Source organism: Lithobates pipiens, unplaced genomic scaffold, assembly GCF_037356315.1.
Source record: "Lithobates pipiens isolate NorthernLeopardFrog02 unplaced genomic scaffold, aLitPip1_a1.2 Scaffold_13, whole genome shotgun sequence".
Lineage (NCBI taxonomy): Eukaryota > Metazoa > Chordata > Amphibia > Anura > Ranidae > Lithobates > Lithobates pipiens.
In genome coordinates, this window is record NW_027507718.1 from 218701064 (window position 1) to 218773152 (window position 72089).

Below are 72089 nucleotides of genomic sequence, written 5' to 3' on the forward strand. Positions count from 1 at the left end.
GAAGTACTAAGGATCTGGAACTCCCTTCCTCAGTTGGTGGTGTCAGCCGAGAGTGTTGATAATTTCAAAAAGCTTTTAGTTGGGCATGTTAGTGGGTGTAAAATACAGGGATGTGGTAAATGGTAGCAACATAAACACACACACACACACACACACACACACACACACACACACACTGAACTGAATGGACTGGTGTATTTTTTCAACCTTACCAGCTTTGTAACTATGCAACAATGAAGGTTGTGCAGAATTGAATCATGTGCTGATTAGTTAGGATGGAGATGAAACAAAGATGAACTAGGGTAACCATAAACTATAATGAGGCCTGGTACTAGTGGAGCAATGTATCACTGACACATAGCAGGGGGTAAAAAGCCCTGCAATTAGTACAACCACTGGGACAGAGTAAGGCTGCTGTGTACCACCAGAGAAGGAAAAGAGACTATTCACTGGAGATACAGTGGTGTGAAAAAGTGTTTGCCCCCTTCCTCATTTCCTGTTCCTTTGCATGTTTGTCACACTTAAGTGTTTCGGAACATCAAACCAATTTAAACAATAGTCAAGGACAACACAAGTAAACACAAAATGCAATTTGTAAATGAAGGTGTTTATTATTAAAGGTGAAAAAAAATCCAAACCATCATGGCCCTGTGTGAAAAAGTGATTGCCCCCCTTGTTAAAACATACTATAACTGTGGTTGTCCACACCTGAGTTCAATTTCTCTAGCCACACCCAGGCCTGATTATTGCCACACCTGTTCACAATCAAGGCATCACTTAAATAGGAGCTGCTTGACACAGTAAGGTCCACCAGAAGATCCTTAAAAGCTACACATCATGCCGAGACCCAAAGAAATTCAGGAACAATTGAGAAAGAAAGTAATTGAGATCTATCAGTCTGAAAAGGGTTATAAAGCCATTTCCAAAGCTTTGGGAATCCAGCGAACCACAGTGAGAGCCATTATCCACAAATGGCGAAGACATGGAACAGTGGTGAACCTTCCCAGGAGTGGCCGGCCGCCCAAAATTACCCCAAGAGCGCAGCGACGACTCATCCAAGAGGTCACAAAAGACCCCACAACAACGTCCAAGGAACTGCAGGCCTCACTTGTCTCAGTTAAGGTCAGCATTCATGCCTCCACCATCAGGAAAAGACTGGGCAAAAATGGCCTGCATGGCAGAGTTCCAAGGAGAAAACCACTGCTGAGCAAAAAGAACATCAAAGCTCGTCTCAATTTCTCCACAATACATCTTGATGATCCCCAAGACTTTTGGGACAACATTCTGTGGACCGATGAGACAAAAGTGGAACTCTTTGGAAGGTGTGTGTCCAAGTATATCTGGCGTAGAAGGAACACTGCATTTCATAAAAAGAACATTATACCAACAGTAAAATATGGTGGTGGTAGTGTGATGGTCTGGGGCTGTTTTGCTGCTTCAGGACCTGGAAGACTTGCCGTGATAAAAGGAACTATGAATTCTGCTGTCTACCAAGAGATCCTGAAGGAGAATGTCCGACCATCTGTTCGTGTACTCAAGCTGAAACGAACTTGGGTTCTGCAGCAGGACAATGATCCTAAACACACCAGCAAGTCCACCACCGAATGGCTGAAGAAAAACAAAATGAAGACTTTGGAGTGGCCTAGCCAAAGTCCTGACCTGAATCCTATTGAGATGTTGTGGTATGACCTTAAAAAGGCCGTTCATGCTCGAAAACCCTCTAATGTAACTGAATTAGGACAATTCTGCAAAGATGAGTGGGCCAAAATTCCTCCAGGACGCTGTAAAAGCCTCATTGCACGTTATCGCAAACGCTTGGTTGCAGTTGTTGCTGCTAAGGGTGGCCCAACCAGTTATTAGGTTTAGGGGGCAATCACTTTTTCACACAGGGCCATGATGGTTTGGATTTTTTTTCACCTTTAATAATAAACACCTTCATTTACAAATTGCATTTTGTGTTTACTTGTGTTGTCCTTGACTATTGTTTAAATTGGTTTGATGTTCCGAAACACTTAAGTGTGACAAACATGCAAAGGAACAGGAAATGAGGAAGGGGGCAAACACTTTTTCACACCACTGTATATTGCATACAAATGAGTTGCATGCTGAAAAACATTAGGGCCCATCTTCATTCCCCTCCTCAATGGGTTGAGGCACCAAACAGAGTAGGTTAGGAGGAGAACGGAATTATTTGAGATCCCGTGACAGGTGCAGTAGAAAATCTGTATGCATTTTTCAGGAATATGGGTCCATTTTCCAGGCACACCGACATGCTTATAAAGCAATAGCCACGCAAGTGTTTAATTAGGCAGAAGTTTATTCTTTAGGAAAAAATAGGCAACCAAACCTGAATCCAGATACAGCACAATCTGGTCCTTTATCATGCTGGGGGAAGGCAGAGAGAGGCAGAGAGCTCAACGCCAATGATAATGCTGGTTTGTTACTTGGAATTCCGTTGTTGTTTTACAGGTTGTTAGGGTGACCCCTCCCCCCCTACTTTTTTTAATACATGACCCTATGTTATCCTCATAAATTAAAAGTATAATAAAAACAAAAAAATGAGATAGAGAAAGGGAGGGCTATAACCCTGGCACAACGGGGAGATTTCCCTTTTACTTCCTGCCCCATGGTCAAAACAGTGAGGGAAGCTCTGGTTGCCACAAGGGTCAACAAAAATAGTGTCCTGTTGGAAGATTCCCTCTCTATTTCTGTCTTAGTGCCCACCCACAATTTGAGATTTTCCTTCACTTTTACTCTCTGTGATAATAGTCACCAGGACAAATATAGAGGGTGAATCTCCTTAATGGAAACATGGACAACAATTAAGTTTTGCCTTTAGCCCCCATTCACACCGTTGCGACTTGTCATGTGATTTGATAGTTTCAAATCGCATGACAAGTCTCGTCCGCGATGGAAGTCCCCCTGATTTTAAAAGTAGTTCTTGCACTACTTTTGCAAGTTCAGGTATGACTTGCATAGACATCTGTGCATGAAATCACTGATATCTTACAAGTAAAGCCTGAAGTGATACTACTTTGAAATCATGCTACTTCAGTTGAAGTAGCACGATTTCAATGTCGTGTTCAGTGTGACCAGGGGTTTAGTGATGCTTGAAGGACTGGAGTAGGATGGGATCAGGAAAAATATGTTGACTTTTGAAAAGTTTGCAACTGCCAAATACACAAGCAAGAAAACAAAGATAAGTATTTTATGGAATTAGAGGTGATATCTGAAAAAATGGCTGTAAAGATGCAACTTCAGAGAAATACAGTATGTGGCGGCATTACTCAGTATAATAGAAAGAAGAACATCCAGGCTAGTGCAAATCTAACATCAGTGGAAAAACGATTTTGTAAGTGTTTTAGAGAAGTAAAGAAAATTGTTCAGTAATACATGTTATCCTGGCCAAAGATGAAGGATTCCAGGAAGAAGCCGGTTTATGGCTTTTCAGGTGTTTACTGAAGCTGACAGAGTTTCAAAAAAACTAAACTGAATGCTGCACTGAGAGACAAATTTGTTTGTGGATTAACAGTGAATCTATACAAAAGGCTGGTGAAAGAGCAACTGGATTTGCTAAAGGAATGAACAGTACTACTAAAGATACCTTATAACTGTAGAACAAATGTAAAGATGAAATGATAGACAGCTTTGTACTACATAGAGTTGGCACGGGTCAAAAGAAAATACAGAATAAACAGAAACTGGAACAACTACAGCTATGAAAAATAATTATTAATGATTCCACCTACAGATATAAAATGCTTATTGCATGAAATATAGTTAGAAAGGTAAAATGGTGGTTGACTGCATTACCATTGAAAACACATGAAAAGAAATATGTATAGAGAAAAATACACAGCCAAAATTTCACAAAGCTCATCCTGCACAATCAAAGGTAAATAGAAAATTGGACTGCCTGTAATTAGATGACATGATATTTTAAGTATTTAGAGGCTATTTTGTCATGTTTTTGGGGCTGCGTTCGATATGTGCAATGAAAGATTACACAAATACTTAAAAGTATAACATTTCTTAAAAATAATGACATATACAGATACTATTAGAAAATATAACAAGAATACTTAACTAAAGATGTTGTTTCTGCCATGGAGTCCACCTGCTTTTCATACAGCATGGCCAGGTAATCAGACAGGCGCGTGCCTAATGGCAGCTCTGTTATGAGACTAGCCTATTCCAGTTTGGGCTCTGGAAGATACAGGCTAGTATGTGCGTAAATGACCAATCAAAGTTCTTTGGACAGTGATATCACCTTTCAAGTGGGATAGTGGGCTCGGTCATCCTGCATTCCTCAAGCTTTACATCAGTCAGAGAAAACAATACATATGACCTTATATGGCTCCTGGACCAAGATTTGGAGGCTTAGAATTCATTAGTGAACCGCAATATGAACCAACAATAATAAGGAAATATAAAATAAAGTTTCCCCATCAGGTGCAATTTTGTAACTAGCATTGTGCCGTTATAAAATGTTTCCTGCTCGGTGTGTGAAAGTTTAGAAAATGTTTGCTGTGAAGTACTGACTGGTAGTATTGTGGACAATGTACAGTATATGTGTTACCTAGGTCTCTCATTTACCTATGGAGAGAACAAACTTTTTGTTTACTCAGATTCTTAATTCTTAGGTTATGTTCTGGGTCCCAGAGTCTAGAAGCTTTGGGTGGCTAAAGGTGGCTAAAGCTGGTTACCATACCTTGTGATTAGTCTCAGCTGTGCACAGGCCTTTTTTGTATGTAGGCTTACAGATGCTTAGGGCACTCTTTCTCTCACTGTTGTAAGTGCCTGCTCAAAAGGCTGGCTGCTGACAGAACACCAAAGAGGAAGTGCTGCCTGTTTGTTTTGGGAAACCCTTTAGGGAGAACCCTGTTAGCTAGGAACTCATTTCTAGTTTTGTTAGTGGCTAGTATGAGCAGATGCTTTGTTTATTATATGCTATTGATTTACTGTAAAACTCTTCCTTCAATAAAAATTGGATTTTTGTACTCACCATAAAATCATTTTCTCTGAAGTTCATTGACAGACACAGCTCCTTTAATTCTTGACCTTAGAGTTATCACGCCACCTTCAGGAGAGGACTAGGCAGAACATGTAACACAAGTAAAAACAGCAAGACTGCACAGAACCGCCCAGGGGGTGGTCCCTCTGGCTATAACCCCTCACCCTGCTTCCTGCAGCTCAAAAAGCAGTACAAACATAAATAGGAGTGGCGGGTGCTGTGTCCGTCAATGAACTTCAGAGAAAAGGATTTTATGGTGAGTACAAAAATCCCATTTTCTCTTTCGTTCATTGACGTACACAGCTCCTTTAATTCTTGACCTTAGGGACGTCCCCAAGCAGTGTCGAAAAATGAGGGGTGGAAACAGCAAAACATAACTTTACCCACAACAAAGGGAACACCTCAACAGAGGAGTCATCCTCTGAAATGGCTGCCATCAAAACCAGCAGCCAACTTGTGCATCAAAAGATGCGTTAACAGACTAGTAACTTAAAGAAAGTGTAATTGCAACCTTACACAGCCGCCTGCAAAACCTTGCACCCAAAGCTAGCATCCGGAGATGCGTTACATCAACTTTGTAGAATTTAGTGAACGTGTGAACGGACGACCAATTTGCCACCTTACACACCTGGGAGACAGACGCATGATGTCGGAAAGCCCAGAAGGTCCCAATTGCTCTGGTGGAATGAGCCATGACAGGAAAAGGGTGCACTCGCCCCTTTAAGGCATAGGCCTGAACCACAATCTGTCTGATCCACTGAGAAAAGGTGGATGAAAAGACTGGCAGACCTTTTTTCGTGCCAGTCACCGAGACAAACATAGAGTCTGACGGAAGGGAGCCGTAGCAGACAGATACACCCATAGAGCCCAGACCACATTCAGGAAATATAAGGCAACCTCTTTTGGGTGTGTCGGCTTAGGACATAAGGAAGGTAGCACAATGTCCTCATTTAGATGGAATGCCGAAACCACCTTTGGAAGGAAAGTGGGCTGAGGATGTAGCACCACCTTATCCTTGTGGATGACCAGGTAGGGAGACTTACATGACAAGGCCGCCAACTCAGAAACCCTCCTGGCAGATGTAATAGACACTAGAAAAACTACTTTCTGAGAGAGTGTTAACAAGGAAATCTCCATAATGTTCTCAAACGACGGTTTCTGAAGCGCCGATAGTACCAGATTCAGATCCCACGGAGGTAGCGGGCGTCGAACCGGAGGGACTACACGTCAAACCCTTGCACAAAGGTACTCACCAATGAGTGAATCACCAAGGGGTGTTGGAAAAGGACAGCCAAGGCCGATATCTGTCCCTTGATGGTTCTTAAGGCAAGTTTCTGATCCACTCCTTGCTGCAAAAACAGCAGGATCCTGGAAACTGAATAAGTGCATAGACGCCATCCCATCTACTCAAACATGGAGATGTAAGCCTTCCATGTACGATGGTAAATCTTCCGGGAAGAAGACTTCTGTGCCCTCAGTATAGTGGAAATTAGCGAGTCTGACAGACCTCGGTCCTTTAGTACCCGGTTTTCAACAGACATGCCGTTAAAACCAGAGACAGTAAAGCAGGATGAAGTATCGGTCCTTGCGCTAGAAGGTCCTCTCGCAGCGGTAGCCGCCAAGGAACATCCGCCACCAGTCGTACTAGGTTGGTGTACCAAGGATGCAATCAAAATTACTGGAATCCCCTCGGCCTCCACTCTGCGCATCAGACATGGTAGAAGCTTGAGTGGGGGGAAGGCATAAATCAGCCAATAATTCCCCCATGGAGCCACCAACGCCACCAGGGGTCTCTTGTCATGGACACAAACCTCTGCATCTTCCGATTGAGCCGAGAGGCCAAGAAGTCCACATCTGGTGTGCTCCACCTTAGTTAAAGGAGCCTGCCAGTTTTCTACGTCCGGGATATATATGGCCGACAGGGCCTGCATATGTCGCTCTGCCCACAGGAGAATGTGAGCGACCTCCCGTGCTGCAGCTGAGCTCCTTGTTCCTCCTTGATGGTTGACGTACGCCACCGCTGTGGCGTTGTCTTACTGGATCCTGACCACCTGCGGTTCATGAACAACTTCACCGCAGCTTGAAGAGGCTGCAGCTTGTCTGAAGGGAGAAAAACTCTCACTGAGGAGTCCAACAGCAACCCCAGTTACTCCAGGCATTGAGTCGGCACTAACACCGACTTCTTTAGGTTCAGCACCCAACCAAACTCCTGGAGAGTCTGCATGGTGATCGCTACATCCTCCCTTAATTCTGAGGCGGAAGCTGCTCTCAGAAGGAAGCCATCTAGGTAACCCACAATTGCAATCCCACATTGCCTTAACAGTGGCAGAATTGGAGCTAACACTTTGGTAAAGACTCGGGGTGCTGACGCCAGGCCAAAAGGGAGAGCCACAAACTGATAGTGCTCTTCCCCGACTGCAAATCGCAGAAACCTCTGATGCCTGAGGCATATGGGTACGTATGTAAATACGCGTCCTGGATATCCAGGGATGCCAGGAAGTCCCCCTGATGGAGGGCAGCGACCACGGAGTGAACTGATTCCATCCATAACCTTTGCACTTTCACAAAGCTGCTGGGGGTCTTCAATCCAGGATTGGACGAGGTAGGTTATAGGGAAAAAATCTGTTTGGTGGACAAGAAAGAGACTCTATCTTGTATCCCGATGAAACCAGTTCGCAAATCCACTGGTTAGACAGTAGAGAGGTCCACCGGGCTGCAAACTCCCGAAGGCGACCCCCCACCCGAGAGTTAGACGGGGCAAACCTTCCTGCGGTAACATTTTTGTTCGCAGACTTGTTTGGCTTGCAAAAGCAGGGACGCTTTTGTCCTTCAGCAGGCGCCTTGTCGGACTGGGAACGCTTACCTGCCGACCCAGGTGGATGAAAAAGCCATTTCTGAGCGGAAAAAGAGGCCTCTTGCCTACAGCGTGGCGCCTTACCCTTCCTGGACTGTGGGAGCAACATGCTCTTCCCACCTGTAACATTTTTAATAATGTCATCCAGGGAAGCTCCAACAAGCCTCTCACCTTGGAAGGGCAAATCCACCAGAGCTTTTTTAGATGCCTGGTCCGCAGACCAGCTGTCATGGTTATGCAATAGAGATCGTCTGCTTACCTGTCTCCATGTGTTCATTTCTAGAGACCAGCCGACCCTCACCTGAATGCTTTTATAATCCATCCTTTGGCATGGCTCCACCCTAGCTCCTATCAGAGAACTCTATATTAACCTGTGCACTGCTAGCCAACCCTGCTGATTAACCTTTGTGTGTTAGCTTTCTGTTACCTGCCGTGTGCTCTTCTATTGTTTTCCATTACCGACTTTGGTGTGTCCTTGACTATCCCTGTTTGCCTGTGATCCTGACCTTTTGGCGTGTCCCCGACCTTTCCTGTCTGCTTGTGGCCCCGACCTTGGCTTTGTCCCTCACCATCCCTATCCTCCTGTTGCCTACTGTGGGTGAGAACTGGGGGACCCTGGGGGTCGCGACCTGGAGCCAGTTGCAGCCAAGTCCATCCTCACCACTCGAGGCTCTGGTGAACACCTGCTGGCTCTTAGACTCCGCGCCCCAGGGAATCTTATGCTCTAACCCCGGTGGGATCCATCTTGGTGTTCTGGCGGCCCTGCCTTCCTATCACCTTGACCCCTGTCCACAGCAGTCAGCCGTAGGGTCCACAACCTTGCGGTGCACTCCTAATCCCTACGGTGTGCATCTGTCACCTGGCCTCAAGGTGACCCGACACCAGTATTTTAGCCAAATCAGGCCAACCTCAAACCATAGCACCACTGCTGATACTGGTGCTCTAGAGAGCGGGGGGACCATATCCAGGGCAGAATCACAGACATACTTAGGGCCATGCACCAACTGGTCTGCCAGCTCTACGCAGACCGGGGGAGACAGTTGCTTCTCCAGTTCATGGTGAAACAGCTTTGCCCATTCAGTAAGCACCTGCGACACCAAGGCCATAGCCAGCACAGGTCGTAACTCTGACCCCACTACCATAAACATGGACCGGGCCACTGCTTTGGCCCTCCTGTCGGCCTTGAAGGCAGGAGTCCCTTCTAATTTACTTTATTTAACCTGGATACCGGGGGGTCAACGATCGGAGGAGATGCCCATTTTTTCAGGAGGCTCTCCTCAAAGGGGTCACCGCCATTCTTCCTGGGACTGAAAAGGCCTGCTGCAGACTTCCCCATTCCTTGTAGATGAACTGATCAAAATAAGTCAAATACGGATACAACATAGGCATGCAGGCAGATTTTTGGGACCCAAAAGGGACTGCCACCTCAGCAGAGGTTCCTGCTGCATCCTGTATTTTCAGGGTATCCCGCACCGCAGGATACTAGCACTTTTTCCTGCAATAACCCGGACAGAGAGTCATTCTCACTGTCCAAACGGTCCTGAACCGCATCCTCTGACACATCAGAACAGGGGCCGCCAGTCACCGCGGGACCCGAGTCTGAATCAGAGATCTTCTCAGAAGACGGGGGCAGGGGGCGTTTTTACCCCCCTTGCACCCGCACGCCGCTTCCACCCTTGTAACAAAGGTCTCCACGACCGCCAACAAAGCATCCATAGGAACCGCAATTTTTGCAGGTGAGCCGGTTGCAATAGCTGGAGAAGTAGCACCAACTTCTAATGCCATGCTGACCCTCACTCGCCTGCCACAACTTAGGGACTTAAGGCAAGGTACACAAATTCCACCCTCCTAGCTGCTCACAGACTGAGGGGCCCCTCCGCAGGACTCACCACCCTGACCAAGTGCTGTGCTGTGATGCTCTGTCCTGTTTCAGTCACAAAGTGCTCAGAGTGAAAACCGCTCTGTTCTGAGGTAAACAGACCCAGCAAAATGGCCGCAGCCAGGGTCTGAAGTCGGCCATCCTTAGTACAAAAATCACCAAGGAAATGGCAGCGGAACCTTCTAAAAAAGGGCTAACAGTGTTACACTGCATAAGACTACAGAAAAATTGGGCGGCCTCAGCAAAATTGGGTGGCCCCAGCAAAATAGCCGCAGCCTATCCTGAGATAAATTTACTCAGGCACCTCACATCGCAGTAAAAAAGGGCAGAAAAACAAAAACAGACCCTAACAACCAGCGCAGCCCTGCCACAGAGCCCCCCCGGAGGACCCTCGGCCTAGGTACATACACCACACCTCATGCACAGTCACACAGCGGCCCCAGCAGGGGAGGAGGGAATGAGGGATAGGGAGAGAGGAAAGGGAGAGTGAGAAACCTCCTAGTCGACCTACCAGGGAATTCCCAGCTGCTCTATCCAGGCCGAGGCAGGGAGAGCCATACTTACCCTTCCTGATGGGATTGCTGGACGCATTCCACCACAGACCCATCACCCAAGCAGTACGGGGTGGTTGCTGGTCATGACACACTGTGACATGGACAGCAGTAGCCTGGTCATATGTGTGTCCCGGAGAATATAGCTCACCGGCCGCCACTTGAGCAGAAGGGGCATGTCGTGGCTGACCCAGTATGTAGGTAGGGTCTGCTCATGCTCTATGGCCAGGCTGGGGAGACTACAAGGATCTATATTATCCAGCCTGTCACCCAGCCAGCTGTTGATAGTAGATCACAGGATCAAAAATTGTAGAAAAAATGAAAAAAATTCCAGGACCAATGGTCCCCTCAGGGTGCCAGGTCCTTCTCCTACACTAGGCAGAAAAAAACTGAGCTGCAGGAAGCAGGCTGAGGGGTTATAGACCGAGGGACCACCCCCTGGGTGGGCGGTGCTGTGCAGTCTTGCTGTTTTTACATGTGTTACATGTTCTGCCTAGTCCTCTCCTGAAGTGGCGTGATAACCCTAAGGTTAAGAATTAAAGTAGCTGTGTCCGTCAATGAACGAAAGAGAAACAGTGTTTTCTTGCTGAATAAAGGTGTAGGACAGATCTATCCAGAGTCCTGTACATCAGTTAGATTACATATATAAAAGACTTGTGAACAGCTGAGACTATTTCATGAGCTCTAGCTAGCAGTTAAGAAGTGCACTTAGGAATGGAGGCTTTATCCCACCCAAAGTTCACAAAAGCATTTTGGCTCCAGGATGCAGGACGATACTTATTAATATTATGAGGAAAAAATAGTTCTCACCATATCAGACACAAAGCCACTTTGTGTAGGTGAGAAACGTTGGTGACACATATACACCACACCATCCTCAGTCATGACAGTCTATCCTTCCAGTTAGTACACAGATACAAAGATTTATAAAGATAGTATTTGGCATGAGCCTACAAAAGACACAGCAAAGAGTTAAAGATTTTACAAGTGTGCTATAGATTAGTGGTCTCCAAATTGTGGCCTGGGGGCTGGATGTGGCCTTTTAGTTGCCTTTATCTGACCCTCAGGGGAATATTCCACCAACTGACACCAATGATGAGGCACCATTTCCCCTACTGACAACCATCAATGGGGCAATATGTATTTCATTGAAATCAATAATGGGGCACTGATAACAGGGAATTTTTTACACCCGCTAGCCACAGTCCAGCCCCTCTAAAGGCTGAAAGACAGTAAATTGGTCCTTTGCTTAGAAGGTTTGGAGACCCCTGCTCTCGATTATATAATTGTGCAATTGCTACTAAGACATAGCTGGATCCCACATTGTATTGAGTTTCACTTCAATGAAAGCAATCTATGGTGGGAGATGTAATATCCCTGGTTAGGTGGCTCCAGAAACACAGAGGGGCCATTTAAGGCCACTTCAGATTCACAGAGATGAAAAATAGAGCACCACGCAAATTACTGAGTGCTAAATCATAACTGTACTTTCTTTATATACTATACTGCAACACGATTCTCAGGTTTCCAAGTGTCTCCTTCCAAAGGTCTTTTTATGTTGGTTGGAGGAAAAGAGCATAAGTGGGCTCCTTGTAATTAAATAACAGGTTTCTGCAGACTGAAAACCCTGATAAGGGGGCACTTGAAATCCTTTCATCTTAGTACATAAACAAACAGAAAATAAACATTCTGTTTGGCTGATCTTACTTTGTGAAAATTCTGCTGAAATTTGCAGGTTTTTCAGGAAGATTTGCCAATAGGGGAATGTAATGCGTTCATAGAAAAGGTAAAATGTAGGTGTTTTAGGATAGTTTTGTAAGACGTTTAAGAACTTTGAATGGCTCTTGAACATTTTCCTTTGTGTTCTCTGTATTGTTTGGAGGGGGAGAATGTTTTTTTGTAATTTTTTTCTCAGAAAATAATTTTAGTGTCAGAGGATTTCCAATTAAGGTGGAACTCCAAAAACACTGGACAACACATTTTTTTGAATGTTTTGCTTTCTGAAAAAATGTTGGTACACAAACTGAATCTTGAGAAATATGAAATTAACTTTTCATGGTACCGTCTGACGACATTGACACATTTGATGGTATTAAAAACCACATTTTTTTTTACAAACATTATACATGTTTAAACAATCCATAGATATACATTACATAAAAATACAATACATGAAAATAGAAGTTGGAATCCTTCTAGATGGTTCCTACACCCCCACCAGGGGAGCCACCTCTGATTGAGAAGCTGCTCAAGAAGTAGTGTAGGTGTGGGCTGTCAGGCTCTCAACATGTTTTGCAGTTGCCCGCTTCTTCAGGAGATTAAAGGAGGAAAACATACTAAAATGCAAATGAAGACATATGAATATTCATATATGGTTGCATAGCAGATGCATAAAGTATATTTTGTACATATATTTGTATATATTGCTTAAACAGGATGATATGAGAAAAAACTCACCCATGAGTATACAAACAGCCAAACACAGCCACCAAGGGCATCACAGGAGAAAGTAACAGTCTATCACATGATCATTTTGCTATTGCCATACCATCAGAGCAGCAAACTGCACTGATTTCTGAGGTCCTCTGAGCCAACTTCTATGCTCAACAGCACAACAAATGTGAGCAGCCCAGGGATTTTCTTAAATGCCCATATTGGTTCTTTGAAGCTTAAAGTAATACTAATGGCAAAACTATATTTTTGGATAGAGGGGAGAGGGTTTAAAACACCTGTCAGGCTTGTACTGCTGTCAGTGTTGCCAATAGGAATAATTACCCTCTCTATTTGTCCTCTTTACCATTATTGTCAAAAATAAAATAAAACAAAATCCAAAATTTTGAGCTGTCCCCAGAATAGTAGTAGTGGGAAATCTTCCAACAGAGACACTAGTTCTGTTGACCCTGGTGACAATCAGGGATTCCCTCACTTTTGAGGTCTTTCTCTCTCACTTCCTGTTTTAGCTAAGGGAAATCTCTCTAATAAAATACAGAAGGCAAAAAGAAACCTGACAGGTTTCCATTACTCTATCCATAATGAAAAAAAAAGTTTCTTGATCATACATCATGGGACACAGGAGCTTCATTACATTGTGGGTTATATAGGCACCTTTGGTGATTGGACACTGGCTAACCCCAATTAAGGAGAATTGTCTAAGGTGGTTGGTCCCGTAAAAACATGTGCTATGAAGAAAGCTCTATGCAGGTCCCTGCAGGGGTCTAAGGGCTATGCTAACCGGATTCATATCTCGGGCCGATATTTTGACTCCCAAGAGGATATGGTACCCGGGCCTCATCATCCGAAGAAATTAGGTTTTGCCTGTATGTCCTCTCCTTTGGAAGACTGGGCTCTGGGAAAACCAGACTTGGTGTACTATGTAAACAGTGGCACGAAAGTTTCTGGCAGAGTCTTTTACAAGGTCCAGGTAAGAGGTTCCTCTGAGAAGGAACCCAAAAATCCTGAAGGTTGGCAGAACTCTGCCCGCCGTGATGGGTGAAGGTTGGAATCTGTCTGTTTCAGTAGTTCCTGCGGCGGGGACAGGTAAGAGAAGTTAATCCTATATAAATCATATATTATGGATTTCTTCATGTGAGTAGTTGGATGTCTTACCTGGTTTCCGCCACTAGAGGGAGCAAAGAGCAGCCTGATGCATACTTACATGCCTTTTCAGGATACACACTCAGTGAAGCCAATCTCTGGATTGCTCACATCCTCTGCTGCAGGCTCTGCCACAATAAAGGTAAAAAAGAGGTCCCACGTAGTCTGGGGGTCCCGTGCAGCTCAGCAGGTGGTCCTCTTCCTCCCCCTTGGACACCGGCAGTCCTCGTGCGCGTGCGCTGGGCGCACTCCTATAGTAAAATGAAGAGGGGGGTGTGGTTGCAGGGCCGTGCACGCCGGCGTGCACGGCGCTTCACTGCGCAGGCGCCAAAGCGGCAATTTTAAAAGCCCAGAAAACCAGGGACCTGTAAGAGGATGACACAGAGCTACGGGCAGTAAGCATCCTAAGAGTCGGATCCAGACAAACCGAAGACACCTACTCAGCATCAGGTTGTGCAGTTAAGCATATATGTTTATTGTGAGACTTGTAGCACAACAGTGATTGCACTTTTGTACTAGTACCTCTGCTTTGTAGCTTAGGACTATGTCTCCTCGTAAGAGGGTCTCAGGGGGAGGTAATAAGGGCACTGGTAAATCACTGCCTAGGTCTAGGGGTCCTAAAGATGCCTGTAGGTTACCACCCCCCCTGCAAGACTGGAGCCAGCCTCACAGGATGAGTCAGTGCACCTGTCAGGTTTTGCAGCCTCTCCTAATGTTTCAGCCCCAGCGTATGTTACTGAAGACTCCCTTAAGGCTACATTGGAGGGTTTTCAAGGGAGAATTATGAATTTTATTTCAGCTTCCCTGAAAATAGCAGAAAAAGGGGTAGATCCCCTCACTCTGCTGAAATTCCTCTTTCAGATGACACCTCTGACAATGAGGAGAGATCCCTATCATGGGATAGGGATCAAGAGCAGTCGGATGAATCAGAGGAAGAGGTAAGAGTCTCCTCCTCTCAGGCACTCAAGAAGCAGGTCCAATATTACACTGAATTGGTGCATACCAGAATGCCCACTGCTGAGGCTGCTGCATCCTCTGTTTCTTCCCTGGGGGTCAGGAGAATTCCATATACTGCCTTTTCCTTTCCAATTCATCCCTTAATGGATAAATTGTTGTATAAGGATTGGGGACATCCCGATAAACTGTTTTCTCCTCCTAAAAGGTTTTCAATGCTTTATCCTCTGGAGGAAAGTTTCACCAAGAAATGGGGGGTCCCATCTGTCGATGCGGCTGTTTCTTGTGTGAATAAAAACCTGACCTGTCCTTTGAAAAATGCTCAGTTGTTTAAGGATCCAACTGATAAGAAGCTGGAAACGTTATTGAAAGCCTCCTTTTCCATGGCTGGCACTACAGTTGCAACTGTGGGGTTGTGTCAGTTCCTCAAGGAACAGGTTAAGCAGATGCTTGGCCTTCTTCCCAGTGAGGAAGTGGAGAATTATGCAGAAATTCCTCAAATTCTGTGTTTCATGATTGATGCGATTTTGGATTCTGTCCAACAAGCATCTCGTTTGTCTCTCTTGTTGGTACACATGCGAAGGGCCCTGTGGCTAAAAAATTGGGCAGCTGAGCTGTCGTGTAAAAAATATTTGACTGGGTTCCTGTTTAAAGGGGAACGCTTATTTGGGGAGGACTTGGATAATTTCGTCCAAAAGATTACAGGGGGTAAATCTACTCCCCTACCAATCAAAAAGAACAAACGTCCATCATTTAAGCGTTCTCCTTCTCCTGGAGCATCAAGCTCTAAGCAGTGGCGACGGCCTTCCCAACCTCCCTCTAGAGGAAAGGCCCAAGGTCACACCCAGGGGCAGAAAAAGCCTTGGGGGCAAAAGCCTGCCAAGCAGAGCCCAAAAGCTTCCTTGTGAAGGGGCACCCCCCACTCAGCTGAGTGGGGGGAAGGCTCCTGCAGTTTGCAGAAGCCTGGCGAGAAGAGATTCGGGACAAATGGGTAACCTCCTCAATATCTCTGGGCTACAAGCTAGAGTTCCAGGAGATTCCACTATCTCGCTTCCTAAGGTCAAGGATTCCCAAGGATCCAGTAAAGCAAAGACCGCTACTTCTGACCTTAGATCACTTACTATCTCAGGGGGTGATAGTGGAAGTGGATCCAAAAGAACAGGGTTCGGGGTTTTACTCAAATCTCTTCACCGTTCCAAAGCCAAATGGAGATGTCAGACCTATCCTGGATCTAAAGGATTTGAACCAGTTTCTTTCCGAATGCAGTCAATACGCTCTGTGGTATCTTCCCTGCAAGGGGGAGAGTTTATGGCATCAATAGATATCAAGGATGCATATCTTCATGTGCCAATATTTCCCGCACACCAACAATATCTAAGGTTCGCGGTAGATCAGCGCCACTTTCAATTTGTGGCCCTGCCTTTTGGTCTCGCTACAGCTCCTCGAGTCTTCACAAAGATTCTAGACCCTCTCTTGGCAAACCTAAGAGCTCAGGGCATAACCGTGATAGCTTATCTAGACGATTTGCTACTCATAGAGCAGACAGTAGCGCTCTTGAACCACAGTGTTATCAAAACATTAGAACACCTGAAACACCTAGGTTGGATTATAAACCTAGAAAAGTCGTCCCTGCAGCCTGTTACCAGGTTGGAATATCTGTGCATGATCATAGACACCGCTCAGGGCATGGTGTTTCTACCAAGGCCAAAGGCTATGGCTATAGGGGCTCTGGTTCACCTAATACTGAGCAGAAGGACTTCCCCCATTCGGCTGTGTAAAAAGGGCCAGGCGGCATCAAAATCCACTCTCTCAAGATGGATTAGACAAGTTATTTTTCAGGCCTATTGTGTAAAGGGGAAGAGTCCTCCTTTTCAAGTGAAAGCGCACTCAACTAGGGCTGTAAGTGTTTCTTGGGCAGTGCATCACCAGGCCTCCCTGGCTCAGATCTGTAAGTCTGCAACTCAGTCCATACATTCACCAGATTTTATCAGGTGGATGTCAGAGGGCAAGAGGATATCGCCTTTGGGCGCAGTGTACTGCAGGCTGCAATTTAGTTTCTCTGGTCCATGGCGGTCTATAATTCTGATCTGTGTCTCCCTCCCCTCAAACTGAGCATTGCTTTGGGACATCCCACTATGTAATGAAGCTCCTGTGTCCCGTGATGTATGATCAAGAAAATAGGATTTTTATATACAGCTTACCTGTAAAATCCTTTTCTTGAGAGTACATCACGGGACATAGAGCTCCCGCCCTTCTTGGGTTTTACGTGGTTTCTTATTGCTTTGCTACAAAACTGAGGTGCCTCCCATATGGGAGGGGTTATATAGGGGAGGTATTCTCCTTAATTGGGGTTAGCCAGTGTCCAATCACCAAAGGTGCCTATATAACCCCCTATGTAATGAAGCTCCTGTGTCCCGTGATGTACTCTCAAGAAAAGGATTTTACAGGTAAGCTGTATATAAAAATCCTATTTTTGCCTAAAGTAATTTTTTTAGCGCGTACTTGCCACAAGTGTGGCAAAACATATGACAGCTGTTCCGACATTGGCGAGACATTTCTGCTGTCACCAGTTGTTCTACAGCAAGTCTTTAAATGGCTTACTTGTTATGTAAATTACACGTACAATGCTATGTGTTCAAACAAGCACATCAAAATACATGGAATCTAATACCAATGAAATGAGTAGCATTCAAGCTTCTTTTCTAACCTTTTCTAACCTTTCCAGGCAAAATCCATCCAGCCTAAGCATGCCTAGGCATGCCTACATTGTACCAGTTCCACAAATGTTATACACTATGCCCTGAGTGCATGCCTGGACATGTAAAAAATACATAAATCATCTTATAAGGCAAGCAAAAAGTAAACCTAAAACAAAAAAATATATATAAGGCAAAATTGCAAAAACAGTGACATTATATAGACCTCTTCACATTTCAGCCCTCTCTCTGGCTTCCTCCTTGATCATGTGCTGCTGACCCTCTTGAGGCAGAATGACACCCACATAATTCTATCCATTTTCTGTAAACTCAGCCTGTTGCTGACACATGGGGGGGGGGGGGCATTGTCACGCAGGCTGGACTCCAGCACTGAGTCAAGCTCACACATCATTGAATGAGCACCACTCACCCCAAAAGAATGACCCGCCCCTGCCTCCACTGAGATGAGAAAAGGAAGGACCACTAACATCACAAACCAGCAGGAAAATGTATGTGTAGGTTTTTTTTGTTATAAAAACTGTGGGGAGGGGGTGGTCACTTTTAATGCACAAAGTTCCACTTTAGGTCAGTGTAGTGCAAGCATGGGGGATATCTGAAGATTTAATCTTCTTCTGCAAATGCTCCAAACTTTGCACACATTTTGGCCTTTTCTCTTCCGCCAAAAACTGCAATTAAAAGTATTTTTAGGGCTTTGACAAATAGCACTCTTATTTGTGCTTACTTGATACTCTGCTATAAGGCTATTAAAAAAAAGGCTTACCCCTACTGGCAATGTTTATGCTCAGAAGTGATATTAAAGTTTGTAAAACATGGTAAAAACACTTGTAAAGGTTCTTAAATTTTCAGAGTAATTGTCTGTAGCCTAAATGGGTTCATCTGCTGTTATTAATAAGTCAATCTATATTATGGAAGTGGAAAAAATAGGCATGTGTGCAACTGAATGACATTTCGATTACCATGAACCTTTTTGTGAATGACCTTAAAAGCATTCCTATAATCCTGTTCAAAGGATAATCTGCCAATGTTAGCAGAGGTCATGCTGGAAGTCAAGACTTTCTTAAAAGCTTCCTTAAGAAAAGTGCTTCATTCAGTTTCTCAAATATACACCTAGTTACAAAACTAGCTGTTATACACTGACTAAATGCACATTACCTTTTGTCAACTTTAAGCCCAAAAGTATTTTTTTCCCCATCAGAATACCTTTTCTACTCTTTTAATAGGCTGTAAGTTGCTTTAGAATGTTTAGATGTTGAAAAGCTTTCTGGCTTTTTCATCCACAATACAACTAAAACTGACATAAAACCTATGTACATTGGCGGCAGCTTTTAACAATTGGTGCCATCAGGGTATTGTGGATTAACAAAAAAAAAAAAGTAATGCATCAAACAAAGATGGGGCACACTTCTTTGGAGGTAACCTATTTTTAGAGTGAAAATATAAATATAAATTGTTTTTTGGCCATGCTTCAGCTTTAAGTTTCAGACACATGGCCTCACATTATATGGGGACTCGAGGACCTCAATTATGAGGAAGCGCCAAATATATTCTCCCTGCAGATGAGACGCTTGAGAGGAGATATGATAGCGAATTAACAAATATCTTAACGGTGATCCTAGTGTAAGCATGAAACTTTTCAGTCCCAGGGAGTGTAAAAAGACACGGGGCCACACGATGAGACTGGAAGAGAAGCGCTTTAACCTTAAGCTGCGTAGGGGATTTTTCACTGTCAAAGCAGTAAGGATGTAGAACTCTCTTCCACAATCAGTGGTGTCAGCAGGAAGTATGGATAGTTTTAAAAGACTCTTGGACCTTCATGTTAGCGAAAACAATATACGGGATATGGGAAATTATTTTTCTACTCGCACACACCTACACAGGTTGAACTGGATGGACTGTTGTCTTTATTCAACCTTACCAACTACATAACTATGTAACATTCTCATTAAGGGCACTTTGATATGATGCAGAATTCATAGCTGACCCAATGACTACAAGCTGCCCAGGTCCTGGAGCAGCAAAGAAACCCTAAACCATCATATTTCTGCCACCATGCTTTACAGTTGGTATGAGAGTCTACTTCTGAAATACTGTCTCCAGTTTCTATCAAACATGATGTTTGTGGTTTTCTGAGACTTCTTTTAGCACTAAACAGTCAGATATTGAACTAAAATTAACAGACTCTCTAGTCTTGAACAAATTAGCAGCCATTTGAAGTCTACACCAAGTATTATTTTCATTACAGTGGAATGATTGCTTTCAAATAATTTGACAGTCCTTTAAAATCCATTTCCAGGTGTATAGGCATTCATGGTTTTCATTCTGAGGGCCTTAGAAAGAGAACACAAGATCCTAGATATTTGAGTTTTGAATAAGACCCTAATGGGGTTCTATGTATTATTATTATCATTCTATTATTATTATTATTATACAGAGTTTATATAGCGCCAACAGTTTACGCAGCGCTTTACAACATTAGGATTAAACCTAACCTGGCACGCCTCATTCTAATTTCATAGATTGGAAGTTTTGGGAAATTTAGGTGTGTACTTGTCCTTTCCACATGACAAACCTGCATTTTGCTCCCCCAAAGTAATGTTTTGTTATCTGTTTTTTTAAACATTTTACTTTAATGGATATATTAATGTACAGTAGGTAACCGCGAGATTGTGTCAATCTCGTCGCTTCTAGTGACGAGATTGACACCCTACGAGCTCCGTCGCGGGAGCCAGCGCCGAGCTGGCTCGCATCGGGAAAGGAAAAATGTTTATTTTTCTTTCCTGATAAGCGACAAGCATCGCTGGCTGGGTTGACACTGGTGCGGGGATCCGAATTGGATTCCCGCCAATACCAGGCACTGTTTGGTATGAATCCTAAGGGAGAACTCCACGGCAAATAAAAAAAAAAACGGCATGGGTTCCCCCTTGGGAGGCATACCAGGCCCTTAGGTCCGGCAGGGATTTTAAGGGGAATCCCCTTCGCCGAAAAAAACGGCGTGGGGCCCCCCAAAATCCATACCAGACCCCTATCCGAGCACACAGCCTGGCTGGTCAGGAAAGGGGGTGGGGACGAGCGACCCCCCCCCTCCTGAGCCGTACCAGGCCGCGTGCCCTCAACATGGGGGGTGCCTTGGGGAAGGGGGGGCCGCGCGCGTGTGTGTTTTTTGTACACACCAGACCCAGAAAAGTAACCCTCCCGACCTTACGGCACAATAAACAAAACTGAGACAAAATAATTCTCCCAATAAGGGCGATGAGAGTATTGTGATTGATTACTAAATTTTAATGAATATCAAAAAACCACATCAAGAACACAACAAAACAGAGACCACTACATGTATAAGCCACAGATAATTAAAAAGACAATCTTGTCATATTAAAATAGGGGGTGCAGCTGCACATACACACCATACTCACCAACACACATTCACATATGCACAAATAAATGAAGCTAATAGTAGCTATTAATCAAAAAGCATATGGCAACTTATCGATGTATAGGTGGTAAAACAGCGCAGTCAAAAAAACAAAGCAAATATGCAGTCCAGCAATCTAGAGCCAAATAATAAGGCACAGTCCACAGCTTATTCCATAGGTACTCATAATCCCTTCTATAGCGATTGCGGGTTATGTTTGTTTAATGAACAGCTAAACAGCGGAGTGTGGATAGTGACCATAAGTATAGTCAAAAAGCAATCAGGCACAGTTGCTATATATATATTTTAGTTTCCTCAGCTAAGCAAAGCAGGATAGATGAGATGGGGAAGAAAAGGCAGGAGCAAAGCATCGTAAACAATTTACATATGTGTCCATGACACTCTCACCATATGTTTGTTTGTTGGCTGCTTCCAGCTACCTGCTTCTAACTACCTCTACCCATCCAAGTAGATCAATCCACATCCAAGGTAGATAATCCAGAAAGACAATCCACTGTGCATTAAATATGTAGTAATACATACTCCAGAAGGCTGTATGTTTAAAAATCCCACTGCGTATCCTCCGCGGGCTGCCGCCATTCAATCCGCGCTAGTGTAGTGAACTGACATGTCCCCTAGGTGACGCGTTTCGTTAGCCTATGGGACGCTAGCTTCCTCAGAGCCGGGAGGAGTCTCGGATCGGCTGTTTAAATAGTAATGGAACTAAATATACAACAGCACTTGGTGCCATACCAATTTTCATTCATACATAACCTTCAGCATGAAACCTAATTGAGTGCACAACTTTTATAAATCAATAGAACCAAATGAAAGTGAACACCTGTCTACCCATTCTGGGAGAAAGTGATCTAAAATCGGCAGAATCACAGGAAAAAACACCACATCTAGAGTAAATAAAATCAAAGAATTAAAAAAATTACTGCAAAGAATTGCAGAAAATTACTACAATTCCCGAGAACAAAAAAGATGAAAATGAACCAGAAAGGCACCTTTTTACAACCATTCGCTCTCTAATTCCCTCTTCACTTTATCATTTCTTCAAAAAGGGCTGTAAACTACATTCCGTGTTCAAGCCAAACGGAACCATCGGATTTAGATAATATGTCCACATCTTTTCCTTTTGCAATAAAATGTTATCAAAATGTTATCCTGTTTGCCAGATTATTGTGCTCTACAGCCAGTATCTCACTCTCGTCTTCCCCATCCATGTTTTTCTACTACTCGTTATGGACCCTTGGCTTGTTCCTCGACCACCCTTCTGTCTGATCCCAACCTGCAACTACTTATTCCTGAACTTTGGCTTGTTTACTGACTACACTTGTTTACTGACTATGCTTTCTGTTTGATCCCTACCTGCTTATCTGCTGCTAGATCCTAGCTTGCTCACCTTCTGGTCTGGCAATCCTGTGGACCGGGACCTGGTACTAATATGCAGCAAAATCCATCTCCACCATCAGGAACTCTGGTGAACACTGGTTAGTAATTAGACTTCACACCTCAGGTGAGCCTGTGTCATCCGCCAGGGTAACTGCCGGTGCCTATCGCGCTGGTTAGTGGTAGTCGTGCAACTGCTATAGCAACTGGTCTTTGAGCCTGACCCCTGATCATGACACCATGGGGGTTATTTACTAAAGGAAAATCCACTTTGCACTGCAAGTGCACTTGGAAGTAAAGTCGCTGTAGATCCATTTTAGCTTGCACATGATTGGATGATAAAATCAGCAGAGCTTCCCCTCATTTCAGATCTCCCCCTTAAGCCCCATACACATACTCAGATTTTCTGCTGATTTTTTCCTTCGGATTTACCAAAACCATATAATATGAGGTCAAACCTTAGGAGTTTCAATGTCTATGCAATCAGGCAGGCCCTTGCACTACATGGTTTTGGTAAATCTGAAGAAAAAAATCGGCAGAAAATCTGATAGTGTGTATGGGGCTCTAGATTTAGAGAGACTGCACTCCCAAGTGCACTTTCAGTGCACTTTCAATTGAACTTGCAGTGCAAAGTGGATTTGCCTTTCGTGAATAAACCCCCATGTCTTCACGCTTTATTTTGCTGAAAAATTCTTTTGGAAAGCACCTCCCTAGCATTTTTACCTGTGGCCATCTTGAGTAAGGGCAGATGATTGATGTATCATTTTCTTCCTGCGATCTATTTGCCCTTAGCTCAGGCATGCAGACAGGAGGGTGTGCTTAGCTGAGTAAACCCCTCCAGAAGTCTCCTGGGATGTATGACATCATTTTCCTAGGCCCGGAAACCAGGAAGTAACTGAAGAAATGTCAGTTAAAAAAAAGTAAATATGATATACTTTCCTATCTATTTACTAATACTAGCAGCATAAAGATTAACCACTTGCCGACCGTCGCATGTACATATACGTCGGCAGAAATGCACGGCTGGGCAAATGGGCGTACATGTACGCGCCTTTAAATTTGCCGTTGTCTGGTTGCGTGTGCGCCGCCGGCGACACCCGCGCGACCCTGCCACGAGGTCCATGGGGATCCATGGGGATACCCACGATCGTCTCGAGAGGAAGAACACGTATCGGCCTAAACTGAGAAAAAAAATTGTTTTTTTTATATATTTTTGGGGGATAATTATTATAGCAAAAAGTAAAAAATAATACGTTTTTTTTCAAAATTGTTGCTCTATTTTTGTTTATAGTGCAAAAAATAAAAACTGCAGAGGTAATCAAATATCACCAAAAGAAAGCTCTATTTGTGGGGAAAAAAGGACGTCAATTTTGTTTGGGAGCCACATCGCACGACAACGCAATTGTCAGTTAAATCGATGCAGTGCCGAATCGCAAAAAGTGCTCTGATCTTTGGCCAGCCAAATGGTCCGTGGCTGAAGTGGTTAAAAATAGGCAATGTTGGTTGAGAGAGTGAAGTTCCTCTTTAGGATAACAAACTAATACATATATCTTTTTTAAGGACAAGCACTACTTTTTATTGGTAATATTGTCTTGCAAAAGTTATTATTTTTATACAAATGTTAGACAAAAAAAGTTAAAACATTTTAAAAATAAATAAATAAATAAATTCTACTTTGATTAATATTCTTATTGTAAATAAAAAGTATATATTTTATTCTACAATTGGTCATTTAAAATTACTCTAAAATTACAATTCTGAAACAAAGCATTGCAAAGTCATATAAAGGTTGTTTTTACAATTTTGCACTTTTTAATAATGCAACAAAAAATGACAAACAAATTTAACAATAATTTTAAACAAATAAATATTTTTTTGAACGTTTTTTTTTTTAACCTATCAGTTGCTTTAGCTGACATCATAGGCAAACACGCATCCCTTTGATCTGCAGATGCAAAGTAGGAGCTTTGTAATCAACATTTTCTCTTTTGAGGTTTGAATACTGGAGCTGTTGTTGGTCCTGATGAGTTTTCTGGTAAAGCCGATAATATTTTTTATCCTTCTAAACCCAAAAGGCTATGTTCCTTCAAACTGTAACATATCTGAAATTGAAGGGATAATAATAAACATAGGATAAACAAATAATATGTACTGTAGATCTCCCTACTTCAAATGATTTAGAAGTGATTTGTTATTTTCTGGCAGGAATAAATTTTACACTAAGATGTAGGATTATACAAGATAAAGTGTGGCATCTGCAGTTCTTGTAGTTCATTAAACACAGGCACATACAAACACAATGTTGGCAGCTGCTGCTTGCCTGTCCATAGCAAGTTATTAATTATAACACCCCAAGGAGAATTTATCCTTTTAAAAATATTACTTCATACTTTTGCTGGGATTTTTTGACTATCTACATGATCAATCCCATTGATAATGTACTTTATGCTTTTATGCTTTTTGGAATACCTAGTTTTTGAATCATCTTTAACATTTACTATAAGTATTATAGGTGTTCCAAAATACCACTTGCCAGGAAAAACAGTCAGATAGGATGGGGGAGCATAGCTTGAAGCATCACTTATAAATGTTTGGTGAATACCTGTGATCTTTTTAAATTACCTGCTGGCTAGTTGGAGTTGGATTTAGTTGTGCTTGATTATTTGATAAAAAAAAAAAATTTTTTATACTGTTTATGTTCACAGCCTAGTACACTTGTCCCTTTTTCTGTAAATTATAATTTGCTATTTATATGTAGCACTAACCCCCGAAGGAGCTGCTGGTTTTATTTGGGCTTACCGTTATCTCACTTGTTTGCTTCTCCGTCTTGGGGTTCCCATGGTAGATGGCCCAAAGAATGTGGAAACTGCAAAAATTATAACCTGGTTGTTGAGTAGAGAATGAAAGAGTTCAAATTGGTTTTAGCAGTTTGGATGGAAACAACTTGAAGAATAAGTTTACCTTTTTTAGAAAAAAATAAATAAATCCATATATTTTTTCTGCAAGAGCCTGAAAACATTGCACCCGTGATCAGAGGTGCAATGGCAGGATTCTGCAGACAAGCCCATATGGATGGTAAGTTTGAAAGCTAGGTTTGTGAATGAACTACAAGGGTGCTCATCAGCTCCCTCACATTTCCTTTAGACAAGCCTTCTGCCATGGTGGATGATGATATTTGTAGTTCATTTATTCACAGGAAACAAATCCGAATCTGCTGTCACACTGAGGGATCAGGGGGAGAGGGGACAGGAGCTGGAACATGATACATATTACACCCTAAAAATGGATGTAACCTGTTCCAAAAGGTTAACTTACACTTTGAGGCCTTTTTACAATATGCTGTGTTATATATATATATATATATATATATATATATATATATATATATATATATATATATATATATATTTTTTTTTTTTTTTTTTTTTTATTATTTTTTCATTTGGTCCTTACACAAATAACACATTACACTTGTGCATCATGAAAAGCAAACATTCCAGTTTACTACTACAGTGTAGTATGTATACATCTTAAAAAATATTTGTTACATCTCAACACCTTGACTACATAAAATCTGATCTTCTTGCTCACTAACAGTAGGCAACTCACATTTAGCATGGGAATATATTATGTAGAAAGCATGCACCTTTTAGAATGCTTTAACTGGAAAATGAAGTAACTACTTAAAGAAAAAGAAAAATTAAGAGGGTAGGAAGTCAGAAAACTGTATGGAAGATAATAGAATGAAAAAAAGGGAAGGGGAGTGAAGCGGGGAATAAGGGATTTGCGGAGTGGCAGTCTTTTCATCGCTCCAGATACAGTATGTTGTGGATGGGAAGCATGGAGCAGCAACATGGAGGTATGAAAATTACTTGCAGACAGCTGTGGCCTATAGCAGTGGTAGCAGGTGTTAATTTTTTTTTTTTGGGGGGGTGGCAAACAAGCCAGGACCCCTCACTCGGACTACCAGAAGGGAAGGTGGTGATCCATGGCCTTACCTTATCCTTAGCTGTCATACTTGATGAGCTGGTTTTTGGGGGAGACCACAAAGCCCCAGAGTTGATATTATTGCTTGGCTCCTGGGTGGCCTCTTCATATACCACACAAAATGAGGTAAGAGATTGATCACATTATCCTAAACAATGCAAACTGTAAACAGTAATATCATCAGAACAGCTAACATAAAAATAAACAGTTATCAAATTAAATAGTAAGCTAATTAACAACTAGTCATCTAAACAAGCCTAGATGACTCAGGTCAGTTGCCATCCAAACAGTTCGGCATCAGTTCCCCAGAAAGAAGACCCAGGGCTGTCCTTATTAACCAGCTTTCAGTTGTGTTATCTGTCCACTAGACAAGTCATTATAAGACAAAACTCATACAATGTTCCAGCAGTCTGAAAAAGTGGAATTCATTTATCTTCATAGATTTCTTGGAGACGATTGTTGATAAATATTTCTGTTCCATGTGAAGCTTCACCAACCCAGTCTGCAGGGGGGCCAGCACATTTCCACTGACCATTAACCCATACAAGATAAGATTACACCTTTCCATTCACTCCAGAAGGGATGCCTTAGTGTCTTTATTCAGAGAATTAAAGGGGTTGTAAACCCTCTTTTTAAAAAAAACAAACAAACATGTCATACTTACCTCCATTGTGCAGTTCGTTTTGCATTTATGTCCTTTTAGTGTCCACGTTGGAGAAGGCTCTCCTAAGGTAGACACCCACTCCCAAGTCCTGCATCTTTGTACATTCACACAGAATGCAGGACTCGGCCTCGCCCACCCCCCCCCCCCCCGGCATTTGCGTCTTTGTATTTGATTGACAACAGCAGGAGCCAATGGCTGTGCTGCTATAAATGTATACAATCAAGAGCCCAGACAATGGGCAGAGAGGAAAAGCAAGTCTCTGCTGAGGGGACGAATAGGCTCAGGTGAGAAAAATGGGGGGAGGGGCTAGGGGGCCTGTCACTGTCAGAAGTTTTTTCACCTTAATACATAGGATGCATGCAACCCCTTTAATCCAAGCCTCACTCGCAGCATTCATCACATTGTTGCCCATCATTAGAGAATGATTGCTCTCTCAATGGGATCAGAGGCTGAATTGAGCTCTTTTCCATGCTCTGACCGGGAGAAGCAGACAAAATCCCTGATCTCCTCCATGGGTCATAATCATTGAGTAGAAAGCTAGCCCCTAGTCCCCTCCAAAAGTAACTATCCTGGTTGAGTTTGTCACAACTGTTTGGGTGGTGCAATCAGCTGCACCGCTTTCATTCATCAAGATAAAGGATACGAAGTGCCCTGGAAGGATGAACAACAAAGGTAACATAGAACAAAGGTAAAATTCAATGTGTGATGGGTAAATATTAAAACATTGGCTTATTTATAGGCATACCGGGTACAGCTTATTCCTTTAAATAGATGGCCCTGCTGGCTTGATTACTCAATTGATTATTATTGTTATACAGGATTTATATAGCGCCTGCAGGTTGTGCAGTACTTAACAAAATTAAGGTAGACAGTACAGTTACATTACAATTTGGTACATGAGGAATCAGAGAGCCCTGCTTATTTGAGCTTACAATCTAATAGGGATGGTCAATTGATACAAAAGGTAATAGCTGTGGGGGATGAGCTGATGGAGAACGTAAAACAGTGTATTAGTTAGAAGCAGGATAGGCTTCTTTAAACAGAAGGATTTTCAGGGATCGTTTGACCTCTTCTGGACCAGCGGCTGCAGTTTTACTGCGGCAGGCTGGCTCCCCTGCGCGAAATCACGTTACTGTATGTGATTTTGCAGGGTCCAGATAGCAGGCGCGCATGCCTGCTGCACAGTGGGGGTGCCGATGCTCGTGGCCAACGGTCGCGATGATTGCCGGCCACGATCGATCGTGACAAGGAGACACAGAACAGAGAGTGTGTGTAAACACACACTTCCCTGTTCTGACAGGAGTGACAGATCATGTGTTCCTATTAGCTAGGAACCACGATCCGTCACTTCCTATAGTTAGTCTCCTCCCCCTTCAGTTAGAATCACCTCTCGGGGAACATAGTTAACCCCTTCACCACTCCCTGGTGTTAACCCCTTCATTGCCAGTGATATTTTTACAGTAAGAAATGCATTTTTTTATCGCACTGATAGCTATATTAACCACTTGGGATCCGCGCTATTGCCAAATGACGGCATTAGCGCGGATCTACTTTTCCGGGACTACGTCTATTGACGTGGTCCCGGGTACGAGCGGCCTGCGCGCGCCCTGAGGGGCGCGCGCGGCGCGCTCTGTGATCGGCGAGTCCGTGAGACTCGCCTGATCACCGATCCGTGCAAGGGGTCGATCCCGACCCCTTATCACGTGATCAGCTGTCAGCCAATGACAGCTGATCATGTGATAGAACGGAGCCGGTAATCGGCTATTATTCCTCCTCGCGCTGACAGCGCGAGGAGAGAAAAAAAAAGCCGATCACCGGCGGCCGTGATCAGGACATCAGTCCCGATCACGGCCAGCAATACAGCTGACCACCTGCCCCCTGCCAGTGCCCACCTGCCCACCGCAGTGCCATCCTGAATAAAAGTAAGTGCCCCCCAGCAGTGCCACCCAGCAGTGCCCATAGTGCCCACAGTGCCACCCACAGTGCCACCCACAGTGCCACCCACAGTGCCATCCAGCAGTGCCACCAACAGTGCCACCCACAGTGCCCACAATGTGCCCACAATGTGCCTCAAAGGTGCTGCACCCCAGTGCCGCCCATCAGTGCCCAGCAGTGCCGCCCATCAGTGCCCAGCAGTGCCACCTATCAGAGCCACCTATCAGTGCCACCTATCAGTGCCCATCAGTCCCATCTATCAGTGGTACCTATCAGTGCCCATCCGTGCCACCCATCCATGCCACTTATCCGTGCCACCCATCCATGCCATCTTATCTGTGCCCATCTTTGCCCATCAGTGCCGCCTTATCTGTGCCCATCGGTGCCGCCTTATCTGTGCCTATTAGTGCCGCCTTAACTATGCCTATCAGTGCCCACCAGTGCAGCCTATCAGTGCCCACCAATGCAGCCTATCAGTGCCCACCAATGCAGCCCATCAATGCCCACCAATGCAGCCATCAGTGCCGCCTAATCAGCGCACTTCAATGAAGGAGAAAAATGACCCGTTTGCAAAATTTTATAACAAACTATTAAAACATGATTTTTTTTTTTTTTTTTTTGCATCTTTTTTTGTTTGTTTAGCAAAAAATAAAACTCCGAGCTGTAACTAAATACCACCAAAAGAAAGCTCTATTTGTGGGAAAAAAATGATAAAAATTTCATTTGGGTACAGTGTTGTATGCCCGCGCAATTGTCATTCAAAGTGCATCAGCGCTGAAAGCTGAAAATTGGTCTGGGACTGAGGGGGGTTTAAGTGCCCAGTAAGCAAGTGGTTAATGCCAATGGTTCCAAAAATGTGTTAAAATTGTCCGATGTGTCTGCCATAATGTCGCAGTCATGATAAAAATCGCAGATCTCTGCCATTACTAGTAACAAAATAATATAACTTTTGCGCAAACCAATCAATATACACCTATTTGTATATATGTAGAAGAATACATATCGGCCTAAACTGAGAACAAAAATAGTTTTTTAAAAAAAAATGTGGGGGATATTTATTATAGCAAAAAGTCAAAATTGTTGCTCTTTTTTTGTTTATAGCGCAAAAAAAAAAAAAAAACAGAGGCGATCAAATACCCCCAAAAGTAAGCTCTATTTGTGGGAAAAAATGGACGTCAATTTTGCTTGGGAGCCACATTGCACGACTGCGCAATTGTCAGTTAAAGCGACGCAGTGCCAAATCGCAAAAAGTGCTCTGGTCAGGAAGGGGGTAAATTCTTCCTGGGCTGAAGTGGTTAAAGATGGATTGATTAGGGGACAGTCGGACAGATTGGGGTAGGGCGTTCCAAAGGATGGGAGAGGCTCTGGAGAAATCCTGGAGGCGAGTATGGGAGGTGATGACAAGGGACCTAGAGAGCAAGAGGTCTTGGGAGGATTGAAGAGCATGGCTTGGTTGGTATTTTGATACTAAGTTAGTGATGTAGCTGGGGGCAGAGTTGTGGATGGCTTTGTAAATTATTTTTAGTACTTTGAATTTTATTTCTTGGGTGAGTGGAAACCAGTGGAAGGATTGGTAGAGAGGGATGGAGGACAATGAACCGTTGGTAAGGTGGATGAGTCTTGTAGCAGCATTCATTATGGACTGAAGGGGAGATAATGTATGTAAACGTGATCCAATGAGGAGGGAGTTGCAGTAGTCGAAGCAAGAGATAACCGGGGAGTGAATTAGAAACTTGCTGGTGTCATTGGTTAAAAAGGGGTGAATTCTAGAGATATTGCAGAGGCTAAGGTGGCATGATTTGGACAGGGATTGGATTAGGGCCTGAAAGGACAGTTCAGAGTCTATGGTTACACCTAGCACCCTGGCATGTGGGGATGGACTGATAGTTGTGCCATTGATCTTGTCAGAGAAGTCAGGGGAAAGGGCATGTGGGGGAGAAAATATTATGAGCTTGGTTTTAGATAGATTCAGTTTGAGGAAGTGGTGTGACATTCAGGCTGATCCAGGCTGTCTGTTTGTAAATCAGTGATGTGTGAGTAGACTGATGGGGTGAGCTGAGGGGTAGAGAGATAGATTGGGTGTCATTGGCATATAACTGGTGGCAGAAGCCATAGGAGGCTTTCAGCCGACTCAGGGAGGACGTGTAGATCAAGAATAGTATAGGTCCAAGGACAGAACCTTGGGGGACCCCAATGGTTACAGGAGTTGGAGAATGAATGAATGAAGTCATTTGTATAGCGCACAACGGGAACTGAATCGCCTCAGGGCGCTGTAATGAGCTTTGTTGTCCAGCTTCTAGAAGAGGAAGGTCTTGAGTTTTTTCCTGAAGAACTGGTGGTTTTCTTCCAAGCAGATGTTGGTTGGTAGAGCGTTCCATAGCCGTGGTCCTTCCTTGGACAGCGAATCTCCTTTCCCCCTTTGATTTGTACTGGGATTTGGGAATGAGGATGAGGTTTTTGTTAGATGATCGAAGACTGTGGTTGGGTGTGTAGTGTTTTATTTTCTCAAGTAGGTATTGAGGAGCATCTCCATGCATGCATTTGTGGGTGAGGCAGAGGGTCTTGAATGTGATCCGATTCTTTACGGTTAGTCAATGTAGGCTCCTCAGGGAAGGGGAGATTGATTTCCGTGTTTTTTTTCCTGGTTATCAGCCTTGCCGCCATGTTTTGGATAAGTTGTAAGCGCGCAAGTTGATATCGGGGTAGTAATATGTAAAGGGAGTTTGCGTAGTCAAGTCGTGAATTAATGACTGTTCCAACTACCTCTGCTTTGTCATTCTTTGGGATGAAAGGGATGAGCCTGCATAGCAGGTGGAGCAGATGGTGAGAGCCACTGACTACTGCTCCTATTTGAGCATCCATTGACATTTGTGAGTCAAAAATGACCCTGAGGCTCCTCGCCTTGGTCTTTGGGGAGATGGTCTGCCCAAAGATAGTGGGTGGTGTCCAGGGGGTCTTGGTTCGGGAATTATGGTTTGCGTGTATGATAAGAAGCTCTGTTTTTGATTTGTTGCGTATGAGGGAGTTAGTGGTCATCCAGTCTTCTATCAAAGTGAGGCAATTTTCCAGTTGTTGATGATGGTCTCTTTGTCCGGTGACACGGAAGTATAGTTGCGTGTCATCAACGTACGAGTGGAAGCAGAGGTCTGATGATCTGATGATTTTGGGGAGTGGGCGGATGTATATGTTGAAGAGGACTGGCGACAAGGGCGATCCTTGAAGGACTCCGCAAGCGACTGACTGGGTTTCAGAAGTAAATTCTCCAAGTTTTACTGTCTGTGAACGATTTCCTAGGAAGGACGCAAACCATTGAAGATGTGAGCCAGTGACTCCTGCTACTTTTGTAAGGCGGATGAGTAGGGTATTGTGGTCCACTGTATCAAACGCTGCACTGAGGTCCAACAGTACCAGGAGACATGATTCTCCGTCATCTGCTACGTCGATGGCGTCGTCCCAAATCATGGCCTGGGCAGAAGCCTGATTGCAGCGGGTCCAGGAGTTTGTGTGTATCCAGGTGGTGTTGTATCTGTTGTACTACGGTTTTCTCCATGATCTTGGAAATGGTGTTGAGGCTTGTTATCGGCCTACGGTCGTTTGGGTCCTGAGGGTCGAGGTTAGGTTTCTTTAGCAGGGGTTTGACGATGCCTTGTTTTAGGGCGCTCGGAACAATCCCTTCTTTAAATGACTGGTTTATGAGGTTATAGTGGGAGCAACGATGTCGGAGCATTCTTTCAAGAGTTTTGTGGGGATGATGTCAATTGGTGATGTACTGTCTCGAAGTTGTTTGATGATGTTTTTAGTGGTGTCCGCAGTAATTGGGGTCAGAGAAAACTTTGGCGGTTGTGGGATGTTGGTGTAGAGAGGAGAAAGTGGAGTTGTAAGTGACACCGAAGGTGCAGTGAGATAGGTAAGATTCGAACCAATAGAGAGCACAGCCGTGGACACCAAGCAAATTGAGGTTTTTTTTGAGAAGGGGGTGATCAACTGTATCGAAGGTAGCGGAGAGGTCCAAGAGTAAGACTGCAGAATAACAACTATTGGTTTAGCGGTTAGTAAGTAATTTGTGAGTTTTAGGAGAGCAGTTTCTGTGGAGTGTTGTGGACAGAATTCAGACTGAAGGGGATCAAGAAGGTTATTCTCAATGAGGTGTTCACTCAGTCAGTTGTAGACTAAACGTTCAAGTCGTTTGGAGGCAAATGGGTGTAAGGAGATGGGTCTTAGGTTGTTAAGATTGGTGAGGTCCAGTAAGGCCTTTTTCGGTATGGGAGTGACTAGTGCATGTTTTAGGGGGTTGGGGAAAATGCCAGTAGAGAGAGAGAGGTTGAAGATGTAAGTTAAAAAGTGTAGGATAGAGTCTGAGGGTGACTGAAATATTTGAGAAGGAACAGGTTCCAGGGGGCAGGAGGTTAGCTGGGCATTAGAAAAAAGTTTAGAAAAATATTAGTCAAGCGTGAAAGTTGTCGGCCAAACAGTGCCTGCAGCCAGGCAGATCTGCCTGTGGTGTCTTTGTGAGTGTGTGGTCTGACTCTACAGAGAGAGCTAGGAAGAGGTGGAGGAGGGGTAGAGAGGGAAAGAAGGAAGAGAAGGTGGTTGAGAAGTGGGAAAAAAGAGTGGGGATGAGGATAGAGGAAGGAGAGAGAGGGAAAAGGGGAAGGAGAGGAAGGGAGGAGACAAAGCCCATGGTGTGTGTGAATGTGGCCTGTATTTGCCTGTGATGCTTTTGTGTGTATGTGGGTAGTTTTGTGTGCATATGAATGTGGGGTCTGTATCTGTCTGTATGTGTGGATGTAGAATGTAGGATGGGTGTGGATGGATAAAGGAAGAGAGAAAAGGGGGAAGTGGGAGGGAGGAGAGGGCAGGCGAGAGGAAGGAACAAGAGAAGAGGAGAGGGATGGATGAGAAATATGGAGAGGATATAGGGAGAGCACAGCGAAAGGGAGAAAGAAGGAAAGGGACGGGGAGGAAAAGAGAGTAGGTAGGAGTCTGTGGTGAGTCAGTGCATGTGCATGTGGTTTGTATCTGCATAGTTGCCAACATTGTAAAAAAAAAAATCGGGACACTTTTTTGGTAGTAGGCGGAGTTGTGTTATAATTAAAGGGCGGGGCATGCGGTTATAGGTGTGGCATAGGAAAAGGATAAAATGCAGCGCGCGCATCGGCAAAGTATGGGCATGGTTTACATAAAATAGTGGGTGTGGCTTACATGGGGCGTGTCTCAAAGGGGTGTGGTTAGTGTCTGAGATGAAGGCGGGATGGAAATGGAAAGGGAAAGGGGGGGTGGACGGATGGAGGGACAGCAGCCCCCCGATCCTACACCACAATAGCAATGTGTTTTCCAGAGTTTGACAATCAGCAGATAAAGATACTCCAAATACCTGGTGTTAGCGCTTCAATCATCCCGGCGCCATGATTGTTATGGGGTCAGGATAATTGAAGCGCATTATTTCTATTATTACATTGTAATATGAAATGAAATCATTCAAATCACCATAATGCCGAATCAGTGGGAGCCATGAGCGCGTCACTAGCCATGTTGCCTGCCACCAGATGCCATCAGGTGCCCCATCAGAGCAGCCTTCCTCACATCTGGTGTCCATCAGAGCAGCCTTCCTTACATCTGGTGTCCATAAGCGGAGCCCCTCCTAACATCTGGTGCCCCTCTGACATCCAGACTCTGACTGCGCCCCTCTGACATCCAGACTCTGACTGCGCTCCTCTGACATCCAGACTCTGACTGCGCCCCTCTGACATCCAGACTCTGAGTGCACCCCTCTGACATCCAGACTCACTGGCGCCCCCCTGACATCCAGACTCACTGGTGCCCCCCTGACATCCAGCCTCACTGGCGCCCCCTCTGAAATCCAGACTCACTGGCGCCCCCTCTGACATCCAGACTAGCCCCCTCTGACATCCACAGACTGGCCCCCTCTGACATCCCATCCACAGACTGGCCCCCTCTGACATCCCATCTACAGACTGGCCCCCTCTGACATCCCATCCACAGACTGGCCCCCTCTGACATCCCATCCACAGACTGGCCCCCTCTGACATCCCATCCACAGACTGGCCCCCTCTGACATCCCATCCACAGACTGGCCCCCAACTTTCCACTGGCCCCCGACATCCCGTCATTAACGTTGCTGTGCGGAGACTAACTTTGGACTGTGGCGCCGCCAACTGCACTTTACACACACACACTGGCAGCAGGGGTGGGCGGTGCCACAGGTTCTCTATTGAAGACCAGCTTCTGGTCTTCTTAAAAATGGCGGCCGGTGGAGACATTGCCTCCGCCGGCCGCGGACCTCTAGCGGCCGGCGGCGAAAAACAGGAAATTTGAATTTCCCAGGACAAACCGAATTTCCCGGGATATTTCCCAGGACAAAATTAATTCGGGACAAATGGCCTAATCCCAGGAATGTCCCGGGAAATTCGAGACCGCTGGCAACTATGTATCTGTAGTTTTTTATATGTGTGTGTCAGTGTGCCTGTGGTGTTTTTTTGTATGTGTGCGTGTGTATGTTTGGTCTGTATCTACCTGTGGTGTTTATGTGTATGTGTGGTCTTTATCTCCCTGTGGTGTGTGTGTGGTCTGGATTGACAGGTGGTGTGCATGTGTGTGTGTGTGTGGTCTGTATCTGTCTGTGGTTTGTGTGAGTGTGTGGTTTGTATTTTCCAGTGTGGTGTGGTCTATATTTGCCTGTGCTATCTTTGTGTGTGAGTTTGTGTATGTGTGTGTGTGTTTATGTCTGTTTGCATGTGTGTGGTCCGTATTTGCCAGTGGTGCTTTTGTGTGTGTGTGGTCTGTATCTGCCTATGGTGCCTTTGTGTGTGTGGTTTGTATTTGCCAGTGGTGCCTTTGTGTGTGTGTGTGGTCTGTATTTGCCAGTGGTGCCTTTGTGTGTGTGGTCTGTATCTGCCAGTGGTGCCTTTGTGTGTGTGTGGTCTGTATTTGCCAGTGGTGTCTTTGTGTGTGTGGTCTGTATCTGCCAGTGGTGCCTGTGTGTGTGTGTGGTCTGTATTTGCCAGTGGTGTCTTTGTGTGTGTGGTCTGTATCTGCCAGTGGTTCCTTTGTGTGTGTGTGTGGTCTGTATTTGCCAGTGGTGCCTTTGTGTGTGTGTGTGGTCTGTATTTGCCAGCGGTGCATTTGTATGTGTGTAGTCTGCATTTGCCAGGGGTGCCTTTGTGTGTGTGTGTGGTCTGAATTTTCCAGTGGTGCCTTTGTGTGTGTGTGTGTGTGGTCTGCATTTGCCAGGGGTGCCTTTGTGTGTGTGTGTGGTCTGTATTTGCCAGTGGTGCCTTTGTGTGTGTGTGTGGTCTATATTTGCCAGTGGTGCCTTTGTGTGTGTGTGGTCTGTATTTGCCAGTGGTGCCTTTGTGTGTGTGGTCTGTATTTGCCTATGGTGTCTGTGTCTGTGTGTGTGTGTGGATGTGGGGTCTGCTGTAGCAAATTGGATCATGCTTTTCTGGGGTTTTCCGCCTTCCTCTGGATCAACTGTGAGTATGGGATTGTGTATATGGGATTGTACGGTCGTTGTTTATTTTTTTTTTATTTTTTTATATTGGTTGAATTAGATGGACTTTTTCAACCTGACTATGTAACTATGTATCTGCCTGTGGGTTCTTTTCTTTCTTTTGATGGTATTTGATCACCCCTGCGGTTTTTATTTTTTGCGCTATAAACAAAAAAAGAGCGACAATTACGAAAAATACTGTTTGCTATAATAAATATCCCCCAAAAATATTTAAAAAAACATTTTTTCCCCTCAGTTTAGGCCGATACATATTCTTCTACATATTTTTGGTAAAAAATAAATCGCAATAAGCTATTATTGATTGGTTTGCGCAAAATTTATAGCGTTTATAAAATAGGGGATAGTTTTATCGCATTTTTATTAATATTTTTTTTTTTTACTAGTAATGGCGGCGATCAGCGATTTTTATTGTGACTGAGACATTATGGCAGACACAGCGGACATTTTTGACAAATTTTTGGGACCATTGTCATTTATACAGCAATCAGTGCTATAGAAATGCACTGATTCCTGTGTAAATGACACTGGCAATGAAGGGGTTAACCAGGGGGTGGCAGTGTATGGGGTTAAGTGTGTCCTAGGGACGTGTTACTAACTGTGGGGGGCTGGGCTGTGTGATAGTGAACACTAATCTCTGCGTTAATCACTTGTCAACCGTCACTTGTTGCTAGGCAGAACGGGGAGATGCTGTTTACTTCCGCATCTTCCCGTTCAGTCTCCCCATGAGACGATCGCGGGTATCCCTGCGGCGATCAAGTCCATGGGACCCGCGACCGGACTCATGGGGTCCCGACCGGCATGAGCGCACCGCCGGAGGCACGCACGCGATGGCATGGCAGCAATTTCAAATGGACGTACCTGTACGCCAATTTGCCTGCCCGTGTCATTCTGCCGACGTACATCGTCGTGCGCGGGTCGGGAAGTGGATATATACAGTGCCTTGAAAAAGTACGGTATTTATACCGCACTGAAATTTTGCACATTGTGTCATGTTACAACAGAAAACGTATATGCTATAGTAAAGTCCTATAGCATATACTGTACATTGTAAATGCAAAGCTTTTCTTATCATCAATGATAGGTTTGCAGTATGCCATTACATCTCCATCCTTGCACTAACAAGCTAAAGTAATGTTGGAAGATTACAGTGGCAGATATATCTATATATGAGAGAAAGTTCATACACTCGGCTTGTTTTCTTTGTTTTACAGGGACATCTGCACTCTTTACAGAACGGTGATGAATTAATAAAAAAGAAGAGTCATATTTTACAAGCACCATAACTTTCAGAATAGGATAACATCAAATTTATGCTTCTGTTAAAAAAATGCTATAAATATAAGTTAACAGGATTTATAGTTTATCTGCAATGTTTATATTTGAAGCCATTTTCGCTATGGAACTCTGTTTTTATTTTCTTACTAATAAAGACAATATTCTTGTCATGCACTTTGTCCAGTTTGCAGATTTAAAAGTATTGCATATGATGGTGGCTCATATAGTATACATAAATGCATAGGGAGCCATTTACAGTACATTTAAAGAACCTACAACTTGTAACTTGCAACGTGTAATTATACCACAAACACTTACGGTATGTTATGACCTTATAAAGTTAATATTAAACATTTTGACCCATACAGTGCCTTTAAAAAGTATTCATACCCCTTGACATTTTTTTTTCTACATATTGTCATGTAATAACCAAAAATTGAAATGTATTTTATTGGGATTTTCTGTGATAGACCAACACAAAGTGGCACACAATTGTGCAGTGGAGAGAAAATGATAAATGGTTTTCAATAAAAAAAATAAAAAATATTTGAATAGTGTTGCGTGAATTTGTATTCTGCCCCCTTTATTCTGATACCCCTAACTCAAATCTAGTGGAACCAATTGCCCTCAGAAGTCACCTATTTAGTAAACAGAGTGCACCTGTGTGTACATGTGTGTTATACTCAGTATAAATATGTACTCTCTGTTCTGTGAAGGCCTCGGAGGTTTGTTAGGGAACCTTAGAGAACAAACAGCATCACGAAGGCCAAGGAATACATCAGACAGGTCAGTGATAAAGTTGTGGAGAAGTTTAAAGCAGGGTTAGGTTATAAGAAAAGCCCAAGCTTTTAACATCTCATGGAGCACTGTTCAATCCATCATCCGAAATTAGAGTATGGCACAACTGTAAACCTATCATGGCATGGCTGTCCACCTAAACTGATTGGCCAGGCAAGGAGAGCATTAATCAGAGAAGAAGCCAAGAGGCCCATGGTAACTCTGGAGGAGATGCAGAGATCCACAGCTCAGGTCGGAGAATCTGTCCACAGGACAACTATTAGTGGTCCACACCACAAATCTGGCCTTTATGGAAGAATGACAAGAGGAAAGCCATTGTTGAAACAAAGCCATAAAAAGTCCTGTTTGCAGTTTGCGAGAAGCCTTGTGGGTGGACATAGCAAACATGTAGAAGAAGGTGCTCTGGTCAGATGAGACCAAAATTTTATTTTTTGGCCTAAAAGCAAAATGCTATGTGTGGCAGAAAATAAAACTGCACATCACCCTGAGCACACCACCCCTACCATTAAACTTGGTGGTGGCAGCATCATGTTGTGGGAATGCTTTTCTTCAGTAGGGACAGAGAAGCTGGTCAGAGTTGATGGGAAGATGGATGGAGTCAAATACAGGGCAATCTTGAGACTGGGGCAGAGGTTCACCTTCCAGCAGGACAACAACCCTAAACATACAGCCAGAGCTACAATGGAATGGTTTAGAGCAAAGCATATTCATGTGTTAGAATGGCCCTGTCAAAGTCCAGACCTAAATGCAATTAAGAATCTGTGCCAAGACTTGAAAAGTGCTGTTCACAGATGCTCTCCATCCAATCTGACAGAGTTTGGGCTATTTTGCAAAGAGGTGTGCAAAGCTGGTAGAGGCATACCCAAAAAGATTTGCAGCTGTAACTGCAGCGAAAGGTGGTTCTACAAAATATTGACTCAGGGGGGCTGAATACAAATGCACGCCACTTTTTTTGAGGACTTTTTTACATGCCCCTGCTAAACAGGGGCTGAAAAATTGGGCCTTAGGCACTGGTGCTGGTGCCACGACACTGCAACCTCTCCCATATATTCTATTTGGAGTGCAGGAATGAGCCCTGCTGCAAAGCATTGCATCAACAATTGTAATTACATGCCCCTGTTAAACAGGAGTTGAAAAATTGGGCCTTAACCACTGGTGGCATCACCCAGAACCAAAAATGTTCTTCCAAGCTATCAGCAGGATCATTGAGGAGGAAAAGCATAGTCAGTCAGCATAACAGGACAGTCACTCAGCATCAGCATAGGCAGTCTTGAAGGGATCTGACATTTAAAAAAAAATGATTCGGTTATATCAGCTTCAGGTGCTTGGTAGCTGGTGGTGATCCAAGACTAATGCCCCGTACACACGAGCGGACTTTTCAACATCAAAGGTCCGACGGAACAATTCCGGCAGACCATTCAATCGTGTGTGGGCTGCAGCGGACTTTAGATTTGTAAAAATCCGACAGACTTTAGAAATGGAACATGTTTCAAATTTTTCCGCCGGACCCAATTTCTACCGAGAAATCCGCTCGTGTGTATGCTAGTCCGACGGACAAAAACCGATGCTAGGGCAGCTATTGGCTACTGGCTATGAACTTCCTTATTCTAGTCCTGTCGTACGTCATCACGTTCGAATCCGTCGGACTTTGGTGTGATTGTGTGTGGCCAAGTCCGTTCATTCGGAAAGTCCATCAGAACTCTGTCAGAACTCCGTCAGAACTCCATCGAAAGTCGAAAACCCCCATATACTACCTAATAAAGATTTTAACCCCCTGATTGCCCCTAGTTAATCCTTTCACCAGTGATCACCGTATAAGTGTTACGGGTGACTCTGGTTAGTTAGTTTGCTTTTTATAGCATCAGGGCACCCACCATTTATTACCCAATAAAGGTTTAACCCCCTGATCACCCGGCGGATGATATCAGTTAGGTTTTAGGGTCAGGGTCTGCGTCGCCCCAGGCAGCACTAGGTTAGTACCAGTATCGCTAACACCCATGCGCAAAGCATAAACCTCCCGTAGTGGTATAGAATCTGAACAAGATCAATATCTGATCTGATCAGATCTATACTAGCGTCCCCAGCAGTTTAGGGTTCCAAAAAAACGCATTGTTAGCGGGATCAGCCCAGATACCTGCTAGCACTTGCGTTTTGCCCCTCCGCCCAGCCCACCCAAGTGCAGTATCGATCGATCACTGTCACTTATAAAACACTAAACACATAACTGCAGCGTTCGCAGAGTCAGGCCTGATCCCTGCGATTGCTAACAGTTTTTTTTGGTAGCGTTTTATATTTAAATCCGGAAGGCAGTGCTTGGTTTTCCGGGTCCCGTACGTGGCTAGGCTCCCAAAAAGTCCCCCACATGTGGTATCCCCGTACTTGGGAGAAGCAGCAGAATTTATTTTGGGGTGTAATTTCACTTATGCCCTTAGCATGTGTGAGCAATATATAATTTAGTGACAGCTTTGTGCAAAAAAAAAATAAAAAATTATGATATTCCTGCAACTTGTGGCAAAATATAAAATATTTCATGGACTCAACATGCCTCTCAGTAAATAGCTTGGGGTGTCTACTTTCCAAAATGGGATCATTTGGGGGGGGGGGGGGTTGTGCTATTTTGCCATTTTATGGCCTTCAAAACTGTGACAGGTAGTGAGGAGTGAAATCAAAAATTTGCACCCTTAGAAATCCTGAAGGCAGTGATTGGTTTTCGGGGTGCCGTACGCAGCTAGGCTCCCAAAAAGCCCCACATATGTGGTATCCCCGTACTCAGGAGAAGCAGCAGAATATATTTTGGGGTGCAATTCCACATATAACTATGGCATGTGTGAGCAATATATCATTTAGTGACAACTTTTTGTAAACTTTTTTTTTTTGTGTGTCATTATTCAATCACTTGGGACAAAAAAAAATTATTCAATGGGCTCAACATGCCCCTCAGCAATTTTCTTGGGGTGTCTACTTTCCAAAATGGGGTCCTTTGGGGGGGGGGGGTTGTGTTATTTTGGCATTTTATGGCCTTCAAAACTGTGATAGGTAGTGAGGAGTGAAATCAAAAATTTGCACCCTTAGAAATCCTGAAGGCAGTGATTGGTTTTCGGGGTGCCGTACGCGGCTAAACTCCCAAAAAGTCCCACATATGTGGTATCCCCGTACTCAGGAGAAGCAGCAGAATATATTTTGGGGTGTAATTCCACATATAACTATGGCATGTGTGAGCAATATATCATTTAGTGACAACTTTTTGTAAACTTTTTTTTTTTTGTGTCATTATTCAATCACTTGGGACAAAAAAAAAATATTCAATGGGCTCAACATGCCCCTCAGCAATTTCCTTGGGGTGTCTACTTTCCAAAATGGGGTCATTTGGGGGGGGTTTGTACTGCCCTGCCATTTTAGCACCTCAAGAAATGAGATAGGCAGCATAAATTAAAAGGTATGTAAATTCCAGAAAATGTACTCTAGTTTGTAGACGCTATAACTTTTGCGCAAACCAATAAATATACGCTTATTGACATTTTTTTTTACTAAAGACATGTGGCTGAATAAATTTTGCCCTAAATGTATGACTAAAATTGAGTTTATTCGATTTTTCTTATAACAAAAAGTAGAAAATATATATTTTTCTCTAAATTTTCGGTCTTTTTCCATTTATATCGCAAAAAATAAAAATCGCAGAGGCAATCAAATACCATCAAAAGAAAGCTCTATTTGTGGGAAGAAAAGGACGCAAATTTTGTTTGGGTACAACATTGCATGACCGCGCAATTACCAGTTAAAGCAGTGCAGTGTGAAATTGTAAAAAGACCTCTGGTCCTTAGGCAGACAATTGGTCCGGGGCTGAAGTGGTTGATATCTGTACAAGACTCAGGGGGGGCTGGTAATGGGCAGGGGGCTACCCATGCCATTTTTCGCACTGATTTTCATCCATACTGCCGGAACCAGACATTACATTAAAACCGCAAGCAGTTTTAAATGACTTTTTTTCTGTTAAATGTCATTTTGTGCAGGGACTGTTCTATGTAACTATGTCTGTTCGAAGCTTCTGGTGTGAACCAAACCGCGGGGTGTTCGGCTCATCCTTAACTGTGACAGGAGGGAGGCAGTAAGATTGGGGGGCACTGTGCCAGGAATGGGGGCAGTATGACAGTCAGTAAGACACTTAAGACACACTATACTGGCTCAGGTGCTGGTCAGTGCACTGTGTATTCTTTTAGACTCTGCTGTGGCAGAGAGTGTGTAGGCTACCAGGTGGGAGCAGCCTTGGGGCAGGGAGCAATTCTCTTGGTAGCGGCAGGAGAAGCCTGGAGGCAGGAAGCGGGTGCTAGGGTGGTGGAGCTGGGAGGCAGAGTTAGTGGTTCTAGCTGCTTGCTTGTCTCATGTCAACATTGCATCGTGGCTCATGGCTGCCTGAAACACCTAGTACAGGCTGGATAGAAGGGGCAGTGGGGTGGCAGATGGAAGGACCAATTTTCTCCATATTTTTTTCTTGACTCCTGCAGGAAATTCAGTGGCTGCAGGAGCCAAGAGGAGAATTGAAAGGATTTCTTCTTTAATGTGCCGCCCCTCCTATCCAGGTGTAGACAAATGTGACAGTGGAGCAGCATGGGCCCCCTGCAACATGGGGCCAAGTTGCAGTTGCGACCCCTATAGTTACACCACTGCTTTAGTTAATTGTTAGCCGATACTTGGGACACTTCTGATTCGATCCGCTAAAAACAGAAAGATGCGGATCTGTTCCACTTCTGACTAGCGGATCTGATGGCAGTCAGGTGTAAATGTACAGGTAGGCCATTTACATCTGACCACCCATAGAGGAGAGCAGGCTGTGTCTGTGTCCGCTCTGCATAACCGGAGCAGACACAGACCAGCCATCTGCCTGCTCAGCAGGAGTTCCCAAATCCCAGCTGAGCAATTGGACTCTTGGCAGAGTCTGCTCTGTGTGGAAAGAGCCTGAAAGGGGAAAAAAGCTTGACATGCAGCCCCCTTATCTAGGGACTGCTAAGCACCAATATATTAAATTTTTGTTCTTAACGGCTTTGTAAACCCCCATGTTTTTTCATCTTAATGCATCCTATGCATTACAATGAAAAAACTTATGACACTGACCGGCCCCCTAGCCCCTGTTTTACTCACCTGTGCCCGTTCGTTCCCTCGGAAGAGACACGCTGTACCTCTCTGCCGAGGTTCTCGGCTCTTGATTAGATAGATTGATAGCAGGGCAGCTATTGGCTCCCGCTACTGTCAATCAATTCCAATGATGTGGGCGCTTGTGGGCGGGGCCATTCTGTGTCTATGGATGCAGATGCTGGACTTGTTAGCGCGCCCGCATGGTAGCCGCCTAGGGGGTTTACCGATGCGAGGAGGAGCCACAAGTGCCACTGGTGGACCGGAGAAGACGATGTACAGGGGACACACTGCGCAAAACGAACTGCACAGTGGAGGTAAGTATGACATGTTTGTTATTAAAAAATGAGAGGTTACAACCCCTTTAAGTTTATGCATTAACATTAACCTTTGAGGTGAACCTAACCAGGCCTAGAAAGGGTAGTCACTGTAGTTTCTCTTTCTGCCTGTACAGTGTCAGTTAACCCTGAACTCGAGCAAACTACAGTACAAGTCAGCTTTCATGAGGGCCTTATAGCCTCTCACTGGGCCAACATTTCTGCTGTAAAAGGCATAGAATGCTAATTAATATATCGTCACACACCTATTCCTGAGATAAGACTGCAATACTATAATAACTTAAAGTCAAATTATATTTGAGAAATTAACAATTTTTAATAGACAGGCTTGTAATTGCTGATGAGACATGCAATGTCACTTCTGAAAAAAATACACTTATCTGCCTGTTTCCAATCCCCTGTAGACTGTACACCGAGTTGCGTATGCACAGCTCAGTTTACTATCTGGTACATTGCGTGTATGCCGGGATGACAGCACTTCTGTGCATGAGTAGGAGTGTTGCCATCCTGCTCCAGCTAATCAAGACAGCCAAAGTCTGGCACCAAAAGCAACAGGGGTGGAACCTTGCAGGTCTGGGACAGTCGGAACAAAGGTAAGTGTAATGGAAATGTGTAGGTTCTGTATATAATTGTATTCTATTTTATATATATTGCACAATGCCCTCACTGTGCACACGACACTAATAATGTTTTCAGTACATGTTTTGCATTCCTTCAAGTCCTGATTAGAATTAGCCTGCCTATGTAACGCCCCTTGTTACCATAAACGTACAATTGTAATATTAATGTGATACCTACGTAATCATGTGTATAAAAACCTTCAAATGCATCATAATAAAGGAGAATGGTTATTTGGAAAGATGCTGAGCGTATCTTTTGTGTCTGTTCCCTACTGCAGTAGTTATTAATTTGGAACCACTAATCAAAATGAGGATAGGAGTTGCCTATCATCAAAATATCCATTTCAGTAAGTATTTTTGCCTTTAGTTCCAGTTTAAGGGTGAAGATTCATACTTTTACAAATGCCCATTATTGAGTGGTTACCTTTAAAGTTAAGAAACCATATCATAATTTGTCAACTTTGTAAAATACAGCTGCATTCATAAAGTAAATGCCTTAAAGGGGTTCTAAAGGCAGAAGGTTTTTAATCTTAAAGCGGTAGTAAACCGCTGTTTTTGTTTTTTCTCTGTGTGCAGCAGCCCCCCTCAATCCCCTAATACTTATCTGAGCACCAACATCGATCTAGTAATGTTGCACAAGAGCCTTGGCTGTCTGCGGACCCTCCCTCATTTTCTGAGACAGCAGCAGGTTCCATTGGCTCCCACTGCTGACAATCAAAGTCAGTGAGCCAATGAGCCAATGAGGAGAGAGAAGGGGTGGGCAGCTCTGAAAGGGCACACAGAGCCGCAGCTTGGCTCGGGTGCCCCCATAGCAAGCTGCTATGGGAGGGACCAGGAGTGCCAGTGAGGGACCAGAGAAGAGGAGGATCTGGGCACAGAGCAGGTAAGTAAAACATATTTGTTATTTTTACAAAAAAAAATAAAAATTGACTTTAAAGAGGGATTCCACCAAAAAAAAAAAAAAAATTAAAAGCCAGCAGCTATAAATACTACAGCTGCTGACTTTTAATAAATGGACACTCACCTGTCCCGGGTTCCAGCGATGCCGGCAGCCGAGGCCGATCGATCGCTCGGCTCTCGGCTGCTGCCGCCACCATTCTAGGTGAGGGAATCAGGAAGTGAAGCGAATCGGCTTCACTTCCCGGTTCCCTACTGCGCATGCGCAAAACGCGCAATAGGAAATCTCCGCGCTGTCACTGGGACCCGTGTGTGTCCCAGCAGACAGCGCGGCAGGGCAGGAAATGGCGTAGACTCCCACGGGAGTCTATGCCCGGAAGTGGGTGTAAATACCTGTCTTTGACAGGTATCTCCACCCCCCTCCCCCCTGAAAGGTGTCAATTGTGACACCGGAGGGGGGGGAGGGATCCGATCAGCGGAGGTTCCACTTTAGGGTGGAATCCCGCTTTAATATCACTTTAAAGTTGACTTTAAACCCAATCGCTAAAATCCCATATAAGTTTTAATATGTTAAAGTAATTTGAAAACTCATTTTTAATACTTATAAATCTGCAGCTTTCGTTAAAACAATATCTAATGACCCTGACATGAAGGTTTTTGTTCAAGTACTTCCTCTTATACAGTAATGATGCTCTGTCTGTCTCCCAAATGTCCTCCTTTCACATGTTCTGCCAATAGAGAATACAATGTGAAAATACACATTGACAATCTTTTGTCACTATTAGGTAACCAGCTCTAGGAAATTAAATGCAGCAGCTGCTGGAGTACAAGCGTATAGACATGAAGTGGCTGCTAAGAGGCTTCAAGAGAAACAGTGAAATGAAACAAGGGATATAAACTGGTGGAAATAGTATTTCATGAAAAAAGACCATGACGATCATTACGATGTACAGTACAGTCCTTTTAGAAAACTAAATGTCATTCAGATAGGGTTTACATCTACTTTAAGAAAAAGTAATGTTTTCTAAAGGAGGTGCAAAAGTTTTGATGTGAAAGAATATTACCTGTTACTATATCACAAAACATTGTTCTAGTGATACAGTTATGCCCCGTACACACGAGTGGAATCTCCGTCAGAAAAATTTTGGATGGTTTTTCCGACGGAATTCCGCTCAAGCTTGTCTTGCATACACGCGGTCGCACAAAAGTTTTCTGAGCTCTCGTCCACCAAGAACGCGGTGACATGCACACTACGACAAGCCAAGAAAATTAAGTTCATTGCTTCCGAGCATGCGTCAAACTGTTTCTGAGCATGCATAGGAATTTTGCATGTCGGAATTGCTACAGAATTTCTGATCTGAACTTTTTCTGTCGGAAAAATAGAGAACCTGCTCTCAATCTTTTGCTGGCGGAAATTCCACCAGCAAAAGTCCGATGGAGCATACACACGGTCAGAATTTCCCACCAAAAGCTCACATCTGACTTTTGCTGGCGGAATGTCCGATCGTGTGTACGGGGCATAAGCAGTAAACTGAAGAAAGAGAATTCCTTATACCATGTAATGACTGTAAAAGATTATCATAGAGGTTGTTCACCTAGCAAAAGTGTATGTTTACTTTGCAAAGTGAATGTTAAAGAATATGGAGAAGCTTTGCTCCCCAATCGTGTGTAAAACATTCGCTTTACGATGTGACCATACACTTTGCAAAGTAAGCAGCCTTTACTTGTCTAGTAAATCAACCCTGTTGTTTGGTAGCGAGGCTGAGGAAAAATCAGTTTGACCTCCCAAAAAAGAAGCTGTGGCCTGGCACTACAGACCCTGCTTACCCATACAAGTTTGTGGCAAATGGCGCATACACACGACCGGACTTTCCATCAGAATAAACTCTGACGGTCTTTCCGACAGAGTTTCCGATGGAGTTCCGACTGAACGGACTTGCCTACACACGATCACACCAAAGTCTGTTAGTTTCGATGACGTATAACAGGACTAGAAAAGGAAGTTCAAAGAAAGTTCAATAGCCAATAGCCAATAGCTGCCCTTGCGTCGTATTTGGTCCATCGGACTAGCTTACAGACGAACGTTTTTTCCAAAAGATTTGAAACATATTCTATTTCTAGGTACGCCAGACGTTTTGAAAAAAAAAGTTAGCTGAAGTCCACACGATCGGTATATCCGATTAAATGACTCCGGCTAACTTTTTCTCTGCCGGAAAGTCTGGTCAAGTGTAAGTGGCATAACGAGGATGTTTGAGTTGAGGACTGATACCAATGGCTTTACTTACATAGGAATCTTAAAATGGTTGTATACCACTTGAGGTTTTTTTTTTTTTTCATCTGCAAGGTAAAGTGATAATGTGCTAGTATGCATTGCATAGATACAAGCACATTATGTGAAATTTACCTTAAAATGAAGCTGTTCCAGCTCTGCAATGTCAGAACTGCCGCCGCTTCCATCTTGACTCGTCTTGCTTCCGGCTCTGTGACTGGCCGGAGCTGCGATAACTTCACTCCCGCGCACGCGCGCAGGAGCTGCCATTCACCGTACAAGGCTCGAAAGGAATGGCACATGTGGCCGTTCCTTCAGAGGGCATGCACCAGTGATGTCCCTGGCTGCATATAATGTAAATATTTCCTAAACGCTGCACGTTTATGAGATATTTACACTACCTATAGGTAAGCCTTATCGTAGACTTACCTGTAGATAAAAGGCAGTAAAGCAAGTTTACTTCCTCTTTAATATGACAAAAATGAGTGCTAATTATAGACTAATTAGACCAAAGTCCATGATGAAATGCAGCGTTCACAATAATCATCATAGTGATATGTGTTCCATACAACGTCATAGAGCCATGTCACTAACCCAGCCTGCGCGGCTCACAATAAAATACTGCTAAGCTACAGTATTTATTTGTCACAACCCCATCTTTTATAGTTTACCAACATAGGTATTATATTACAAAGGGGTTATGTGTGCTAAATCTTGGTGTATTTTTTCTTGAAAATTTGAATTTGATAAACTTCTGAGCAAATATTCTGCAAAATCAAAATTGCAACAGCCACCATTTTATTCTCTAGGGTCGCTGTTCGGGGGTTCTTAGTAAATTTCTAGCAAAAAATGCTGATTTTAGCCTGTGTGTGAAAAATGTAAAAATCGCCCCATATAGCAAGTGATAAAGAAGTATGAATGATAAATGTAAAATGTATATTTATTTTTAGTGCTAAAAGCCTTGTCGCCAAATTTCCTTCACATCTCCTGCACTGAATACGAATGTATCAGATATCAGAAACTGCATACATGATGAGCAAATACAGTATGTGTCCATGTACATACAGCATATATTTAGAAAAACACAAAAAAAAAAAAAAAGGACTATAGCTCCCCTCTCAGTCTGTAATAGAGCAGCATTATTATCTAACCAGGCACACAGTAAACAAAGTAAAGCATCCAAGTACTGGAATGTGATATAAAGGATTCAGCACCTGCACAGCATTCTTCTGTATTATTATAATTGTGCAAGTATTCTTTGTCTGATTTCCTCATCAACTTCAAATAGCTTCTGGGTATATAATAGATCAAAGCAGTATTTTTACTGTGCCATATATTCTCGTAATGCTTATACATTTCCTATGTAACCAGTCAACTTTTGTATCAATCCTTTTCCAAACCTAAAACCCTCCCGCCAACTAAACATCCACCAAAATACATACAGCTATGCGTAAAACAACTATTACATGTACTCTGTGTAGTGCACTTGTATTGGCTTTGAGAAATATGTGAGTACAACGCCTACCTGAGTCTGGTGACTTCTCAAAAGCCTGTGCCACGGTGAATAAAACACATGTAAATAACAGACAACTATATATAAACTTGTCCATTGGTGAGCTAATAAGTTTGTGTTCGGGTCCTGGACAACTGCACAATAACAATTTACCTTCCAATGTAATTCAGTAGTGACGACATAGGCGTGTGCAAGGGGTGTGTCGGGTGTGCCACCAAAGCCCCCCAGTAGGACTCCTAAAAAAATTGAAAAAAAACGACTTAAAAAATAAAATTGTAAAAAATTATACAAAAATAAAATAATAAAAATAAAAAACTACTGACACAGTCAACTGCCCTACTGACACCAAGCTCTGGTCTACTGACACCATCCACTGCCCTACTAAATCGTCCATGTTTTAATACATTTTAAATGTTTTTTTTACATTGATTTATAAGCGCGCGCGCGCGTGTGTATGTATATATATATATATATATATATATATATATATATATATATATATATAGATAGATAGATATATATATATATATATATACACACACACACACACACACAGTATCTCACACATACATGCACACACGCGTGTTTGAGCTTTGGGGTGTACACCCTAATGCAATAGGCTGCGCACACCTAAGAGTGACGATGTACCGTCTCTTTAGGATACAGATATAATATATATATATCATATAATATGATGTGAAGAATCATATTAGACGGTCACTGTGAAACAACAACCCTGCTTGTAATGACTATGTGGCACTTACAATCTAGAAGTCAGCTACCTTCAGTCCTCTTAGCCCTTGTACACACGGTCGGAGAATCCGTCGGATTGTGTCCTATCGGACTGTGTTGTCAGATAATCCGACTGTGTGACCGGATTTTTCGACAACTTTGTCCGACCGTGTGTATGCAACAGTTTCGGACAAGATTCGACTGACAAAATCAGACGGGCAAAATCCGACGGATTTGGTTGTTGAAATCTCCGACCGTGTGTACAGGGGCTTAGACAGGCAGAAAAACAGGTAGGATCTGCTCTAACTCCTCTGCACTATCCTTTCAGCACTGAAACAACAGGAATACGGTTATTAGAAGAACCCAGCAGGATATTTCTCTGGAGTCTTCCCCAGCTGCCCGCTTCTAGAATGTTTTCTCACCAAGACTTCTTCTTACCAGATTGTGGGTATGGCAAGTAGTGATGGCCGAACGGTTCGCCCGGCGGTCGTTTTGCGGTGAATTTCGGCTGTTCGCGGTCCGCCCGTTCGGCAGACTATTGGCACCGTCAGCCCGGCGGACTTCCATGTTTACTGTGTAAAAGAACTTTGACCTATAATGACACATCCATCATGGGGTACAGGACAGCCAATTGAGACATTACAGCACATGGACACTTGGATATTCCCCCTAACTTATAAATACACCCGATCCGGCGGCCATTTTACATTCTTTCTTCTGTCACTATAGGGAGAGGTTGCTGTGTGGAGCAGGGAGAGATTACAGTGACCCAAATCGCTAGCTATTTGGTACACAAAAGTTCTTTTCAGGACTGATATAGGTGTTAGGTGTAGTTCAGGATAGGCAGTGCTGTGCTAGTGATTGTTTCAGCAGCCTGAGTGCCTTTTGTCAGTTTAGAGAAAGGGACAGGACGGTGTGTGCTGCAGGGACAGCCAGTTTAGTCATTAGCTGTTACTATCAGGTCCACAAAAGTGCTATTTCAATTATTGTTCCAGTAGCCTCTGTTTTGTCAGTTTATATAGGGACAGGCAGGAAGCAGTGTGTGAGGCAGTGAGGGTCAGTTTAATCAGTAGCTGTTACTATTAGTTCCACAAAGGTTCTTTTCAGGACTGGTATCAGTGGTATGGTAATAGGCTTGTACACGTATAATATTCTTTCTTCCAAATATAGAAAGAATATTATACTTGACTGCTGCCCTTCTGCTGCAGTCTGCTAATCATTCACAACCCACTTGTTCCACAAAGCTCCTTATAAGGACTGGTAACTTGGTCTGTCTAGGGTGCTACAGTACATAGGGTTGAGTGAGGTACAGTCTGCCATTCTATAAGGACTGGTATCGGTCCACAGTACATAGGGTTGAGGTGCACTACTGCTGACCGCTGCCCTATACTGCAGCAGTCCTTCATCGGTATAGGGACTGACATACAGTCTGCTAATCACTCACACACAACCTACTTGGTCCACAAAAGTCCTTATAAGGACTGGTAAGGTATAGGGTGCTACAGTACATAGGGTTGAGTGAGGTACAGTCTGCTACTCTATAAGGACTGGTATAGGTCCACAATACATTGGGTTGAGGTGCACTACTGCTGACCGCTGCCCTATACTGCAGCAGTCCTTCATCGGTATAGGGACTGACGTACAGTCTGCTAATCACTCACACACAACCTACTTGGTCCACAAAAGTCCTTATAAGGACTGGTAAGGTATAGGGTGCTACAGTACATAGGGTTGAGTGAGGTACAGTCTGCTATTCTATAAGGACTGGTATAGGTCCACAATACATAGGGTTGAGGTGCACTACTGCTGACCGCTGCCCTATACTGCAGCAGTCCTTCAGCGGTATAGGGACTGACGTACAGTCTGCTAATCACTCACACACAACCTACTTGGTCCACAAAAGTCCTTATAAGGACTGGTAAGGTATAGGGTACTACAGTACATAGGGTTGAGTGAGGTACAGTGTGCCAGTCTATAAGGACTGGTATTGGTCCACAATACATAGGGTTGAGGTGCACTACTGCTGACCGCTGCCCTATACTGCAGCAGTCCTTCATCGGTATAGGGACTGAGAGTTTTGTCACAGGGTCATTTAAAAAATGACAGGCAGAGGAAGAGGCAGGCCCTTCCGCAGGGGTGGTAGGGGTAGGGCAGGAGCAACAGGCTTGAGCCAAAGTGGGAAGTTGCAGAAGGTGCGTTAAATTACTTTAAAGGACGCACCAGACTTAGTTGAGTGGCTCGCTCAGCCTTACTCTTCTGCACCCTCCTCATCCTCTCGATCTGCACCCTCTTCTTCACTCTCTGCTATGTGCACCCCCAAAGACACTACCACCAACAAAACCACCACCACATACCTTCCGCTTGAGTCACAGGAATTATTTTCCGATCCATATCAAGACATTTCTGATGCGCAGCCACTCTTGGTATTGGATAAGGAAGGGGAGGCAGCAACAACCGCTACTCAGCAGTCTGACGACAGTACCCAGATCAGCCCAAGGAGGAGGTTGGTCCCCGGTGTTGCTGCCTACTCCGAGATCTACTTATAGCGGTGGGGAAGGTGACGTTGATGATGACGTGTCTAGTAATGTCACGTGGGTGCCCACAAGAGAGGAAGAGGAGGGGAGTTCAGAGGGAGATATGGACCAGCAGATAGGGAGGAGAAGCAGGAATAACTTACATTGCATAGGAGGGACAAAGCAGACTGCAAATGTATCAGGAGCGAGTCATCGACCATGTACGGTCACATCTAGCGCTCCCAGGACACCGGCACATGGCTGCGCAGTGTGGGCTTTTTTTAACATGTCCGCGGCTGACAATAGCGTTGCCATCTGCAATCTTTGCAGTCAACGCATTAGTCGCGGTAAGCCCAACACTCACCTAGGGACAACTGCCTTAAGAAGACACATGAGCAGCCATCACCGAGCCGAGTGGGAGCAACGGAACACACAAAGCCAAACTGCAGGCTCTCACCGTCCAGCCTCGTCTTCTACTTCTCCTTCTCCTCTCTCCTCACAATTGTCCTCCACTCCACCTTCCATCACGCCAAGCTCACATTTTTCTGCAAAAAGGCAGGCTTCCGTGGGCCTAATGTTCGAGCGTAAAAAAATGATGACGCCGGATAACCCTCTTGCCCAACGGTTGACGGCTGGCTTGTCAGAACTCCCGCCATATAAACTGGTGGACTCGGAGGCCTTTCGCAAATTTGTGGCCATTGGAACACCACAATGGAAGGTCCAAGGAAGGAAGTATTTCTCAGAGAAGGGCATCCCAGAGCTATATGGCCATGTTCAGCGGCAAGTGAATGTATCTCTGGCACACAGTGTCGGTGCCAAGATACATCTGACCACAGACACGTGGTCTAGCAAACACGGGCAGGGAAGGTATATCACTTTTACTGCCCACTGGGTGAACCTTCTGACGGTCGTCAAGCATGTAACCGTGGCACCCGTGTAGATTTGGTTTTACCGCCACGGATTGCATGCAGGCCTGACTCTTCTTCTCCTCCTCCTCCTACTCCATCCTCCTCCCTCTCCTCCTCGGCTGACTCCTCCTTTTCCGCTGCTAGCGTCTCTTCCGCTGCACCGCCCAAGCTACCCAGAACCTATTCGACATGCCAGGTGAGACGTTGCCATGCCGTGCTGCGTCTGTTGTGCCTGGAAGCCAAGAGTCCCACTGGCCCGGCACTCCTTTCAGCTTTGCGTTCACAGGCAGATCAGTGGCTAACACCGCTCAATTTGACAGTTGGTAAAGTGGTGTGTGACAATGGTGCCAACGGTGCCAATCTGCTTAGCGCATTGAAACAGGGCAAAATCACACACGTGCCATGCATGGCACACGTCTTAAACTTGGTCGTGCAGCGATTCGTTGTCAAATACCCTGGGGTACAGGACATCTTGCGGCAGGCAAGGAAAATCTCGGCCCATTTCAGAAGATCTTACACGGCCATGGCTCGCCTTGCTGACATTCAGCGGCAACACAATCTGCCGGTCAGATGTCTTATTTGCGATTGCCCGACGCGATGGAACTCAACCTTCTATATGCTTGATAGGCTGCTCCAGCAGAAACGTGCAGTTAACGTCTACCTGTATGAACTCTGCAGCAGAACCGGTTATGGGGAGCTGGGTTTTTTTTCACCGCGTCAGTGGCTGCTCATGCGCGATGCATGCAGACTTCTGCGCCCATTTGAGGAGATCACCAAACTGGTCAGTCGCAGCCATGGCGCCATCAGTGACATGGTACCTTATGCCTTCTTTATGGAGCGTGCATTGCGTCGTGTCATTGATCAAGCTGTGGAGGAGCAGGAGCGGGAAGATGAGGAAGTCGCAATGCTGGATGAATTCCCAGGGGGGGCTACTCTATCTGAGACAAGTGAACAACAGGAGTCTGAAGAGGAGTCAGAGGAAGATGGTGCCGGGGCGGATGAGCAGGAGCAAGAAGAGCATGCTTTAAACCTTTCTGGATCCCTGTTGTGCGTGGATGGGGAGAGGAGACTGAAGAGGACGACATTATCCTGGATGATGAGCAGGAGCCAGGCCACCACACCGCTTCCACTTTAGTGCAAATGGGGGCCTTCATGCTCCAGTGTTTTAATAGGGACCCCCGTATAAAAAGCATAAGGGTCAAGGACCAGTACTGGGTGGCAATGTACTTAGACCCCCGGTACAAAAACAAAATGGCAGAAATGTTACCGCCATCACAGAGGGCTGTCAGAATGCAGCACTTCCAGGCCTTGCTTCGAGAAATGCTGCATTCTGCTTTTGCGTGCGCTGGCAGAGGAGCAATTCCCACTCCCAGAGAAGGAGTTGCGGGTACCAATCCAACAGCGCCTGCAAGAAGAGGCCGGTTTGAAGATGTGTTGGTGATTTCGGATATGAGGTCATTCTTTCAGCCGACCCATCGACAGGTGTCATCCGGATCCAGCATCAGGGAACGCCTAGAACATCAGGTGTCCGACTACATAGGGTTAACGGCCGATGTGGACGCTCTGAGGAGTGATGAACCCCTGGACTACTGGGTGGGCAGGCTTGACCTCTGGCCAGAGCTTGCCCAATTTGCAATCGAACTGTTGGCTTGCCCCTCATCCAGTGTCCTGTCCGAAAGGACGTTCAGCGCAGCAGGGGGGATCGTGACCGATAAGTGCACTCGCCTAGCTCACGACAGTGTTAACTACCTCACATTTCTAAAAATGAATGAGGCATGGATCTCAGAGGAATTCAACACATGTGACCAGTAGACCATGTATATGTCTATAAACAATTTTTTTAATCGAGCACAGAGAACTTCTTTCTTCATTTGGCTCACTTCCTTGTCCAAAAAAAGCACACCGTACTATATGCCCGTACCCTCCTCTTTGAAGAGGTTGAGCGGTGTCACATTTCTACTGGGGCTGCTTATTATGAGGGGCTCCCACCATCCCTGTGCTGTGCTGACATCCTCTTGGGGCTGTACCTCTGCTGTGCATATTATGAGGGGCTCCCACCATCCCTGTGCTGTGCTGACTTCCTCCTGGGGCTGTACCTCTGCTGTGCATATTATGAGGGGCTCCCACCATCCCTGTGCTGTGCTGACATCCTCCTGGGGCTGTACCTCTGCTGTGCATATTATGAGGGGCTCCCACCATCCCTGTGCTGTGCTGACTTCCTCCTGGGGCTGTACCTCTGCTGTGCATATTTTGAGGTGCTCCCACCATCCCTGTGCTATGCTCATTATGAGGGGCTCCCACCATCCCTGTGCTGTGCTGACTTACTCCTGGGGCTGCTTATTATGAGGGTCTCCCACCATCCCTGTGCTATGCTGACATCCTCCTGGGGCTGCTTATTATGAGGGGCTCCCACCATCCCTGTGCTATGCTGACATCCTCCTGGGGCTGCTTATTATGAGGGGCTCCCACCATCCCTGTGCTATGCTCATTATGATGGGCTCTCACCATCCCTGTGCTATGCTGACTTCCTCCTGGGGCTGCTTACGGTGCAAGTGTCAGTGCTGTATATCACGGTGCTGATGTCAGTGCTCTCTGTCACGGTGCTGCTGTCAGTGCTGTATATCACGGTGCTGGTGTGAGTGCTTTATGTCACGCTGCTGATGTCAGTGCTCTCTATCACGGTGCTGCTGTCAGTGCTGTATATCACGGTGCTGGTGTTAGTGCTTTATGTCACGCTGCTGATGTCAGTGCTCTCTATCACTGTGCTGTTGTCAGTGCTGTATATCACTGTGCTGGTGTGAGTGCTTTATGTCACGCTGCTAATGTCAGTGCTCTCTATCACGGTGCTGCTGTCAGATCACTCTATCACGGCGCAGGTGCCATTGCTGTATGTCACGCTGCTGATGTCGGTGCTCTCTATCACGGTGCTGCTGTCAGTGCTGTATATCACGGTGCTGGTGTGAGTGCTTTATGTCACGCTGCTGATGTCAGTGCTCTCTATTACGGTGCTGCTGTCAGTGCTGTATATCACGGTGCTGGTGTGAGTGCTTTATGTCATGCTGCTGATGTCAGTGCTCTCTATCACGGTGCTGTTGTCAGATCACTCTATCACGGTGCAGGTGTCATTGCTGTATGTCACGTTGCTGATGTCAGTGCTCTCTATCACGGTGCTGTTGTCAGATCACTCTATCATGGTGCAGGTGTCATTGCTGTATGTCACGCTGCTGGTGATTATCTCCTGCACCCTCTTCTTTCCCTACCCTGGTCCCTGACCTTCCCTCTCCTCCATTGCCTTCATGCGCTCCACAGTCCTGAATTGTCATAACAATTTCCCATATAAAAAAAGAATGCTTGTAGTTGTCGATCCCAGATTCACCTCAGATGACATCCTCTTGGGGCTGTACCTCTGCTGTGCATATTATGAGGGGCTCCCACCATCCCTGTGCTGTGCTGACTTACTCCTGGGGCTGCTTATTATGAGGGTCTCCCACCATCCCTGTGCTATGCTGACATCCTCCTGGGGCTGCTTATTATGAGGGGCTCCCACCATCCCTGTGCTATGCTGACATCCTCCTGGGGCTGCTTATTATGAGGGGCTCCCACCATCCCTGTGCTATGCTCATTATGATGGGCTCTCACCATCCCTGTGCTATGCTGACTTCCTCCTGGGGCTGCTTACGGTGCAAGTGTCAGTGCTGTATATCACGGTGCTGATGTCAGTGCTCTCTGTCACGGTGCTGCTGTCAGTGCTGTATATCACGGTGCTGGTGTGAGTGCTTTATGTCACGCTGCTGATGTCAGTGCTCTCTATCACGGTGCTGCTGTCAGTGCTGTATATCATGGTGCTGGTGTTAGTGCTTTATGTCACGCTGCTGATGTCAGTGCTCTCTATCACTGTGCTGTTGTCAGTGCTGTATATCACTGTGCTGGTGTGAGTGCTTTATGACACGCTGCTAATGTCAGTGCTCTCTATCACGGTGCTGCTGTCAGATCACTCTATCACGGCGCAGGTGTCATTGCTGTATGTCACGCTGCTGATGTCGGTGCTCTCTATCACGGTGCTGCTGTCAGTGCTGTATATCACGGTGCTGGTGTGAGTGCTTTATGTCACGCTGCTGATGTCAGTGCTCTCTATTACGGTGCTGCTGTCAGTGCTGTATATCACGGTGCTGGTGTGAGTGCTTTATGTCATGCTGCTGATGTCAGTGCTCTCTATCACGGTGCTGTTGTCAGATCACTCTATCATGGTGCAGGTGTCATTGCTGTATGTCACGCTGCTGATGTCAGTGCTCTCTATCACGGTGCTGTTGTCAGATCACTCTATCATGGTGCAGGTGTCATTGCTGTATGTCACGCTGCTGGTGATTATCTCCTGCACCCTCTTCTTTCCCTACCCTGGTCCCTGACCTTCCCTCTCCTCCATTGCCTTCATGCGCTCCACAGTCCTGAATTGTCATAACAATTTCCCATATAAAAAAAGAATGCTTGTAGTTGTCGATCCCAGATTCACCTCATTCATGTGTTATGTCATTGACCATGTGGTGGGACTATGTTTGCACAGCTATTAATTATTTTGTGGCTGCAAATTTGACCTGTAGGTTTGCGAAGTTCGCCTCCCATTGAAGTCAATGGGGCCTGCCACGAACGTTCCGGTTCGCGAACTATCGGCCGCGTTCGCGGTCTGCGCTCGCGAAACGTCCCGTCGGAAGTTCGTCCATCACTAATGGCAAGAGCACTGGTATCCTGGGTGGACATCATTCCAGAACATTCTCCTAGGATTGCACCTCATGCAAGCCCCATGGGTTGCGATCTGGTGTGATTTGTCACCTGCTTTGTTCACCGGACATAGCAGATGACAAATCAGTGTGGCAACCCGTTGCTGATACCATGTGATTCCTGTGACCAATTACAGCAAATCAAAGCAGATCAATTGACAATTGCACACAATAAATGGCTTTGATTAATGTCATTCATTGTGTACTATTGCATTGATCTTTGTGATTGGTCACAGTGATCAAATTGTACAGAGAGGGATAAATCACAGCCCTTCTGTGCCATGTGATAAGCTGTGGCTAATCACAGGTAATCACAATAGTAAACACTAAATAATTAGTGATTGATCACAGTGATCACCTGACAGGACCATCACAGCCCATCTGTACCATGTGATTACCTGTGGCCAATGCAATACAGTAGTGATGATGTACAGTCTCTTTAAGATACAGATATATATTAATATATAATATTCATGAGCTTAGGAATTGTCTTAAAGAAGGATCTTTTCTTAATCAATTCACTTATCCAACAGATGCTACTGTTAGACAATTGTCTATGTAGCTTACTGTTTCTCATTGACTATGTAACACAGTCTACCATTCTACCTCCTGATGAAAGGACCAGATATCTAAAGATATGCTAGTGCTGTGTTGCAGCAAAGTAATACAATTCTAGGAATTTGATAGACGGTCACTGCTGATGTCGGTGCTCTCTATCACGGTGCTGCTGTCAGTGCTGTATATCACGGTGCTGGTGTGAGTGCTTTATGTCACGCTGCTGATGTCAGTGCTCTCTATTAGGGATGAGCCGAACACCCCCCGGTTCGGTTCGCACCAGAACTTGCGAACGACCCCCGCGTTCGGTACGAACGTTAGAACCCCATTGAAGTCTATGGGACTCGAACGTTCGAATTGGAAAGTGCTCATTTTAATGGCTAATATGCAAGATAGTGTCCTAAAAAGGGTTTGGCGACCTGCCTCCTGCCTCAGGGGACATGGGTCACTGCAAAAAAAAGTTTTAAAAACTACCGTTTTAGCGGGAGCACTGATTTTAATGACGATTAAAGTGAAAAAAAAAAGTGAAATATTCCTTTAAATATGGTGCCTGGGGGGTGTCTGTAGTATGCCTGTGAAGTGCCACGTGTTTCCCGTGTTTACAACAGTCCCTGCACAAAATGACATTAAGCGGAAATAACACCATTTAAAACTGCTTGCGGTTTTAATGTTATATCTGGTTCCTGCAATATGGTTGAAAATCATTCAGAAAAATGGCATGGGTAGCCCTCCCTGCCCATTACCAGCCTATTTGGGTCTTGTACGCATATTAAGGGGAACCCTGTACCCATATTAAAAAAAGGAAATACGTGTTGCCCCCAGGCCCTATATACTCAGAACAGCAGTATACAGGCGGTGCAAACAAGACAGGGACTGTGTAGGTTTGTTGTGTTAAGTTGAATCTGTTTGTAATTTTCAACTGGTACATTTTTAAAGTGTAGCTCCAGTCAAAAAAACTATTTTTAAGCTTTTTGGAAAACATAGGGAAGGGTTATCACCCCTGTATAATTTGTTTTGTCGTCCATCTTTTTTCATCTCACTTGCTGTTGTCTCCTTCCGTTTGCAAGTAGGAGATGTTTGTAAATTGGATGTTTGAAAGTAGGGGCCTGCCCTATATGCTCTGCAGAAATGGCGGAACAAGGTGTTGGTTTTGCAACAACATTGTAAGCCCTCAAAGTGACTCTTGGTGGCCGCTGGAGCGCCCTGCTGTGAACGATTATATCAAGAATTGTAATTACATGCCATTGTTGAACAGTGGTAGAAAAATTGACCTTTGTTGGTTGTGGTGCTGGTGCCACAACACTATAAGTCCTCACAGTTACTCTGGGTGGGCACAGGAAGGGGCCCTCCTGTGAAATATTATATCAAGAATTGTAATTACATGTCCCTGTTAAACAGGGGCAGAAAAATTGGGCCTTAGGCACTGGTGCCATCACACGGCAACCTCTGCCATATACTCTAGTTTTTTTGCAGGAATTAGCCCTGCTGCAAAGCATTGCATCAAAAATTGTACTTAAACGCCCCTGTTAAACAGGGGCAGAAAAATTGGGCTTTAGGCACTGGTGCCATCACACTGCAACCTCTGCCATACACTCTAGTTTTATTGCAGGAATTAGCCCCGCTGCAAAGCATTGCATCAAAAATTGTACTTAAACGCCCCTGTTAAACAGGGGCAGAAAAATTGGGCCTTAGGCACTGGTGCCATCACACTGCAACCTCTGCCATATACTCTAGTTTTTTTGCAGGAATTAGCCCTGCTGCAAAGCATTGCATCAAAAATTGTACTTAAACGCCCCTGTTAAACAGGGGCAGAAAAATTGGGCCTTAGGCACTGGTGCCATCACACTGCAACCTCTGCCATATACTCTAGTTTTTTTGCAGGAATTAGCCCTGCTGCAAAGCATTGCATCAAAAATTGTACTTAAACACCCCTGTTAAACAGGGGCAGAAAAATTGGGCCTTAGGCACTGGTGCCATCACACTGCAACCTCTGCCATATACTCTAGTTTTTTTGCAGGAATTAGCCCTGCTGCAAAGCATTGCATCAAAAATTGTACTTAAACACCCCTGTTAAACAGGGGCAGAAAAATTGGGCCTTAGGCACTGGTGCCATCACACTGCAACCTCTGCCATATACTCTAGTTTTTTTGCAGGAATTAGCCCTGCTGCAAAGCATTGCATCAAAAATTGTACTTAAACGCCCCTGTTAAACAGGGGCAGAAAAATTGGGCCTTAGGCACTGGTGCCATCACACTGCAACCTCTGCCATATACTCTAGTTTTTTTGCAGGAATTAGCCCTGCTGCAAAGCATTGCATCAAAAATTGTACTTAAACGCCCCTGTTAAACAGGGGCAGAAAAATTGGGCCTTAGGCACTGGTGCCATCACACTGCAACCTCTGCCATATACTCTAGTTTTTTTGCAGGAATTAGCCCTGCTGCAAAGCATTGCATCAAAAATTGTACTTAAACGCCCCTGTTAAACAGGGGCAGAAAAATTGGGCCTTAGGCACTGGTGCCATCACACTGCAACCTCTGCCATATACTCTAGTTTTTTTGCAGGAATTAGCCCTGCTGCAAAGCATTGCATCAAAAATTGTACTTAAACGCCCCTGTTAAACAGGGGCAGAAAAATTGGGCCTTAGGCACTGGTGCCATCACACTGCAACCTCTGCCATATACTCTAGTTTTTTTGCAGGAATTAGCCCTGCTGCAAAGCATTGCATCAAAAATTGTACTTAAACGCCCCTGTTAAACAGGGGCAGAAAAATTGGGCCTTAGGCACTGGTGCTATCACACTGCAACCTCTGCCATATACTCTAGTTTTTTTGCAGGAATTAGCCCTGCTGCAAAGCATTGCATCAAAAATTTTACTTAAACGCCCCTGTTAAACAGGGGCAGAAAAATTGGGCTGCTGGCATCACCCAGAACCAAAAATGTTCTTCCAACATATCAGCGGAGGAGGAAGAGGATAGACAATCAACATAACAGGACAGTCACTCAGCATCAGCATAGGCAGTCTTGAAGGGATGTGGTATTTCAAAAAAAATTATTCGGTTACATCAGCTTCAGGTGCTTGGTAGCTGTGGGTGATCCAAGACTGATTCATCTTGATGAAGGTCAGTCGATCAACTGATTCGGTGGACAGGCGCACCCTGTGATCGGTAACGAAGCCACCAGCAGCACTGAAGGTGCGTTCCGAAAGAACGCTGGATGCAGGACAGGCCAGTAGCTCAATTGCATACTGTGCAAGCTCTGGCCAGTGATCCATCCTCAAGACCCAGTAAGCCAGAGGATTTTCAGTGGGAAAGGTGTCCAAGTCTGACCTTGCCCCTAGGTATTCCTGCACCATGTAAATTAGACGCTGGCGATGGGTGCTGGAACCAATCATACCTTGGGGCTGCGGACTAAAAAATTGTCTGAAAGCATCAGTCAGACGGCCACCTTCTCCACCGCTCCTTCTGACTGATGCCTCAGCAACACGTTGTCCAGGACCAGGAGTTTGTGACCTCCCAGTCTCTGGGAACGCGTTGCACAGAGCTTTCTGCAAGGCCTCCCGGATAAGGTCGGCAACCTTACCCTTGTACCGTGGATCAAGGAGAGTGGCCAGCCAGTAATGGTCCCTCTCCTTGATCCGAAGAATACGAGGATCCTTCCGCAGGCTTTGCAGGATCAGGGAGGCCATGCAGCGTAGGTTAGCTGAGGCATTCGGTCCGGAGTCCTCTGGGTCACTAAGGACAACATGATCCGCAGCTACCTCCTCCCAGCCACGTACAAGTCCATGTGTTTCTTGGGACTGTAAATCATCCCTATAAGACTGCTGCTGCTGATGCTGAGTGCCAGCCTCCACCTCCATGCTGACACAATCATCCTCCTCCTCCTCTTCCTCCTCCTCACCCTCTTCCTGTGTGATGGGTGGCACAGCAGGAACACTGTCTGGATAAAGGGGGCCTTGAGAGGCAAGGAAGTCCTCCTCTTCCTGCCTCTGTTCTGCCTCAAGTGCCCTGTCCATTATTCCACGCAGCGTATGCTCCAAGAGGTGGACAAGAGGTATAGTGTCACTGATGCATGCACTGTCACTGCTCACCATCCTTGTGGCCTCCTCAAACGGTGACAGGACAGTGCATGCATCCCTGATCATGCCCCACTGGCGTGGTGAGAAAAAACCAAGCTCTCCTGACCCTGTCCTGGTGCCGTAGTCGCACAGGTACTCATTGATGGCCCTCTGCTGCGTGTGCAGCCGCTGCAGCATGGCCAATGTTGAGTTCCATCTGGTGGGCATGTCACATATAAGGCGGTTCTTGGGCAGGTTCAACTCCTTTTGGAGCTCAGCCAGCCGAGCACAGGCATTAAATGATCGGAGGAAATGCACACAGACTCTCCTGGCCTGTTTCAGGACATCCTGTAAGCCGGGGTACCTGCCCAAGAACCGCTGCACCACCAGGTTAAGGACGTGAGCTACACAGGGCACATGGGTCAGTTGTCCCTGTCGGAGGGCGGAGAGGAGGTTGGTGCCATTGTCGCAAACCACCATTCCTGGCTTAAGCTGGCGTGGCGTCAACCACCTCTCGGCCTGCCCCTGCAGAGCTGACAAAACATCCGCCCCAGTGTGGCTCCTGTCCCCCAAACAAACCAGCGCAAGCACGGCATGGCATCGTTTTGCCTGCGTACTTGCGTAGCCCCTGCAACGCCTACGGAGCACCGCTGGTTCTGAGGACAGAGCACTGGAAGAGGCCATGGAGAAAGAAGAAGAGGAGGGGGTGGAGGAGAGAGGTGTGTCACAACCAATAGTAGCATTTTGGAGGCGTGGTGGCGGAACAACCTCCAATACTACTGCACCTTGTCCTGCATCCTTCCCAGCAGCCAGAAGAGTGACCCAATGGGCCGTGAAAGACAGGTAACGTCCCTGTCCATGCCTGCTGGACCGTGAGTCAGCGGTAATATGCACCTTACCGCTGACCGCCCTGTCCAGCGAGGCAAGGACATTGCCTTCCACATGCCGGTAGAGAGCCGGAATTGCCTTCCGTGAGAAAAAGTGGCGTTTGGGGACCTGCCACTGAGGAACCGCACATTGTACAAACTCACGGAAGGGGGCCGAGTCTACCAACTGAAAAGGCAGCAGTTGAAGTGCTAGAAATTTAGCCAAGCTAGCATTCAACCGCTGGGCATGTGGATGGGTGGGAGTAAATTTCTTCCGCCGGTCCAGCAGCTGGGGCAGGGACATTTGTCTGCTATAATCTGACGTGGATGTACCACTAGCAGAGTTCCCGGAAGCACTTGGCTGTGACACACCTAATTCTACACCTTCATTCCTCTCAGAGCAGGTTTCAGAGAGGACTGAAGGTCTAGTGGGGTTGGAGATGCCAGCTGATGAGGAGCATGGAGAGGTCCGCTTTGTTCTTTGGTGTGGGTCTTTGAGGTATGCTTGCCAACGAGCTGCATGGTAGGTCAACATATGTCTGGTCAAGCATGTGGTGCCCAAGCGGCTGATGTTTTGGCCACGTGAGATACGCTTGAGACATATGTTGCAAATAGCAGCGGTGCGATCTGATGCACTCGTCTCAAAAAAGGCCCACACCAAAGAACTTTTAGAATAACGCGCAGAGGAAGCGCTCTGCGCAGAGGAAGCGCTCTGCGCAGGCGGAGCTCTGCGGTGTGATTCAGTCGGTGTGCTGCCCCTAAGCTGGCCCCCGGAGGGCATCCTGCCTCGTTGGACATGTGCCTCCTCCTCCTCCTCCTCCTCCTCCCTCCTTCCAGGCACCCACGTGGAGTCAGTGCCCTCATCATCCCCTCCCTCTTCATCGCTGTAGCAAACCTGGCAGTATGCTGCAGCTTGTGGAACATGACTGCCAGATTGCTGTCCTTCTTGAGCATCCCCTCTCTCTGTGCTCACGCTACTGCCTTCCTCTAGCTGAGTGTCATCATCAGAGCCCACCAAACACTGGGCATCCTCCTGGAGCATGTACCCAACACTGTGCTCAAAGAGTTCAGGAGACTCCTTAGGAGGACGTGGTGGGTCTAGGGAAGGAGTCACTGATGATGACATTGAGAGGAGGGACGACGATGTGTTGGCAGCTGCTTTTCTACTACCCTGAGACTGGGTGAGAGAGGATGAGGAGGATGAAGAGGGCTTGGTCATCCACTCTACCAAGTCGTTGGCATGTTGCGGTTCAACATGTCCAGCTGCAGAAAAGAAGGACAAGCATGTCCCATGGCCACGTGCTGATGACAATGCACCGCGTCCACGACCAGCACTGTTGTCTCTAGACACAGAGCCTGCTTGCCCTCTTTTATCGGCTCGCGCCTGTCTGCCTCTCCTTGCTGGCCTTCCAGACATGGTAATGGCCTGAAGGGAGTTGGGTAAAACAGTAGTTGGGTAGTTTATATTGTGCTGGAGGCACACAACACCCACTAACTCCTGCAGATGCCTTTTTTATAGAACAGCAGAGTTAAAGGGGTATATACAGATGTATACTGTGCTGTGCTGGAAGCACACACAACTTCCAATAACTCCAGCAGATGTCAATCGGGCCCAAATAGAGAACAGCTATGTAGGTGGATAATAGCGGTATGTACTGGGTACAGAGCAGGCACACAGCACGCACTATCTCCTGAGTGACACTACTGACTGCAAGCTCTATTGTTAAAGATGGACCACTAGCTATATAGGTGAGGTGAATATGACGGTGTATACTGCGGTCAGGGCACGCAGACAATAACAAGATAACAGCAGAGTTAAAGGGGTATATACAGATGTATACTGTGCTGTGCTGGAAGCACACACAACTTCCAATAACTCCAGCAGATGTCAATCGGGCCCAAATAGAGAACAGCTATGTAGGTGGATAATAGCGGTATGTACTGGGTACAGAGCAGGCACACAGCATGCACTATCTCCTGAGTGACACTACTGACTGCAAGCTCTATTGTTAAAGATGGACCACTAGCTATATAGGTGAGGTGAATATCACGGTGTATACTGCGGTCAGGGCACGCAGACAATAACAAGAAAACAGCAGAGTTAAAGGGGTATATACAGATGTATACTGTGCTGTGCTGGAAGCACACACAACTTCCAATAACTCCAGCAGATGTCAATCGGGCCCAAATAGAGAACAGCTATGTAGGTGGATAATAGCGGTATGTACTGGGTACAGAGCAGGCACACAGCACGCACTATCTCCTGAGTGACACTACTGACTGCAAGCTGTATTGTTAAAGATGGACCACTAGCTATATAGGTGAGGTGAATATCACGGTGTATACTGCGGTCAGGGCACGCAGACAATAACAAGAAAACAGCAGAGTTAAAGGGGTATATACAGATGTATACTGTGCTGTGCTGGAAGCACACACAACTTCCAATAACTCCAGCAGATGTCAATCGGGCCCAAATAGAGAACAGCTATGTAGGTGGATAATAGCGGTATGTACTGGGTACAGAGCAGGCACACAGCACGCACTATCTCCTGAGTGACACTACTGACTGCAAGCTCTATTGTTAAAGATGGACCACTAGCTATATAGGTGAGGTGAATATCACGGTGTATACTGCGGTCAGGGCACGCAGACAATAACAAGAAAACAGCAGAGTTAAAGGGGTATATACAGATGTATACTGTGCTGTGCTGGAGGCACACACAACTTCCAATAACTCCAGCAAATGACAATCGGGCTCAAATAGAGAACAGCTATGTAGGTGTATATAGTGGTATGTACTGGGTACAGAGCACGCAGACAGCACGCACTAACACTACTGACTGCAAGCTCTATTATTAAAGCTAGATCACTAGCTATATAGGTGAGGTGAATATAGTGGTGTATACTGCGGTCAGGGCACAGACAGTAACCACTACACAAGAGCAAAATAGTAAATCAGCCAAAAACGATTGGTGTGTAACTGTGTTGAAGGTACACAGAACACCCACTGCTTCAGATGCTAACAAACACTACACGAGGCCGCCTGAAAGGCAGCTTTATATAGTGTGGGGCGTGCACTACACAGTCTGAGCTATGATTGGCCACAGGCAGGATGCCTGTGGCCAACCATTGCTCTTCCCGCTACTGGCGCTGCGATTGGCCAAGCATGCGGGGTCACAGTGCATGCTTGGCCAATCGTGAGACAGCAATGCATTGCGCCATCGCAGTGCATTGTGGGCCACACAAATTTTGCCGCGAACGGCCCAAACGTTCGGAATTCGGCGAACGCACGAACGACCGATGTTCGAGTCGAACATGCGTTCGACTCGAACACGAAGCTCATCCCTACTCTCTATTACGGTGCTGCTGTCAGGAATTTGATAGACGGTCACTGTGAGACAACAACCCTGCTTGTGGGGACTATGTGGCACTTTCAATCCAGAAGTCAGCTCTCCTCAGTCCTCTTAGACAGGCAGAAAAACAGGTAGGATCTACTATGCTATATCTCCTTCCGCACTGAAACGATAGGAATATGATTAGAAGAACCCAGTAGCATGTCTCTCTGTAGTCTAGTCTTTTCCAGAATGCTTTTTCACCAAGACTTCTTCTTACCAATCTGTGTTGCAGAACCTTCCTCCCTCTGATCTGACACACTTTACAAACATGTCTACCTTTTCAGTAGCCATCCCACAGAGGTAAATTGCAATGGCCATTTTAGGATAGTCTGAAATCTATTGTTGCCAAATTGTTAGGAACAGAGGGGGTTATTTACGAAAGGCAAATCCACTTTGCACTGAAAGTGCACTTGGAAGTGCAGTCGCTTTAAATCTGAGGGGTAGATCTGAAATGAGTGGAAGCTCTGCTGATTTTATCATCCAATCATGTGCAAGCTAAAATGCTGTTTTTTATTTTCCTTGCATGTCCCCCTCGGATCTACAGCGACTGCACTTCCAAGTGCACTTTCAGTGTACTTTCAAGTGCGCTTGCAGTGCAAAGTGGATTTTCCTTTAGTAAATAACCCCCAGAGTGGAGAACAGTCTGCGTGAAATGATAATAAAATCTGTCAAAAGCTATGGGTGTTATTTACTAAAGGAAAATCCACTTTGCACTGCAAGTGCACTTGGAAGTAAAGTCGCTGTATGTCCGAAGGGGGACATGCAAGGAAAATAAAAAACAGCATTTTAGCTGTTTAGCTGCACATGATTGGATGATAAAATCAGTAGAGCTTCCCCTCATTTCAGCTCTTCCCCTTAGATTTAGAGCAACTGCAATTCCAAGTGCACTTTCAGTGCACTTTCAAGTGCATTTGCAGTGCAAAGTGGATTTTCCTTTCGTAATTAACCCCCAATGTCTACATTGTAAAATAAGGTAGCACAGCAAATGTTACTGGGTGGCTACATTTGAAAATAGTCAACTAGTTAAATATGTCGGCATTGTTTGAAGGCACATGGACACAATAGGTAGCACAGCATATTTTACTGGGTGCAAATAGTTAACTAGTTACTAAAAACTATGATGAATTTGGCAACTCATTTTTTTGGTAGTTTGAGACCAGAGCATTATAGTATATTTTCACTGGATTTTTTTTATTTTAAAAAATGACTATCGTTATTATTAATTTTACTATCCCAGACTATCACAGAAATGTTAAATAAGGTTAGGAAAATGATTCTGCTGATTGACTTTAATGAGCCCCAGACCCATTTTATATGACATTTTATCCCTCTTATTAAAATTCCCTTTTTTAATTATTTAGAATACTTTTAGTGTATAATTATATGTTCAAATTACATTGTGTGGTTCATTGTTATACATCAAAGATTTATTCTAACCATGTGAAAAATCAATTGCATTGTACTCTTTCTCAGGGCAACATGAACATAATTGCTAAGCCTTTGTTCAGAGCCAGTCATATGTAAAGTATAGAAGTGTCCCCAGCCATAATACTATGTATACTGAAATCAGAAGCAACAAACTGGAAATGTTACAGAAAGCTACCAGAAGCAATGTCATCAACTTGACCTTTATTACAATGTTCATCTTCAACAACAAACCCTATCATTTCTAGATATATGTACATCTATGTACGTGGACAAATTGTCATCAAAATCATTTTTGTTGATCCATCCGAAACTAAGATTGTCCACCTATTAAGTTAATGTGGTTAGGTTTTTCTTCATCTTTACACCATTATCTTATTTTACTGTTTAATTCCAATTGTTATAGAGTTTACTATGAAAGTTTCATGTTGGTTTTGTCTGGAGTTTTAAGGTGTGGGTGTGTTTTACATAGCAACCACATTACAACTGTCTGACTTTTCAGAGCAGTTAAAATATAAGAAAGAGTTTCAATTAAAAAAAAAAAAACTGAAAGGAAGAATAACGTCACACTAAACAATAGCCTTATTCTCCAAAAAGAATCCATACACACCCACTACCAATGACTTTGTAATCTAGTTGTAACATCTCTTTATGACATCCTCCATGAGCGCTCCTAAGTCTTTCTTTTTCCATCCTCCTTTCTGTGTTTTATTTTTGAACAAGCAGTCCACGTTATTTGCACTCATGTGTGCTGCTTTATGCACTCTACAAATCCCATAGCCCCTAGTCCATCTCAGGAGCAAACAAGAGAAAAATCAACATTATACAAGAATACAGTACATGCTTGATTATTGTGTTAAACTAGAGTTTAGTGTAACTTTAAGGTTTAACATTTGTTAAATGTTGTGCCACTGACATATGTCATACACCGACAGCAGCGGGAGGTTTTAACTGCTTCCCACCAAGGCCTGTCATCCTGGGTGGACGTCGACACAGGACGTCCTCCCAGGATCGCACCTTGCACAAGCCCCATGGGCCATGATTCAGCATGATCTGTTACCCACTGTGTCCACAGGACACAGCAGATGGCAGATCAGTGTACTGGACCGCGGCCAATACCATGTGATTTCTGTGACAAATCACAGAAAATCACAGCAGACCACATGACAATTGTACACAATAAATGGCTTTGATTCAAGCCATTCATTGTGTATTATTGTTTTGAACTTTGTGATTGGTCACCGTGATCACATGATACAGAGAGTTCCAATCACAGCCCATCTGTACCATATGATTAGCTGTGGCCAATCACAGCTAATCACAATACTAAACACTAGATAAATAGTGATTTGTCATAGTGATTACATGACAGGGCAATTAAAGCCCATTTGCACCATGTGATTAGCTATGGCCAATCATAGCTAATCACAACAAAACACTGAAATAATCAGTTTCATTCAGTAAAATGGTTGCTCATACCAATGAAATAAGCAGATCACATGACAAGTGTACACAATACATGGCTTTGAGTCATGAAATATATTGTGCACTATTGTGTTGATCTCTTTGATTGGTCAGTGATCACATGATACAGAGAGGGCCACTCACAGCCCACTTATACCATGTGATTAGCTAAGGCCAATGATAGCTAATCACAATAGTAAACACTGAATGAAGAGTTTTCATTAAAAAAACAAAAGTTGCTTATAACAGTAAAATTTACTCTTATAAGCTATCATAATGTGTGAAAGATAACATAAAAATCCTGATCACCTTCCTCTTGCTCTGGTCACTGTATGTAAAAAAAACAAAAAAAAAACAAAAACAACTTACTAAATACTTTGGACGGACTACTTTCCAAAAATTGATCATTTGGGGGATATTTGTACTGTTCTGGCATTTAAGGGACTCAAGAAATGAGATAGGTAATCAGGAATGATCGATTTTCAGATGTACAGGTGCATCTCAAAAAATTAGAATATCATCCAAATGTTAATTTATTTCAGTAATTCAATTCAAAAAGTGAAATTCATATTTTATATAGAGTCATTACACACACAGAGTGATATATTACAAGCATTCCTTTCTTTTAATTTCAATGATTATGGCTTACAATTAGTAAAACCCCAAAAATTTTGAATATCAGAAAATTTGAATATTAAATAAAACCAATAAAAAAAGGATTTTTAATACAGAAATGCTTGATTACAGAAAAGTATGTCCATGTACAGTATAATATGCACTCAATACTTGTTCGGGGCTCCTTTTTTGTGAATTACTGCATCAATGCGGCGTGGCATGGAGGCGGTCAGCCTGTGGCGCTGCTGAGGTGTTAGGGAAGTCCAGGTTGCTTTCAGCTCATCTGCATTGTTGGGTCTGGTATCTATCATCTTCCTCTTGACAATACCCAACAGATTCTCTATGGGGTTTAGGTCAGGCGAGTTTGCTGCCCAATCAAGCACAGTGATGCTATGGGGGTTATTTACTAAAGGAAAATCCACTTTGCACATGGAAGTGAAGTCCCTGTAGATCCGAGGGGGACATGCAAGCAAAATAAAAAACAGCATTTTAGCTTGCACATAATTGGATGATAAAATCAGCAGAGCTTCCACTCATTTCAGTACTCCTTTAGTAAATAACCCCTTATGATTATCAAACCAAGTATTTTACGTTTGGCAGTGTGGGCAGATGTCAAGTCCTGCAGGAAAATTAAATTAGCATCTCTATAAAGCTGGTCAGCAGAGGGAAGAATGAAGTGCTCTAGAATTTCCTGGTAGAGAAACGTAAATGTATTTTATTGGGATTTTATGTGATAGACCAACACAAAATGACACATAATTGTGAAGTGGAGGGAAAAAGATAAATGGTTTTCAAGATTTTTTAGAAATAAATATCTGAAAAGTATAGTGTGTATTTGAATTCAGCCCCCTTTACTCTTATACGCTTAACTAAAATCTAGTGAAAACTATTATTTTTAGAAATCACATAATTAGTAAATAGAGCTGTGTGTAATTTAATCTCAGTACAAATACAGCTGTTCTGTGAAGCCCTCAGACACGACAGTCGTACCACTTTGGATCCACTTTGAATCCGACTTTGCCCTGCGACTTGAAGTGCGACATGCGTCCAACTTCAATGAACAGGAATCTGACTTTGATCCCAGACAATACCAGGCACTATGTCTGGTATGAATCTTTAGGGGGAACTCCACGTGAAATGTTAAAGAAAACGGCATGGGGTTCCCCCTCCAAGAACATACCAGGCCCTTCAATCTGGTATGGATTTTCAGGGGAACCTCCAAGCCAAAAAAAGGGCATTGGGATCCAACTCCATACCAGACCCTTATCCTAACAAACAGCCTGGCAGGTCAGAAAAGGGGGTGGGAACGAGAGAGCGGAGAAGAACCAGAGAGGGGAGAAGAACCGGCAGCGGCAGAAGATGTCAGCGGAGGACACAGAAGAGCCAGAGAAGAGAGAAGCGATTAGAAGAGACGATGGAGCTGCCATAATAAATCACTTTAAAAACATGTATAATGTGTTTTAT